Source organism: Cupressus sempervirens, chromosome 4 (assembly GCF_028749045.1).
Source record: "Cupressus sempervirens isolate cs-2001-9-10 chromosome 4, ASM2874904v1, whole genome shotgun sequence".
NCBI classification, from domain to species: Eukaryota; Viridiplantae; Streptophyta; class Pinopsida; order Cupressales; family Cupressaceae; genus Cupressus; species Cupressus sempervirens.
The window spans coordinates 290,384,010-290,456,098 of record NC_143121.1 but is presented as its reverse complement, the minus strand read 5'-3'; positions in this window follow the sequence as shown (position 1 = coordinate 290,456,098).

Here is a 72,089-nt window from a genome sequence, read left to right as displayed (position 1 = left end):
ACTATAGTATCTGTTGGTCTCAGATTGGTTTTGACAATTGAGTGTCAACACACTTAACCAATTTTCATATAGAAGCCAAGTACACTATATATGTCAAACTACAATATGTATCGAGCCAGAATTTCTACAGGTGTTGAGTGACTTTAGGTGTCAAGCAATCTTCAGGTGTTGAGTGAAGATCAAGTGCCGAGTGACTTCAGGTGCTAAGTGAACCATATGAGCCGAGTGATATGTAGGTGCCGAGTCATAGTTGATGCCAAGCAAGCCAGAATGCAATATGTGCCAAGCACCAGTAATCCAGTATGTATTGAGTAACATAGAATTAGCATATGAGTTTGTCCCTTCACAAACTCAGAGGTAAACCATTTTCTAAGTTGACATAGAAGAATCTCAAAGGGATTAAAAGATAAGATCAAATCTTTTCATTTTCCTATGCAGTTAGCATGCAGCCAATAAGAAAAATAGAGAAGGCATGCAACCAATAAGAAAAGTACAAGGAATGAGCAGGAATTAAAGATTCAATATGGATTGTAGATCCATACCTAACCCTAAGTCTTCAAAATCTTTAAAAGGAGGATGAAAACCCATTGTATACATGGATGAGAGCAATGTATGGGTAAACTATAGTGAAATTCAGTGGGAAGAGTGAAGATACTTAGAGGAACATAGCAACATTGCAGTATCTAGTTGATTAGAACAAAGCAAGAGCATCAAATAGATATCAGATCTCAGAGGATCAAGATTAGAATGAGCAAATCAAGTGCCTGAATTCAGCAATCAAGGATTGTAAGCTATCAAGTTTATAAGTCTAATACTCTCTAGCAATTGTATTAGAAGGAAAATCCTATGTTGATAGGTTAGCTTAACAACTAGGTTGTAGATCCTTTGAAGAGGTGATAAAATCCTTTAATAGGGTGACACTTCATGTAAAGTGTTTGTAAATCCTTTAAACATATCACTATTGATATAGTGTAAAGCCTTTAATAGGGCAGGCCTTTCAGAGGGCAGACCAACAGAAGTGGTCAAACATTATTACTACAGTGATTTTGTGGGTATCATCCCCACCCTAGTTTTACCTTCTCATTTTGGAGGGTTTCTAGGTTACAAAATTTTGGTGTTATGTTTTGTTGTTTGATATGTTTACATGCATGAAGTTTATTTTCAGATTAAAAGTTTTTAAGTGTGATACTTTTGATTCACCCCCCCCACTCTCTCAGAAGTATTCTTCCCATTTTAGTATTCCATGGGCCAGGTCCATCCATACCTGAGTCATAAATGCAACCAAGTAATGTAATTTTTACCCATGTACATTGTTTCTAATCCTCAAATTTTCCTACTTATACCTCTCTTTCATCATGATCTTTTAAAAGGGAGCACTTCCCCTCAAACAAAGAGGGTTTCTAGATAGATTATTTCTCTTTTTGTGTTATGCATGTAGTTAGTGATGAAGGTGGCTCTTAATTGTTGGTTTCTTTGTATAATCATGTGTAAATCTTTGAATAATTATCTGTAGATATTTGAAAAGTATATCAAGCACAACCCCTTTTAAGAACCCCAAAATTTTTTAGCCCTAGGAGGACGAAACCGAAATGGGTTCCAAGAAAACTATGCTAAGCTATCTTTTGTTTTGGTTTTCTTTAGGAGGGTCTGGGAATTTATCTCATATAATGTTGCTTATTTTGAAGAACAAATAGTACAATTTCAGAATTTAAAGGGCATAGGGCATAGGGTAGTCTCATAAATATGTTGTTAGTACTTGTTGGTAGGCAAGTACTATTGTAATTAAAGTTGTTTAACTTGTTATTGTTTAATTTTTTTGACTATTCATAAACAACTAAATTAAATAATATTTATAAATTATTTGTTATTCTACTAATGTCTACATATAATTTTTTCTTAATTTTTTCAAATTTTAAAATAACTTTACTTTCTTTCATTGGATAAAAGTTGTGGGGTCTTATATAGTTTTTTTTGGAGTGCTTAGGATTATAATGGAAAGCTTGACTACCCCATTCTTTCTATAGTTTTGTTGTGTTTCATTCAGTGGTTAGCTTGCTAATTTTACTTTCATAATCCCTTATTAGTACTTGTTGGTAGGCTAAGTACTATTGTAATACTTTTTGAATTTTATACTTTAACCAATGATTAAATTTTTTGTTTTCTACATGTTTGAAATAATCATTCTTTAAATTTCCTTATCAAACTATTACATTGCATATTATAGATGCAAGTTTTTTAACTTTACAATTTTTACAAAATAGTTTTCTACAATTTGATTGACTGAACTCATTTACCTCTTATATTGCGCTAGATATGATGGATTTTAAAACTAATACTTTTTAGACCTAGTTTTTTATTAAATTGATGTGATTCATTAATGTAAGAATAAATTTTTGAATGCAAGTGATTTGATTTAGATTTTTATATTTTAATATTGTATTTTCTTATAATATAATTTTGTCTTCAAAAATACTAAAAAATTTATATTATTTATATTAGATAATTGTTTAATAAATATTATTTGATATTATTATTATGAAAATATTGCTATTTTCATATTATAATTTATTTATAATATATCAATAATTATATTTATAAATACTTTTTTTTAATATATTATAATAAATTTATTAAATTAAAATTAGATTTATATAAAAACTAAAGACAAGTACTAAGCCACTATGTGGCACTTGTTGTATTTGTCGTAAGAAAAATACTATTGATTCAGTTTTACAAAAAGCATAATTAATTTCTACCATTTCCACCAATCACAAGTTATAATTTTAGAGCAAATGAAACTTGTCTAATGCTTTATTATTTACTTTTGAATTTTTTATATAAAATAAAATATATGATTGGCTCAATTGTTTTTGCCTTATAGAAGCCCTTTTTTCGAAAGGTTCTCATATTGCACTTTTTCCACCAATTTTCATTTATATTATTTATTTTACAATAAATCAATTCAATAGTCTAAGTTTTGAAGAGATTCATATAATTTCTCACTAAACTTAAACAATTTACAAGTTTTATTTCTATTAATTTTCACTAAATGGCCAAATCAAATAGTTAAAAGGGATGGATAAGAGAAAATATTAATTTAACTTTTAGAAGATTACTTTTTATAATTTTTCAATAGTTACGATTTATTTTCTAATTTCATTTTTAATCAAAATCTATACTTTATATTTGTAAAGAAAGTTACTTCTATATTTTTAATGACTTATGTTGTGACCAACAAATGAAAGTAATAATAATTAGAATAATTAAGAAAAGTACCATTTTAGTTAACTTTAATATTCTATTAAATTTTTAATTTAATTTTAAAAAATTCCCCCATTTGCATTAAAATTATATAAATATTATGAAAAAAACAATCCTATTTATTTCACATGATTATACAATTAAAAGATTTGTTAATGTATAAATATAACATTAAAGAATTATCTTGCTAATGTTTTATCACAAACAAATGAAGTAATAATAATTAGAATAATTAAAAAGATAACATTTTAGTTAACATCAAAATTTTACTAAAATTTTGATTTACTTTTAAAAAAAGTTTCCATTTGTATTAACACTATATAAAATATTATAAACAAACCAACCCTATTTATTTCACATGATTATATGATTAATAGATTTCTTAATGTATAAATATAACATTAAGCTAGAAAGACTTTGATAAAAATGGAATGATCCCCAAGTCTAACTAACTCTTAAAAAATGAACCCAATCATTCAAATCAAATAATGTCTCAATCAATTGTAGATATCTATACTAATTGACCATGCAATTATTTTTTATTATAGATGTTTTATGATAGATTATTCCATGTCAAGGCTCATTGTTGTTCTTTTCTAGTTATTAATTTGATGGACTAGATTTGATATGATGGTTATTTGGTATTCATATTCATGCATTTCTATTCCATTGCAATTCACTAAAATGACAAGTACACGCCACTACGTGGCACTTGTTTTCCTTTAGTGCTCATTGTCGGTATGTAATTCTATTTTTATTTTCTTTAAACATGATTTTATCTTGATTTCCATGATCATTTGGATTGATTGTTTCATTCTTAAACTTTGTACCACAATTTTTGTTTGTTGTTTTTCATAAAAATGATTTATATGTTACACATTTTATGGCCATATTGGTTTAAAAAGTGGTCTTTTATATATATATTTTTAAGCTTGGTCATTTTTCATAATAATTATTTTGTTTTTCAATGCAATCTTTATATTGATGTAATTTTTTGCAAATCTGTAGCCTTATTAATGGCTATTTATACTTTCGAATAGATCTATGATGGAAGTTCTATTTTCTTTCATTGTTCACTCTCTCTAGGTTTTTTTGTAACAATGCGAAAAATTTCAAGTGAAGATGAAAGATCTTGTATTTATCTTCCACACTTGTACTTATCTTACAATGCATGTTCATTTGGGTCTACTTAGTAAATGGGTTCTTCTTGGGTTTTCAAGATTAACTAATGTTCCAAACCAACAAGAATTATATTTAGAAGGGAAATGGCTATTGTGTCCCTAAGCATTAATATGTTTATATGGATGGTTATTTTCCATTATGAATTTGGTCAAAATATTGCATGGTCTCATCACTCTTTGGTTAAAGAAGTGAAACATTTGCTTTAATGTTTAATTTTATTCAGACTTATTATTACAATTCCATTGATTATTTCTAGTTCAAACATTATCCAAGACATCAATATCCTAAATGGTCATAGAGAAACTGATTAATTAATGTAATTTATCATTTTTGTGTGTCTATTATAAAGCACAATCTTGTATACAACATTCAAGCAAGTGTTGCATAGTAGTGTGTAATTTATATTGTAATTATAAAAATAAAATATTATAAGAATTATAGAAATAGAATATTATAAGAATTATAGAAATAGAATATTATAAGAATTATAGAAATAGAATATTATAACAGTTATAGAAGTAGAATATTATAATAATTAACTAATGTATTAAAAAAAATTAGATATACAAAAAGATAGATGCATTGATAAAAAATATTATTTATCAATAGTTTTGCACTATATAATTTTTTACTAATATAAAATTCTACCATAAAATAATAAAATAATATAACTTAGTTTTATATATTGGTTTTATTTTTAAAATGGGAGTTTATGTTTGTAGTTCTAACTATGTATAATTTAGTGTTTGTAAAGCTAACTATTTAAAAAATAATAATAATCATAGTATGGAAATCAAGTTTTAAAAAATTTAAATGGTAATGTATCATGATTTTGAAGAAAATAATAGAAAGTAAGTAATACACAATTTTAATAATTTATTTTTAATATAAATGCATCTCCTAAATTCTTGCCGAAGAAAAAGAATTATGGATCTAGCATCCAAAAAAATGGGTCCTATAACACAAAATTGAGTTAGCCAATCAAAATATAGAAAAATAATTCTAAAAATATATGAAATTAACTAAAATTTAGAAATATTTTAATTGTCAAAAAAAATACTTCTTTATGATTGGTGTGAATGAATTCATAATTGGAGAAAGTGAATACAATATATTCCCTACGACAATTACAATATTGCCTGTAGTAATTACGATCATGTGTATTAATGAAGTAGTTATTTGTAATTAGTATAAATCATATTTAGAATATATAGACTAGCACTTGCACCATGCAATGTGTATGCTAATAGTAGCATATGATGCACAACTTCTTCAATGTGACTAAAGGAAGAAATGTTTTGTCCACACCAAAATCAACAATTTATAACAAATACACATCATAAATCTGTAAAATTACAAGACATTTGTGTGGGGCTTGTTGTATTGGTATTTGTTGTATATTTTTAGGTTAAATATTTAGGTTTAAGGTTTTCATGTTTAAAATATTAAAATTTGTATAGTTGCTATTACATTTCAAGTTGTAATATTATTTTTTAAATGTCGATTTCAAAACAAATTAGCTATAGTTTGACTTGTTTTCTATTCCTTTTACCTTTTTAATTATTTTAAGACTTGTATTATTGACAAATGATGGCTGAGTTCCACACAATGTTGCAAGCCTGTAAGTGCATATGAGCTACACAAAATAAATTTTGTATAGTTTCTATTAGGTTTTAAGTTGTAATATTATTTGTTAAATGTCAAATTCAAAACAAATTAGCTACAGTTTGACTTTTTTTCTATTCCTTTTTCCTTTTTAATCATTTTAAGACTTGTATTATGGACAAACGATGGTCACATTCCACACAATGTTGCAAGCCTGTAAGTGCATATGAGCTACACAAAAATAAAATGTGTGTAGTTGCTATTAGGTTTCAAGTTGTAATATTGTTTTTTAAATGTCAAATTCAAAACAAATTAGCTACAATTTGATTTGTTTTCTATTCATTTTTCCTTTTAATCATTTTAAGACTTGTATTATTGACAAATAATGGTCAGATTATACACAATGGTGCAAGCCTATAAGTGCATATGAGCTAGGCAAAAATAAAATTTGTATAGTTGCTATTAGGTTTCAAGTTGTAATATTATTTTTTAAATGTCGAATTCAAAACAAATTAGCTACAATTTTACTTGTTTTATATTGCTTTTTCCTTTTTAATAATTTTAAGGCTTGTATTATTAACAAACGATGGTCAAATTCCACATAATGTTGCAAGCATGTAAGTGCATATGAGCTATGCAAAAATATTATGGTGAAGGTTGTCATAACTGATCAAAAAATGAAACATATTTCAATCTAGTCGAGGAGATGGAAGCCAATGAGGTCTCAGGAAGAAAATCAATGCGGTTATAAGGTTAATAACTTCATAGAGAAAGACATTATACATTGCCCATTATATTGATCATCGTATCTAAATTACGAATACAACCATGGGTATTCTACCTATAGCTTGAAGCATGTTTTGTATCCATTCCATACACATGATTAAAATCCATGAACGTAGTCCTCACTCATGACATGGTGAGATAGTAGAAGAAAATCATTTGAATATTATACACTCCTCATTTGGTAACTCGGGCATTGGCAGGAAACTCCAATCTTTCTAAGATGCAATAATGTTGAAATATAAGCCATTCCTCTTGATCACATTCATAGGGTAAAAGCACAAACTTGTGTGCCCCTTTTGTAAAGGAAAAGGCTAACAAAAGTATAACTGTTCACCTTCAATGACATAACATTGGTATTATTATTTAGAATTTGAAAATGAAGTAAACTAATGAAATGTGTAAAAATGGATGAAGTTGAGGATTATAATTTTTAATAATTATTTGGAATAATAAATGATATATTTTCCTAATTGTTATAGACAATTTTTTTGTTGCTGAAAAACACTGAAAATTAGGGGTTTAGTTCCCACCATAAAACTATATGGAAATAAACATATTTCCATTTAAACTCTGACTATGTTATAGATAATATATATAGCTAGAACAATCCAAAATAAAAATTGACTTTAGACCTATATTTTCTCTTTTATAATGATTCAAATTTCAACTCACCCGAAATCAATAGTTTTCATCTCCCACCACATTTTTCAAAACAAATATATTCTGACTAGAAGATAAATTATACATTCTAGAAAAGGACTCTCTCTTCTAGAACATCATATAATTTTAAATTTTTTTTATATGATTTAATATTTTTCTTTTCTCAAAATCAACATCTTTTTAAGTGTTAAAATGCATGCTTGTAGAATTTTTGAATTAAAACATACTATATATAATTTAAACACTATAAACTCTATATGACAATATTCTTGACTTGGTGCTCTTTAAAATGGTGTTTATATGTTACTAAAATAATATCATAAAAAAGGTAAGAGCTATTGAAACATTAGTTTTCTGAAATAATTTTATTTCTTTAGTAATTGGATACAAACTAATATAAAACATGTATTTAATAGATATTTTCAATTGGAAAAGTGTGAGACCGTATATAACTTAGCTAGAATGAATTTACCTAGGTCATATGTTTGAACAAAAATGATTTTTGGATAAAAATACTCAAATCTAGTCATTTTGATAAGTCAGCCTAAAAGGTGACACAACTTTGTACTTTTACTCCATAATGAAAGACAATAGTTAAGTGAACCACAATCACTAAGGCAAGAAACATATACAATTAATATTTTCCTCATCTATTTCCCATGCAAGAGTCTGTTCATATGTTAGTAGCTTCAATGAATGAAGGGTGGATTCCAACGGGTATGACTATCACCTGTAACATTGTGCTCTTGTTTAAACTGGAAATATGTTCTCAAACAACATCATACATCTATAGGGAACAACCGTGCCTGAGGTCTCATATTGATTAAAACTCAAAATATATTTCCCATACTTTTAACTACTTCCTTCCGTGTGTAATTGGCCCCCCTAAAACTTATTCATCGGTATGCTTTTATGAGTATCCCTAACTATTTTATAAGCTCCTCCCCAATAATGAGCTTCATATAACTAACAAGGTAGTGATTTTCATTTCATTAAATTTTTTGTTTTAAATTATTGGTGGCATCCAAACTTTTCTAGAAATTGTCAATTTGACAACATCCAACATTAGACACTATTCTAACGTATGACAATTTTCTGGCCATTGTGTGCCACAATAAATAAGCCTATCAACTTAATTATAATTATTTTTCTACGTGATTTATTGAACATTTTTCTCCATTTGATTTCTAATATTATCCTTGGTAAATATCTTTAACTAGAATTGTGAAATTGTTGGGTGAATTTAGTTGATAAATGTAATGAAATAAACATGAATTTGGGCAATAAATTTGTTGAATGTTTGGTTCACATAGACTACCAAAGAAAATGTACAAATGAATGTAAAGATATAAATAAAATTAGCCTCAAGTCTTCAAATAATCAATTAAAATATCTCTATAATTCAAATAAATATTTTCAATCATTAAAGTTATAATTACAATTAAAAATTTAATTTCAATTCTAATTAAGATATATTCAATACTAAATACAAAGTAACTAAATAATAATTACTATTATAAAATAAATTACTATGCTACTGCAAGGCAAGTACTAGCCACTATGTGGCACTTGTTTATTTAGAAGTATAAAATTAAAAATTTGGAGAAACAAATTATAGGAATAGAATCTAAAGAAAAGGAGGGATAAATATTTGTGAAGTTATATTGTGTTTTTATCTCATTTTTTCTCACAATCTAGGTAATGATTATGGGAGTTTAGACTCTATTTTTGTAGAATTGTAGGTTCCATGATAATAATAAAATTGGAGACAATTTATTTGGAATCTTTTTGGATACATGTTATTATCTTCCCACCCAAACTAAAAATAATTGTGCTTAATGGGATATGAGAGCAATAATTGTTAAGTCCTATGATCTATTTAATCCACCCAAATTCAACTCTAGTTCATTTTGATATGACTTATTTTCATTTGTTTATATGTACATTTATTTTGTTCCTAATTTTATTTTATGAATGGATTCCTTCATGGATGTAAAAGGAAAATAATTTCTTTGGAAGGAAGAGTGAGGAGAGCGGACATAGGGAGAGGGATTTGCAACCAAAGTTTCATAGAGCCCTCATTACTTCCTGCATACTGGCATTAATGGCCTCAACCTTGCCAAGGGGTGAGAGGACTAGCCAACTTAAGGCATTTACTCTGGGGGCATTTAATCCCCATAACAATGATAATTCTTTAGTGCCTTTGAAGAACAACTTGCCCAACGTTCATAGCCACTCGAGTTTCCATAACCATTTTACTGCTCTCCATGGAGAACAAAGGGAAGTCACAAAAAAGCCAGTTGATAGAGGAGGCAAAATCTTGTTTAAACGGGTGCTTCAAGGAATTCCCCTAGTCCCAACCAATGCCAAGTTCATCAAAGGATTTTCGTCCCTAACCGCTCAACTCAACGAACACAAAGATGGAGGTAAGGACATTTCTTCATCCTGTCTTGTTATTGAACCTAATGACCAAATGATAGTAGAATTAAATAAAGAGAAGAGTAGGTTAGGTTAAGGAACATTGCAAATTTTTTTGTTGCAATAGACCCTCTCAAGTTGTCATCAAGGAATTATCTAAATGATTGGTTTCAAAGGATTTGGGTTCATAAATTAGGGCACCACTTTTCTTTTTGTCATATGTTAAAGAGAGGTTTATTCATAGTAATATTTTATAACCTTGATACCCAAAAAGCCATTGTGAAAAAATAATTTTGGAAAGTAGGTAATGTAGAGTGTAGGGTACTACCATGGTCTTTTGATTAAATAAATGAAGAAGTCTTATCCCTAGCCAACCCAAGGTGGATAAAGTTAGCAATTTCCTACCTTATGTTTGGAATTTCTTTCCATGTCTGCTAGAATTGTTTGCTAAGGTTCTCAAGGTAGACAGTTATAATACCCTAATCCCTAATGATGATATTAGAATTCTTATTTCCATCTTCCTTGGTGTCGATGCCCCAAAACATATCTATCTGGATATGGGTACCCCAATCATGTGGTACCCCATTGAATATATGGGAAGGCTTAATGCTTGTTATCTTTGTAGGTGGGGAAGCCACAAAAGGAAGGCTTACCTCCTTATTGTAAGAAAAAAACCCCATAAGATTGAGCCACTACCTCTCTCCAATCAACCACCTAAAATTAAGTGTGTTATCACCAGTGGCATGAAAGATTCACTAGTAAAATTTGACTTATTTTTCAATGAAAACTGATCAAATTTTCAAAGCATGTTGGTATAATTTTTGGCCAATTGGTTTGTTGCTATTTTTGTTGTCAAATTTTTGACCAAAGCTTGTAGGTATCAGAATTGCAATGATTTATTTGGTCAAAATTGAACTCTTTTGTCATTGCATCCTGGTGGACACATTGGTTGAAATTGCCACCAAGATTGGTCAAAATTCCACTAGTGTTGGTCAAAATGTCAAAAAATATTTGGTCAAAATTACCACCACGATTGATCAAAAGTTTCACCAATGTTGATCGATGCATCAGTCAAAATGTCGACAAATCTTTGGTCGAAATAGCCACCAAGATTGGTCGAAAGTTCCACCAATGTTGGTTGATGTATTGGTCAAAATTTTGACCAACTTGTTTTGTTTAAATTTTTTTTGACTAACTATAGTGACTTTGTGAATGCTATAAAATGTACCACCTCACACCCTCACAATGGTTAGGGCCTAACTATTATTTAACTTTGTGAGGTTGTGAGACAGTTATCTTTGCCTTATCTCTGCTTCACAACTACTAGACATGAAATCCCTTATTGTCATGTGATGTCATGATCATTGTTTTGATGATTTTCATCCTTAATTTTGTAGCATCATGACTAAAAACTATAACTATAGGTAAATCCATGCAAAGCTGTGAAGACCATTAATTGTTTCATATTTCTTTGTTCGCAACTTTGCAAGCTAAAAATTGTCAACTGCCCAAAGCCAACTATTTCATTTTTCTTTGTTCCCAACTTTGTGACCTAAAAATTTCCAACTACATGAAGCCAACTTTTTTATGCCATTGCAGTTTTGTGACTTCATTTCTTCATTGACCATGTAGACCTACGACCATTGATTGCTCCATCGCGACTGCTTGTTGTTTCTTTTCACTGACTACTATAAAGTGGTGATAACCACTAGATTAACTGTCATCACACCATCATGACTTAGGTTCTTAACTTAGTAAATAACCTTGCAATGGTGCAAAAAATGACTATGCAACTATGCAACCTTGACTATTGTTTGTACTTAACTCTTTGTGATAGTGTGAATAATGCATTCCGCATCATCACCATCTTGACCCTAGGTTAACCTTGATCGCTTGAGATGGTGTGAAATATACTACTCTAGTTAGCTTTCATGTTGTCAAAACTTAAACTCTGAAGATCATTTCAATGGAATGTATCAATGAAAACCAGTCTACATCTATCGAAGGGATGCTCCTTCAAAAACTGAATATGAACCAATTTGCATCTATCAAAGGGATACTCCTTCGAAAAACATAATATGAAAACTTTGTCTAGAATAACCAAGTAAATGTAGCTATCTCAAATTAAGCTACTATCAATGATTGCTAACTTAAGGTGGCTCTTCAACAGTGCTACAACCATACATCAAAAACAAGTTATGCAAAAAACAATATTTTTCAAATGAATGTTTTTACAAAGAATGAAAAAAGAGAACCCATTGCACCACATACCTTTTCTCAATAACTTCTAGTCACTCCTCCCTTTAGCTCCCACCTATTAGCTCCCCAACCTATGAAGTAGTGCAAAAAAGATTAACTTTTGACCAAGAGATGTTGATTGCAACCATAAGCTTAAACATATGTAGTCTAAAAGACAAAAGAAATAAAAATCCCTAATTAATTGAAATGGTTAACGAGCGTTGGAGTAGAGGCTTTTTCTCTCCTACCATTCAACTTCATGTAGCCTACTGACATAATGACCTTATTCATGAGGTCTTGAATTATAAATGTGCACCCTAGATGTTCATGATATCTAAATTAAGGATACACAACCTATATGTTTGTGAAACCTAAATATAGGGATAGATTCTAATTTAACAAGCATTATGTCTATGAGAACTACAAATATAATTAGCAACACAAAATCTTGGAAGAATATTTCTTGCACTACACCACTATTGTCCTTCCATGATGAGAATATTTTTCTTGATTTTTTTAATGAATATTTTTTTTATTAATTTGTAATTGACGATTAAGCTAATTTCTAAAATGTTTTGTGTATGAACGCCATAATTTAATCAAAATTTATTTTTTATTTTTTATTTTTTAACTTTAAAATAATTGTGTGAGGATTGATGACATGTAAATTAATTTTAAAAATATGAAAAATTAAAAAAGTTATTAAAGTTTTAGTGAATGTCACTTTTTAACATTTAAGAGATACTTTTGATTAATAAATAATGGAAAAATAGTAAATGAACTAATAACACTATAAAATTCACATTTTTGAAATCAAAATATAAAGATCTATAATGGGTTTTTTTTTTATCAAAAAATTCAATGGGGACGACCATATAAAAATTACGACAATCCTTGAAATTGTCAATTAAATGCCTTAGAAAAAATGGTTCATAAAGGCATGGCTTGGTGGGACCAAGCCTATGTCATGTCTTTCCCCAAGGCAAAACCCCATGCAAAATTTGTGACCATTCCAAATTCTTGCCTATGTCACTAGAATCGAGCACCCTATTTGTAATTCGAAAATCGGGTGCTCGATTACATTTTAACTGTTGACAAAATTGGGTACCCAATTTTTAAGCAATCTGGTACCTGATTCTAATGTACCTGTTGGGCCCCAAAAGATGCCCCATAGGCCAATTTTCAATGATTGAAATGATTGAATAACAATTTCGATCTACAACAACAAATTTTATCATATAGTTATTCTATTTCCTTATCTTTTTCTACAATTTGCAAGCTGTTGATTCAAATTCAAAACTAGTCCAAACATGGGATCAAAACAACGAAGAAAGAAGAAAATAAAAGTTCTGAAAAATGAGGAGATTGCAACAAATAAAGAGAATGAAGCACAATGTCAACGAGAGAGAAGACAAAGAATTAGATAATTGAACAATATTTCAAAGGAGAAAGACATTGAGGATACCACGATGGATAAAGAGACTGAAGAAGAGAACCAACTACAAGGAGATTTAGGTGCACATTCTAATCAAAAATTCATTACAGGTGTGTCTCCAAACCCTCATATTTTTTCTCATGATGAAATTGGTGATTTTTTAGAAGCAGGTTATGATTTAAATGATTTAGATTTTTTTCATGAGAATAGATTGTTAAACGATCATGTACTAGAAACTCTAATGGAAATGCATGCCCTGAAAGAAATACCCAAAAAAAATTGAAAATGAGATTTAAATCTCAAATAACAGTGAAAATAAAATGTCAATTGAAAATAAAAATTGTATGAATGTAGATATAGAAACACCAACTACTGAACAAATATGTCAGAATGATAGTAAAGTGCCTGAACATAATTTTTATTTTCCTAATGATGTGCTAGATAATCTTAAGGGATTGGTTTTGTTGGAGACAAATTAGGACACATGCTAATAGATTATATAAACATTTTTTTTATAATAAAAAAATTGGGTTTTAATGTCAGTTGATGTTGCAACTAATTAAAATGTCTAAAATGCGAAAAGTAATGAAAAAGTGAGGAATGTATGCAAAATTCAAGAATAAAAATGAGTCTTTAAAACAAGTTGTATTCACTGTTGCTAGTGTCTTTGATGTTATCGAAAAGAGAAGTCACTCAAAAGATAAGAATGCAGCAAGACAAGCAATAACAATAGCTTTAGTTAACAAATCAACAACTGACAAAAGATTGATTAGCAACATAAGTGAATATCTTAATGTGAATCATAAGACTTTAGAAAGATCTATAAAGAGAAGGGTTAACTTTGAATGTGATCCAACAAATATTTTGTAGACTTCTAGTGGTAGACTCCTAAGATGTGATATGAAACTTACTAGTGAAGTCAAAAGTTTGGTTGATATTTTTTTGCATGATAATACAAGAGTATCCCCTAATTCAAGAGATGTTCTTAAATTAAGAGTTGGGTCAAAAATACATGATCCACATCCTAAACACCTTTTGGACATGACTCAAACTGAAGTGTTTAGAAAATTTGTAGATGGTAAGGTATTGACTATTACCATTGGTCAAAGATCTTTTGAAAAGTGTAAACCATGGTATGTAAGGATTAACAAGGAAAGAATCACATGTTGTTGTAAAATTCATGTTCAATTTTGTTAACAATATGATGTATTTCAATCTATACGTGGTACTGTTGGTGTAAATAAGTATTTACTTATTACACTTTACTTAAGTTTACTTAAGTTAATGTATTATTTTATTATTTCTTTGGTGAGACACTTAGGAGTTTGCATACTCTTATGAGTTTTCATGTTGACAACACTAGAGTAAGCAACTCTAATTTAGCACATGGTGTCTACAACACTAGATTTTGCATAATTAACTGAGTTTTCATGTAGACAACACAATTATTCACACTCCTATTTAGCACATGGTGTCTACAACATAAATTTGAATGCTACACCTTTGTAGGCTTATCCTCTCATCATCGTATTTACTCATGTGCTTAATTAATGGAGGATAACCCATATTTGGTGGACATGTGCCTGGTTGTATGACTTATCATGTTGTTTATTCCTATGCATTCTAAAGGCCTTTATATATAGGGACTCCTAGTGTACTTCTTTCATATTGAATGAATATTATATTGTCATTCTGATTATACTCTCTTTGGTCTACTATTGTGCTTGTGTTTGAGTTTCTTGGTCTTGGGTGAATTTTTTTCTAAGAAAAATTCTTACATGGTATTAGAGCTGAGGGAGATTCTCTTCACATAGCCATTCGAGATCATTGTTGCTTCAACACCTTGACCCATATCTAGAGAATTTATAGAAATTAGAACTGTCTAGAGCCAAAATGGACCTCGTGATTGCATCCAAAATGTTGATTCGATGAAAATTGAATATAAATTTGCCTATGTTGGGCTAAAGTTGGTTTTGAGGCAAATATTTTTTGCAAACCAGCACCCGAACGCTGGATTTGAAAATTGGGTATGGTCATTTATTAGATCTGTTGATTTTATTAGAGGATAATTGAAAAACAATCTCACTCTGATACCACTTGTTAGGATTAAACCATGGATATAAATAATAAGTATATGCAAATATAAACAATATCGAAAAATAATAGATCAACAAAAAAGAACACAAGATGCCAAGATTTAACATGGTTCACCCAATTCTTAAGTTATGTCCACCAAATAACAAGTCCACTATTATTACAATCCAATAATTACAACTTGATTACAATCCGTAATCTCTTATAGCTCAATACTGCCGCAAGAACCAATTTTTCGTATCACAACTATGAAACAATCCCTAACCCTAAGCACTTTTATACAAGTATTTTTATCGCTTTAGGATTATAATTAATAATTATATGTCAGCCCAAAATCTTGATAAAATAGGGCCCAATTTTTTTTCCAGGGCAATGCCCTAAGCCCCAAAGAATTTATAAAGTATGTATAGTACTTTCTTGATCAATCACCACAATCTAACAATCTCCCACTTGGGGACTGATCAAGCTCCACGCTAAACAATAGGCATAACATTGAGATCTCCATTATGATGAGCTTCTTTAACCAATAATGCAACATGATTCTATGTTAATGAGTGACCATTTTCTTGAGGCAATTAAATCCATACCCTCATCTAATCAAAATTGTTTGCAATATACAAATGTAGTGTATCCCACTCACACCCAACTATAAAGAAAACAATTAGACCAGTTAGAAACAATTTATATTGATGATGGATAAGAATTAATTAACTACAATAACATCTTATAATTACCTCTCACTCTCCTCAATCTATCTTTTCCCGTCAGGTACTTCTCTTCGAATTTGTTAATAGAGTTGGGATCCCTAATGTGAGCTACATAGATATTTGCTGCAAATATTAGAAGATATTCACTAGTGTAAACCATGGTATGGTATACCATATATCCCTCTACCATAGAACCCTCAAGACGTGCTCTTTGTCAAACTAAGCCCTTCATAAATTTCAAGTGCCTCTCAACCATCCATAGTGACCTAGTTTGTACATGTCCACACAATTCAATCTCCTCAACTTGATGTATGAGGTAGTGTTCTTGAGTATTGAAAAAAGTTGAAGGTAGACACTTTTTTATTTCATACATAAGCTGTGGAATTTTTATCTTCCAATATTTTATATATTTTTTTTATCAATATCTTTCTATAATAACCACCTAAAAGAGATTGAACACGCAAGAACATATAAATGAGATTTCAAATAAAAATAATACAATAGATTGTATAAAAAGTAAAGTAAGTCATAAATATAATATATGTACAACAAATCTAAGAAATAACACTTCTAACCTCATGTATTTTTCAAGATCATATATAAATTTTTTTTAATACTACTGTCAAACTGGTGTGGGAGGGATAGAGCTATGACGTACTGCAATCATCAACAAAGGTCATTTCAATATCTAATGAAATAATACAATAGATAGTACATAAAATTTTACAAATATATTGTAAATAAAGAACATAGCTTACCTCGATGAAGGTATGTCAATTATGTATTTTTAACCCTAGCCCAAAATCACTTTTCTTTGATACAAGACTACTTATATTTGCAACAAATCTTATGAGAAATTTTGTTTTTTAATGACTTCTTTGAATGCATCACTTTTTTTCCATTATTAACCAAGGAAGGGCACTTGTTTTTATGTGGTCTCCATTTTTATTTGATTTGATGAAATCTTTCAGTGCATGATTGGATTCATGAATGTCATAACAATTTTTTGCATTTTTTTCTCTATCACGCCTTCCATCCAATATTTTTCAGTGTCCCTATTACATTCTTTCCAATATGCATAGTATCAAACAAATGCATAATTGGGAGATCATTGTAGCACGATAACCTACTAAATTGAGTAATATAACTTTTCATTCCTCTAAGAAGTTGGTCATTAATGCCTTAATGACCTTCATGAGCATCAATTACATCATTACTAAATACAAGACAATACCAAAATATAAATTTCAAACTTTGGACCACAAACTGGACATTACCTTAGTGATTTCATCGATCATATTCCAACTTCTATAGATGAGGTGTCATTATTTATGGCCTTGATGTTGTCTCTTCATTCCCATTAAAAAAATATTTTTCAATAATTCAATACTTATGGTTATTGTGGAGAAAGTGCCTAAACTCATCGAACACCTGCTTTCCTAAACTTCTCAAATGACAAGATTTCATCTTCAGACCACAAGCTAGACATGAAAATTTTATCTTTGTCTGAAGACCTAAAAGATCATGTGCAACTTAAGCATAAAACAATAATATTTAAGCACTATAACAAACCAAAAATATGTGACCTTAACAATATAGCATACCGCTAAAATAAGTTAGCCCAGGGGCATCATGTAATTGTCCATACAAGCATTGTATAGAATTAAAATTTTCTTTGTCCTATTGGTCTAAAGATGTCATACATAGTGACCCCAATTCATAAATTCAAAAACTTGTGAATCAGGGGCTCAATATACATGTTCATATCTTTAACTTGGTACTTACCTAGTAATTAAATGAACATAAACATTACAAAATTATTATGACCATTTTGATGCACTGTTTATAAATTAATATAGATAAATATTAAAATGAGAAAAATACCTGGTACAATTATTGACAACATTATGTGCTCCCTCTTTATGGAAATCTAAGGAGGAATGTTATTGTTAATAAAAAAAATAGGCCACACTAAGTAAACATATGTCATGTCCCCTTTTCAAATAATTAAAAAAAAACAACTTTGCTAAGGCAGGCAGGCTCCAAAAAGGTGAAGTTTCGGAAAAAGGGGCTAATCTTTGGAAACCAATGGACTAATAAATTAAAATTATTATTAAATTATATTTTATTAACCCCTCTTGAACGTGAGTTAGGGTTATACCCTCTTTTAAGGGGTTTGGAGGCATTTTGGGCTCATTCTAGAACTTGATTTTTGCTCATTTTCTTTGTTGTTCTTCAGAGGCTACCAAACCTGTGGAGAAGGAGACCCAAGAACAGGATTTTGTAGGTTTTTAGGAAGTCTAAGGATGGGAGTTTGAAGCCATTCCATGTGCATGCTCATACAGAGTTTGCCTTTGTGCTGAATAGTGCAGATTTGTGAGTTTTCGGGTGTGTTTTTTGGTATGAGTTTGGTGTTTCCAGTTGAGTATTTCATATCAGTTTGGGTTGCTGCTGTATTTCAGACTTTAAGATGTTAAAATAGAGGTAAATATATGTATTGGGATGTGATTAAACTTCTGAGATAGATTATTAGTGTTTTTGTGGTGTTTCTGGGCATTTTTGTGTTAATTTCAGGAGCCCGATGAGAATAGTTTTTGTCCTACATTTGTGAGTTGTTGTGTAAAGGCTATAAAAATTTGGAAATGTCATTTTGTAGGCCGTTATGCTGCTGAAATTTTTGTTAAAATGTCCATTTTCAGATTTATTAATAATTAGTGAAGTTGTGAAATTGTTTTGGCACTATTTCGGACATACCCGATTTGGGTTTATTTGAGAAATTGGTGTGTAATACCCCGCTAAGGGATCCAAGAAATTAACCTAAGTTTGCCAAATAATATATATATATATATTTTTTAAACATGAAAGTAAAATCATTCATAACACTTGCGAAAGCAATAGAAACAATTCGAATAAAAGTATACATAACATATCAGATTACATTCTTTAAAGATCCCTTAACGTTGAATCACATCTAAATCATAACTTATTCATCTAACATCACATCCTTATGAAATAACCATGATAAAACCAATGTTCATAAATTACATTTTAGATTGCTCAATCATCCACTGTACATGTTACAAGGTATGAAAAACTTAAAAGAATATACATCCGTGAAAATAAACTACATCATCATCCAATATTAATCCATGATGCAATAACATAAATTAAACCACATATCATACATGATACAATATCACAAAAGATATAAACATCCATCATAAAAGATAACCATATATCACAAACTAGATGGATAAGTGCACGGTTTCTCCCAACCGTTAATAGCATCATTAGACCATTGTGTGCCCTAGCCATCCCTCCGTGCGTAACATCCCAAATCACCAAAGAGATCATCGGTATTAACATAGTAGGAATGTCACTCCTAACATATACAACATCATATGTAGAAAGTAATCTAACATGCAAATATAAGCATAAGATAACGTCATCTAACATATACTAATCATCAATGAAAGGATACATATCCACCATCACGAAGGACGCATCATCCACGATGTCTCAATGAATCTTAAATAATAAGAGTGAAAAATACACTACCACCCAACTGCGTGGTACCTAAGTGGTCCACTCCCACCGTGCTAAGGAGATAATCTCAAGTCCCAAATAGGCTATCAAAACCACAAAGCACAAATCTCTATAGTCCAGGAATCCTAAAAGTATACTAACTCAAAGGTTCCAATCACACACAAAATTGACATCTAATTTTCAGAAGCACATAAAGACATGTAGGAAACCTACTCTGCAAGTGAGAAAGTGTCATCGCAATTATCACGTACAAGTTACCCTGGCAGTTACCTAAACTCCATGGGTCCATACTGATCTCATGCGGCTACTAGTATCCTCTCATACTGATGAGGCATACTACGGAATGCACGGTCGCAACCATGCATTCTCACTACTCCCATCCTAGCCTGTAAAAGCACTCAAGGCATGGGCGAGAACATCAAAACAATTATCTTTTTAGGTTCATTTAATCCCCATTTAGTGTGTAAATGTTATCACTTATTAACCAAACTTACAATGAGTTACTCTGGCAGCCACTTAGGGCCCCAGCCCCCATTGCAAGCCACTTCTCAAAACTACAAGTAGATAACCTACCCTAAGCTCATGGAATCATAAATCTCAAAATCACAAAAGATAATCCATAATAAAATCATCAAATATGCATAAAAGCATCAAATATCCATAATAAAAATCATCAAACCTCTAAGATAAGAATCATCAAATCTCCATGAGCATTCGAAAAGCATCCATAAAAAATCATGACCACAACAGTTCTCTATTGTCAACTGAAGGCATCACTGATAATCATAAGTATCCATTGGTTCTTAATAACTAAAATATATCTCAAAATAAATCACAATATCCATTGGTTCTCAATAAGAAACCAAGAATATCTCAAAATCATACTGATCGAAGACTCCAAAATGGTTGATTCAAACATGTCACAACATGACATCATCAAGAAATAAATCCACATTTCAGTCCCATCATGGCGACTAGAAAATAACCAAGGATAATTGATCGATGACTCAAAAATCATTAGCTCAAGTGTCTCATACACATACCTCTCAGCTTCACACATGAAGACTGATGAACAATAACAATCAGTAAATACAAATATTTCATAGTGCATACGATCACATTACCATGGTTGGGCTTATAAAGATCGAGACCAAATAAGATCAACATGCCATCACATCTCATAACTCCCGAGCCTCTGGTAACAACCTAGGACTAGTCAACACTAGTTAACCCAAATCCCAAAACAAGAAGCATATAGAATACACGATGCAGACACATGTTTTGGTTTTGCTATCTTACTTAGTTGAATCAAGTGTAGAGGTTTTCAATTTTCTGTTTGCAAGTATACTTCAAGTGTATAGGATTCATCATTTGACCTACACGTCAACCCATTTGTTCCCCGATAGCATTATCCTTCCATTATTAAGAATTACATTCTAAGAATAGCTTAAGGGTAAATATTCACTAAACTGATCATCATTGACCTTTAATTAAATTATCCTCTATATTTAACTATGATCCATATTCTAATTGATTAACCTTTCAACTTTTCTAAGATCATTATTCGTTATATTATAAGAGGACCAATTATCATTCTTCGAATAAGAGATTATAACTTCATTAGAATGATCAATTAATATCGGTTCACAATCCTTGACCTTTTATCATTCTAATAATTCTCAATTATATATTACTAAGTCTTCACCATTAAATATCTAAGGTCATTATTCAAGTCATAAGAATAAGACCTATCAACTTGATATGAATATTTCTACAATCTCATTAAAAAAATTATATCAATTGAATCTTCATTACTTAACTTAATTGTTAATTAAATCTAATTAACTCTCATTGATTGATTTAATTAATAATTGTATAACCATAGCAACGTTCTAATTAACATCAGTTGACTAATAACTAACTAGAATTCTATAAGTTAAAAGTCAACTATAATTCAATACTCAAATGATCATATTAATAATTCAATAATAATAACTTGTTAATATTTAATGACAAACTATATTGGGAATCTTATTATTAAATCTTTAATGATCACATACATCACTCTGCAACAATGTTCTCATTTATATTTTAATAATAACAAGTTATAATAAATCCTCAATACCAAGTATTATTATCTCAAATAAGTTTTTCCTATGTACGTTGATTCAGTTAACTGATATTCCTCCAAATTATTAACCAATTCAATTTGATTAATATCTTTTATAGTATTTCAATCATTAACTAATCTCTTTTAGAGTAACTCTGTTCGTATTAGTTGATAACTATTTAAACTATTTATACTATTATTTATTAATAGTTTGTTAGACCCAACAAACTTTAATAAATAATAAACTTATCACAACTATAAATAGTCAATCTAGAGAACTTTTACATAGAACTTCATTAGCTAACTCTTAATACCATTAAGATATTCAAACATATTAACCAATAACATAATAATTCAATCTTAATCCAATATCATTTAGAGTTTCTAAATTTAAATCAACATAATATAAATTATCATCTTACAATTATTTAATTGATATTAAAATCAACCATTAGACTCCATTTTCTAATTGTTCTAATAATATTTTGTCTATATAAAAGTTGTTTGAAAAAAATCCCTATCACAAACCAATAAGACTCATTGTAGATTTTAACATGAATAATCTTCAAATTCTTAACATTATCATCTTCATTAAACAACTCTAAAATTGTTTAATATATATTAAATAGTATTTAATATACATTATAAAAAGTCCACTATATAAACTACATTAAAATCTCTTTTTTAAAAATTTTCTCTCATGTAAAAATCCATTTACTTAAATTGACTAATAATTAATTACACTTTTTCTACTATTAACTAATCTTAATTAAATTTGATTTAATTAGATTAGATAATAGATCATATAAAACTAATGCATATTAATAAGATTCTAATAAGGGAAGATTGCAATAATATCTTTAATTCATTTCATGCTTTGATATATATATTATTTTTGTGAAGTTTAAGCATAAAGATCTGTTAGTTATGAGAAATGGAGAAATATCTATTTTTGAATAAAACAGTCCCAGTACGACAGCCATATCTCCCTAATGAACTGTTGGATCGAGCTGAAATTAAAATATGTTGGAGAGGGCCAAGTTGCGCCACTTCTGACTAGAGCAATTGAATAAATTTGATCACAATAAAAAGTTATGAATGACTGAGTTCGGGTCTATCCAAGGGGCAGCGACATGACAATTTGTGATGAATTAAGAATTTTCTGTTAAAATAATTGTTCTCTAAATTTAACCATAAAAAGGGTTTGTTCATATGCATCTAAAAATATAATTGATAGAAAGATTACATCTAATCATTCAAATTTTCACCATAAAATTTCTATTTTAATTCCAAATCTTGTCTTTCTAATTTAATATAAATTCGAACCCAAACCCGATTAAAATCTAATTTCTTTCTCATTTGGAACTAGAGTTTTTCTATTGTTTTCTTCTCATCCAAATAAAATATCTAGATTCCAATTTCAAATAGTAGATTCAATCACAGAGAGTATTCAGACACATAAAAAAGATATGATGAAGACAGGAAGAGAAAGAGTGCAAAGGGAATATGAGAATATCATGAGTGCACCTGAACACGGATGCTACTTTGCCATGCCTCAGAAGTCCATAGAAAATCCTTTCCTTCTCCATCATTCGCAATTCTTTCGAGAATCCAAGCCGATCGAATCCTTCAAGTGATTAGAAGTGCTAGAAGGAGCATAGAAGCAAGTAGAAAATATATGAGCATATGAATCTTCTCTCATGCATGTAAGCTTTGAAGCTTCTATTTTTTCTTGTAGCTCGTGGCTTCCATTAAGCTTGTAGCTTCCATTAAGCTTTTCATTTAAGCTTCTATGAATGCCTGAATATCAAGAGCTCTCAAGAAACCTTTGGAATGCTTCTTGAAATTGCTGAAAGGTGTCACCAACTAAGCATGGGTCTTTTCCAATTCTTTTTGATGAGTCATAGAATTGTAGACACGTTGTGCTTAATTGATGCACTAACCCTCCTGTTGTTGACACATGTTAATTCCCATGCAAGCTTATAACTCCAATTTACTTTACTCTTTCCAATTTAATTTATTTATGCACTAACTTTAATATCTCCACTTTTCAATCTTAATATATTTATATTTTAATCATATGAGATTTAGAATATTTTAATAATTTAAAATATATTTTCTACTTTTAAATTTTATTTTCCAAAACTTTATTGCTAAAATATTTATTAGCTTTAATAATATTATTATTTAGTCATTTATTTAAAAATGAGCTCCAAATATATTATTATTAAAATAAATGTTGTCACATTCCAAATTTAAACTTTTAACTTTTATTCTCAATTTTAATTAATTTTCCAATTAATTAAATAAAATAAATATTAAAATACCATATTAATTTTTTATTTAATTAAACCATTAATTAAAATCTTTTTAATTAGGCTTAATTAATAGAAAATACTCCAAAGACTCACAAAGGTAAAAATATGAAAACTCATCATAGCCAAAATACATACAAATCAAACCAAGGGGTTTATATCACGAATTACATCATCTGATGCATTCAGAGGGTACTCAACTTAGATACTTGTCCTAATGTTTCAATTAGAACAAATGGCTTAAAGGGTTGGGATTTGGACTTGAGAATTTATCTCCCCTCTCTTATCATTGAGATAATGTGATAGGGTATGCTCATCCTGGCAATTCAGGGAAGTCGATACCCGGTACCTGCAACCTGCATAAAAATTATGCATGTACAAGCACAATATATATTAAACTAAATAAGTAATAGCAGGAAGTGGTGTATCGTGTAGATCCCGACTAGCAGGTGACTACAACTCCCTTCCTTAACCACATCAGACACACCATACACAAGCAAACACACAAAGCAAACACGCACACCATACACATGCAAGTATGGGGTAAGTATCCATAAGAAAACACATATGATAATAAATCATCTTACTAATCATCATTAATAAATGAAAGCAATGTAATGATCATCATGCATACATGAAATGTAGAGTCTAAGTAATCTCATCACATAATAAACTGAATCCATAGCACAATATTTGATAATCTTAAAAGAATGTTGCTAACCAACAACATAAAACTAGCTCTAAAAGAGTCCAGCAATAATAACAAAATGCGAACTAGGGGCAGGCACTACATGGTGGATCTTTGTAATATTGGTTGTTTGGTTTTAAAAATCTAATTTGAGGCTTGAAATATCATGTAAAATTAGAAAAGGGACATTTCAGTAGTATCAAAGCCATGATCTTGCTAGCCTGAGGGTTTGTAGAAGCTTGCATGTCAGTTTTGACAACTACCCAGATCTTGCATGTCAGTTTTGACAACTACCTAGATCTTGCATGTCAGTTGTGACAACTACCCCGATCTTGCATGTCATAATTTATGGTTGCATGTTGCTTCTAATTAGTTGCATGTCAAAATTTATGGTCGCATGTAACTAAGTGAAAGAGAAAAAAGATATTTGCAGGGAGAAAAGAATAAAGAAATTTTGATCAAACCTCTAGTTGAAAGTAAAAGTACAAAATCCAAGGAAGGGAAAAGTATTGCTAATCCAGATGAGATGGCAAAGAAATTCTTTCAAGACATCCAAAATATTCATAAGCAAATAGTGGATAGTTTGGCAGAAACTAGAGAGGCTTTGCGAATATTGACAGAAAAACTACAAGGAGTTGCATCTATTAATGAGAAAGGGAGCACTTCAGAGGAGCCAAGAAATCTAAAATCTACACCATCTAAATCAACCAAAACTATTTTCTTGCCTGTAGATGAGCCACCAGTACCAAATCCAGCCATTAATCCTGTGGAAGAGGTTATAGGTAACTTAATTACATTAAGAGCTACTTACAATGGCTTAGATGATGACTTTCGTAGTTTGGTTCCTTTTAGAGAATATGTGGATATGATGAACACTTTGATGCCCAAGAAAGAGAACAAGAGGAAGCATGACATAAGTGGAAGAGAGCTCAAAAATAAAATAAGCAAGTTTACAACACCTACTTTTGATGGAACAAATAAAATTTCAGTTAGAGCATGGCTACAAAAATTACAGACTTTCTTCACACTTAACCCCATAAAGGAGAGTGATGTTGTTCAATTTTCAAGTCTACACTTGGAAGATGCAGCCTATGATTGGTGGTATCATGGAATGACTACTCAAGGTCACGATTAGGTAACTACATTTGATGATTTCATTCAAAGAGTGATAGATAGATTTGACCTCAAGGATGATGAAGAGTACTTTAAAGAATTGTCAAAGTTGAAGCAAACCAAATTAGTTAATGAGTATATAGAAGAATTTCAAAAAGTGGCTGTTATGGTACCTGATATGAGTGAAAAGAGGATTGTTTATCTTTTTCTTGATCGTTTAGAAGATTCTGTTAAGGGTTTGGTTAAGGCTTTCTCACCCTCAACCTTACAGGAAGCTATCAAAAGAAGCTTGCAACTTGAAACTTGTGTGCCTATAAAATCAGTCACTAATCAAAAACCCCCAAATCTTTGGCAACATAAGGAAAATTTTCAAAAAAAGACATTCCCAACACTACCACCAAAAGATGTGATAAATGTGGCAAAAAAGAAGGTAGATGAAGAGACTAGGAGTGAATTACGAAGGAAAAAGCTTTGTTTTACTTGTAGAGAACCATGGGTTCCTGGACATAGATGTTTGGGGAAAGGTCAAGTGCACTATATTGAAGTTGCTTAAGAATCTGATTCAGATGAGCATGAGGAATTTCATGATGCTAAGGAGGAGGTAGAAGAAGAGAAAGAAAAAGAAATCAGCAAGGATATCACTTTAGCAGCGTTATCAGGAGTCCCAAGATACCATCCCTTTCAAATTCGAGAGGTACTAGCAGGGCAAAGGTTGACAATTCTTCTTGATAGTGGGGCAACTCACAATTTTATTGATGAGGGATTTATCATGAAAAGAGGGCTTAAAGAAGAATATTTTGAGGGATTCAATGTTACTGTAGCTGATGGATTCACTATGCCTTGCACACGGGTGGTGAAATAACTCAAGATGACCTTAGGAGATTATGAGTTATGTGATGACTTCTATGTGGTTGGTATTGGGGAGACAGATCTTGTATTGGATGTTCAATGGTTGCATTCTATTGGAGGCTATTACATGAACCATCAAACTATGGAGTTTGAATTTCATTCCAATGAGAAAGAAGTCATATTGAGAGGTTTATCGAATGGAGCACCTAAGGTGGTCTCTGCAAAGAGGTTGGAGAGGACTTTTCGAAGAGGACAAGTAGCATGGGCAGCAGGAGTCATAATCCATCCAACAAGCTCTCCAAAGAATCAAGGTAATTTTCATTTTGAAATTCAAAATATTCTTGATAAGCATAGTATAGTTTTCAATGACTTGCCTCCAGGATTACCACCAGATAGAGGTTTTGAGCATGTTATAGAGTTAGAACAGGGTGCCAAACCAGTTATAACAACCCCATACCACCATCCAAGAGGTTATAAGGAAGAAATTGGAAAAACTATGGAAGAACTCCTGGACATGGGATTCATAAGGCCTAGCTCTAGTCCATTTGCATCATCTGTGGTACTTGTCAAGAAAAAGGATGGTACAATGAAAATGTGTATAGACTATAGGGCTCTAAACAAGAAGACCATAAAAAATAGGTATCCCATACCACGCATAGATGAACTCATTGATGAGTTACATGGTGTTGTATACTTCTCAAAAATTGACTTAAGATCAGGGTACCATCAAATCCGAATGAGGAGTGAAGATGTGGAAAAGACTGCTTTCAGATGTCACTTTGGGCACTTTGAATTTCTTGTTATGCCATTTGGCCTTACTAATGCACCTGCAACATTCCAATCTTATATGAATAAGGTATTCAGCTAGCATCTTTGAAAATTTGTTTTGGTATTTTTTGATGATATCTTGATTTACAGTTTAACATGGGAAGAGCATCTAAAGCACATAGACACTGTTTTGGAAATCTTGGAGCAGCAATCCTTCTATGATAAGCTATCTAAATGTGAGTTTGGTTTGACAAAGATCCTATATTTGGGACATATTATAAGTTCTAAAGGAGTACAAGTTGATCAACAAAAAATCCAGGCAATTTTGGATTGGCCTCCACCCACTAATCTTACACAGTTGAGAGGTTTCTTCGGGTTGTGTAGCTACTATAGGAGATTTACCAAGGGATTTTCTCAGCTTGCTGCCCCCTTGACTGATTTGACAAAGAAAGGAGCTTTTGTTTGGATAGAAGAGGCGCAAAAAACATTTGATAAGCTTAAGGAGGTAATGAGTTCATGCCCTCTGCTTGCAATTCCAAATTTCTCTTTACCTTTTATTGTTGAATGTGATGCTTATGGAGAAGGTATAGGGGCTATCCTAACTCAAAGGGACATCCAATAGCATTTGAGAGTAGAAAATTAAATCAATCAGAGAAAGGTTACTCCATCTATGATAAGGAAATGTTGGCAATCATGCATGCACTTCATAAGTTTAGACAATATTTGGTATGTGGGAGATTCATTGTAAAGACAGACCATAATAGCCTCAGGTTCTTCTTGAACCAAAGGGATTTGAATGATCATCAACAAAAATGGGTAAGAAAATTGCAAGCTTATGATTTTGATATTGAATACATGAAAGGAAAGAATAATGTGGTTGCTGATGCTCTCTCAAGAAAGCCCACTTTGTGTTCCTTATCATCTGTCTCTACTGATTGGAAAGTCTCCATAATTTTAGAGTATGCTAAAGATTCCTTTGCCACTAAGATTTTGGATAAGTTAGTGGATGACAAGAGGTACAAGATTGTTGATGAATTGATTTATTACAAAAATAGGATCTTCTTAGTGCCAGGATCAAAAACTAAGGAGAGGATATTGAGGGCCTTTCATGACACACCTTTGGTTGGTCATCAGGGATACTTCAAGACCTACAAGGAAATTTGAGAGCAGTTTTCACAGAAGGGTATGAAGGAAGATGTCCTTAAACACATTAAGGAATGTATGGTATGCCAATAAAGCAAGAGTGAGCAAAATTTTCTTGCAGGGTTGTTGCAACCACTTCCTATTCCTGAACAAAAATGGGAAAGTATTTCCATGAACTTCATCACTGGGTTGCCCAAGGTTCAAGGTAAGGATTGCATATATGTGGTTGTAGATAGACTAACTAAGTATGCACATTTTTTTCCTATCACATCTGATTTCAAGGCATCACAAGTGGTCGAATTGTTCTTCAAGGAAATTTTTAGATTACATGGCTTGCCTAGAAACATTGTTAGTGATCAGGACAGTAGATTCCTCAGCTCTTTTTGGAAGGAGCTCTTTCATTTGGCAAGAACTGAACTCACTCCCAATACTAGCTATCACCCTCAAAAAGATGGACAAACAGAGATAGTTAATAAATGGATAGAGGGATATTTGAGGAACTATGTTTCAAATCAACAACATGCTTGGGTGAAATGGTTACACCTAGGGGAGTATTGTTACAATACATCTCATCACATGTCTATTGGTATGCCTCCTTTTCGTGCTCTTTATGGTTATGATGCCCTTTCCTTTGTTGATCTAATACTTTCTGATAGCAGAGTACCTGCAACAATTGATTTTGTCAAGCAAAGCCAAGACATAATAAGGTCCCTCAAGGATAATCTACAACATGCACAAAACCAAAAAAAGTTATATGCTAATAAGAAAAGGATTCAAAGATCTTTTGAGGTGGGAGATTTGGTATTTGTTAGGTTGCATCCATATAAGGAAAGCACTTTGAAGAGGAATGGGGTAGAGAAACTCAAGCCAAGGTTCTATGGGCCTTATAAGATCATCAAGAAGGTAGGAGAGGTAGCTTATGAATTGGAGCTTCCACCAAATAGAAAAATACATAATATTTTTCATGTATCTTACCTAAAGAAGGTTCTAAGCCAGAAAACCATAGTATCTACAGAATTACCACCTCTTGATGATGAAGGGAAATTAGTTTTGATACCAGAAGAGATTTTGGATACAAGAGAGAAAAGATTGAGAAACAGGAGCGTCATAGAGCATTTGGTCAAATGGAAAGGATTACCACTAGAGGATGCAACTTGGGAAGGAGCACATATTCTTGAGAATTCCAACCTTAATTTCTTGAGGACAAGCAATATTTTGGAGGGGAGGACTTGTCATGTCCCCTTTTCAAATAATTAAAAATAATAAACTTTGCTAAGGCACACAGGCTCCAAAAAGGTGAAGTTTCGGCAAAAGGGGCTAATCTTTGGAAACCAATGGACTAATAAATTAAAATTATTATTAAATCATATTTTATTAACCCCTATTGGATGTGATTTAGGGTTATTCCCTCTTTTAAAGGGTTTGGAGGCATTTTGGGCTCATTCCATAACTTGATTTTTGCTCATTTTCTTTGTTGTTCTTTAGAGGCTGCCAAACCTGTGGAGAAGGAGACCCAATTATGAGAGTTTTTAGGTTTCCAAGAAGGCTAAGGAAGGGATTTTGAAGCCATTCCATGTGCATGCTCATACAAAATTTTCCTTTGTGCTGAACAGTGTAGATTTGTGAGTTTTCGGGTGTGTTTTTTGGTATGAGTTTGGTGTTTTCAGTTGAGTATTTCATATTAGTTTGAGTTTCTACTGTATTTCAGACTTTAAGATGTTAAAATAGAGCTGAATATATGTATTGGGACATGATTAAACTTTTGAGATAGATTATTAGTGTTTTTGTGGTGTTTTCGGGCATTTTTGTGTTAATTTCAGGAGCTCGATGAGCATAGTTTTTGTCCTACATTTGTGAGCTGTTGTGTAAAGGCTATACAAATCTAGAAATTTCATTTCGTAGGCCGTTATGCTGCTGAAATTTTTGAAAAAATTTTCATTTTCAGATTTATTAATAATTAGTGAAGTTGTGAAGTTTTTTTGGCACTATTTCGGACATACCCGATTTGGGTTTATTTGAGAAATTGGTGGATCTTTGTAATATTGGTTGTTTGGTTTTAAAAATCTGATTTGAGACTTGAAATATCATGTAAAATCAGAAAAGGGAAATTTTAACATATCTCATATCTTCAAATGGATTGACACCATTCACTACTAATGCAAGCTTGAGATTATGAGGTACTTTAAAGTGTGGTCATGTTTCTTCTATTTCTTTAAATGTGGAGCCATCTGCAAGCATTCACATAATGTCATCTTGACTTCTATTGCATGCATGGTAATCCATTAATTATACCAAGCTAGTGTACTTGAATAATCATTCAAGACATGAAATAATGGGAATATACTAAAGAACCTTGTAAGGCACCTTTTTTGTTATTTGATCTAATTGATTTCTACTAATATGAAAATTAGGGCATTCTATTGCAAATTCATATTGTTTATGATATAGAATGTGATCATTGGGACATGCATGTATTTTTTGATACTTTATTCTAATTTGATTCATAATGTTAGATAATTCTCAGTATGAATGAGGTAGAATGTTTGATGGTTGTAAAAAAAACTCACCTATCAACCTACAACAACAAATATGAATTGTTAATATAATTAATAGTAATGGTATGCTAATATTGAAGATGACAAAAATGACATCCCTGAGCATACATGACATTGTTACATTAGATAAACCATTCATAATCTTCAATTTAACCAGCAACACTATAGTAGAGAGAAGAGTTGTTTGGGAGGCTTGGTGTAGGGTCTCGTGTGCCTTCTCAAGTATAGTTATATCAAGACCATCTTCATCATCATTATCAAATGCGCTAGTACCATCATTGTGAGCATCTTCATCAACTACACCAATACCATCTTCTTTAATCATCTCCTCTGGCACATTATCATCTCCTTCCATGGGAGTGTTATCCTCATCTTAGATATTCACACCTCCATGTTCTTCTAGTTGGAAATCCATAATCACCAATCGACAAAAATCATGGACCCCTTCAACATGCCCATGTTGCCTATAATGACTCTAGGTTGTTGTGATTAGAATTCTTTGATTTTTTAAGCCCTTACACTTTTTGCAAGGAAAATTACATTTATCAAATTTTCTTTGGAATTGAGACCACAATCTAGCAATTATCTCATTATTTTTTTCTGGGTTGATATTGTTAGGCGTGTTCTTTCTTCATAGGAAAATATGTCTACAAAAATTATTGGACATGTTGTACTTCATGTTTATATTTTCACATATGGTTTTGAAAGAAAAATTTGGTCACCTCGTTCAAATTCACCCATATTATAATCAATAAAATTTTTTTCGCTTACATAAAATTTCATTATTTGTGGTTAAAGATTTATTGTTAAGGCAATTGGCAAGGAAATAATGACAAAAGTTAGAAGAAGCCAAAGATTTCATTACAAGTATCGCCTCCCAAAATCCAATCATAGAAACAAAAAAGAAAGATTTTGTAGAAATACAAGATGGAGATGCAGAAGAGTTGGACAAGGTTCCAATAAACTCAAAATTGTCAAATCTTCGAAAAAATTGGAATTCTTAAATGTTTGATGTACAAAAAGCCAAAGTAGGGCAGTGGTGCAGGGGCCCAAGGTCCTAAACAAGATGGTAAAACATCAAAATTTGGATAGATTAGGTGATTAATGACTATCCAAGTTGACATATGGTAATAAGTCAATATCAACCATCCTAGAATGCATTTTAGGCAAATTCTTGCATGTTGTAATAAGGCCTATGGGCAAGTTGTAGGTCAATCAATGTTGTTCAATATTATGATTTGACCAAAAATATTCAATTTTATATTTTTTAGAGTTCTTGCATGATTTATCAAGTTTTGGTAGGCATTTGAAATCATTTGTTTGGAAATATTGAAAAGTTGCAAAAATTGTCAAAAAGTTGTCATACAAGTTTTCTTGCAAATTTGGAAGGTCAATAGTCACAGTTGTGTTTTGATCAAACAAGTAGAGGTGAATATGTAAGGTCAAGTGGCTTGGCCTATAAATTGAATGTTTATTACAAGGTAGATAAATGAAATATTTTTACTTGTTATCTTCACAAATATTTCATTAGGCATGTGTGCAAAATAGAATAGCATTAAAATTTCCTATAAATGTTAATAGATTTTTTATGTGCTCGTGAAATTAAATGATTTCAAATGAACCCACTAAAAATCAAATATTTTTACTTTTTATCTTCACAAATATTTCATTAGGCATGTGTGAAAAATATAATAGCATTAAAATTTTCTATAAATGTTAATATATTTTTTATGTGCTCGTGAAATTGAATGGTTTCAAATGAACCCACTAAAAAATAAATTTTGTTGAATGTAAAAACTTTGAACTACATAAATATTTTGCATGATCCCTTCACATTCAAAGTGGGAGCTTTAAGAAAAATGAGTAGGTTTGATGATTTTTTAGATAGTAATTTGACAAAAGGTGGAGAAATTAGAAGAAGCCTAAATGTAGTTGGATTGTAGTTGGATTGGAAGCCATAAAATGGTGCATGCTTTTATTTTAGGCAATGGATCACCTCGACACCCATAGACACAAGATATCTATTGAAAATTGGAGAATTGGCTTGGGAGATGAAGGTAGTTAGGTATTTCTAGATTCAATTGATACATTGCATCTAAATTCATCTCCAATTATGTGTCTAGAGAAATTGTTCTTAGAGATGTGACCTAGGTATCAAAGGTTATTAATGATGCTAAATGGACAACACTAAAAGATAATCTTGCAACTTCATAATTACATAATTGGTGGGAGAATTAGTATTGCATGTTCCTCAATATTGGGTGATTATGTTGTTGTTATGGGAAATCTACAATTGATCTCTACAATTGGTTATACTATAACAAGACTCAATGGAAGTAAAAATATTAGAAAAGGGGAAACACGTGGATCAATGCTTCCATATTAGTTGCTTAAATAAATACACAATTGCTTCTATAAATACCAACTTGAAGAGCTCCCTAGTTGGGCCTATTGTTCAATATGAGCTCCCTTCAAAACCTCACCTCCAATAGCTCCCACAACACGCGACAAAATAACAAATAAACGCCCTCTTTCCAAATCTCAATTTGGAGCTTTGTGTGGGAAGCAAGAAAATAAAATTTCCATGAAATATCTCCTAAGAAAATCAAACAGCCATCAAATACCTCTCGCATGCATGTAGAGTACTATAAAAAAAAATGTTGTGAAATACAAGATAATGAATCACAATTTTCTTTTTTTGATTATGAACTTGAGTTGTTCAAAATTTTGACCAACTTGGGCATAAAAACCAAAAAAAGGTATTAAAAAACTCTCTACCTAATTTGGTAAAAAAATAAGGTCAAAATTTGATCTATAATGTGTCTAAGGGATGATTTAATGTGTTTTTATGGTTATTTTCAGCATTGGGAGCCTAGAAAAAGATGGGGAAGAAGCAACAGTACAAAAAATTGATATTCATAACATTCTATTTACTAGAATAAAAAATGAAGTAAGAATCAAGACTTGGTAGGTTGCTTAAATTTAAAACATCAAATATTATGTTTATTTCATCTGTCAGGATTCAAATAGCTTAAACTTCACACAAAAAAGCTTAATTCCTAAACTAAAATTGTTAAATAGTCAAAATTGACTTATTCTTTTAAAGCTTAATTTTTCACCATCATAATCCTTAGCAATATTGCATTTATCTATATTTGTTGAGCACATCTCTTAGTTATACAATAGTAAGAAGATCTTAGTGTATTTAAACTATTACATTCATTCAACTTCTCTCTTGCCAGTTGGTGAGTGTAGTCATTCATTGAGTGGTAGAAAATTTTAGAATTTAGAATTTGTTTATGTGCAACCTTTCATTCCTCATCATTCTCCTAATGGAATCTATATATTCAATGGTAACACCATGCTTCAAATCAACATTATGTCTAGACTCCAAAGACTAGACCTTCATGATGCTCAAGTTGCCAATATTTAGCATGGGAAAGGACTACGTTAAGTTTCAGTGAGAGGACTTTATCATGTCATACCTAGGTTCGCCATGCTCCAAAGAATGAAGAGGCTAGAAATATTCTTATTCTCTTAAGAAATTATGAAATTTATGTTAAATATCATACTAACAAGTAGATACCTTATAAACTATAAAACATGATAATATTATACATTATATGCATTCAAAATCTACCAAAATCATATATACAATACAATGATACAGTGACGAAGAGCCATGCACACCTAAAAAGCGTAGTTTATGATGCATAAGCCTAGATCTATGGAAAGGATTTAATCATGCAATACCTAAGTTCACCATGTTCCAAAGAATGAAGAGGAGGGAATTTTTCTTATTCTCTTTAGTAATTCTAAAATATATGTTAGATATCATAGTTACAAGTAGATACCTACTAAACTCAAAAACATGATAATATCATAAATTGTAGGCATTTTGAATCTACCAAAAGCATATACTCAATACACTAACAAATGAGCCCTAAACACCTAAAGAACATAAGTTACAATGCATAAGCATGCAAAAAAGTTTAGCAAGTCCATATACATGATTGGTTACAAGGAAACAATGTAGTCGATATGGAGCCTCTTGTTGTTGTAGTAGTTGTACCAAATATCCCAATCCACAACAATCTATAATTTAAGTCTCATGCTCACCATGTGGAAAAATAATTTCTTTAACCCTAAATATTTTTGCATAGATTTTTTCTATGCAAAATTTATGTGTTTCTACAAAATGAAAATGCTACATATCATTCCAACCTATAAAAATTCATAAGCTTTGAGCAATAGGAATTTACCTCAGGGTCTTGTTATGTTGAGAGGTGTTCCTGTACAGTCTAAGCAAAAATCAAACAAAAAACTCTTGCTGCCAAAAAAATTCACCAAATAACAAAATGATGAATACCATTTTCTTTTTTTTCATTATGAACCTGATTTGGTCAAAATTTTGACCAACTCAGACATAAAAATGTAAAGAAAAAATCATAGGCTAATATGGCCTTTGGTCAAAAAACAAGGGCAAATGTACTAGTGATTCTAGTCAAATTTCTATTGACCCTCAGGCATCTCAATGGTTGAAGGAATTTGATAAGCTTATAGCTTCCTTAGATGCCTTAAAAGACCAATTCATTGATTCCTCAAAAGTTTCCCAAAATTCTGATAGCTCAAGGCTTTATGAAAGAACTTGAATCCCTTCCAAAACTGAAAACTCTAGACTTTGGGCTAGAACCAAAGCTTATTGATGGTAGTAATCAGCCTTTGAATGCCCAAAAATTGGCTTTAAGGTCCTTAAAAGAGAAGGCAAAAAAAATTTCATTTACATGTCTTCCTTAGCTATTAAGCTATTCCCCACCTTAACTAGAAGTAGAGAAGAGGTTATCCCTCCCCTGGTGATTACTCCTTGTAGGGAAGATGACTTAGAAAACCCAGGTAATATGGTTGGAGAAGTCCCAAAAGGAAGGCTTGCCCCTTATTGTGGGCAAAGAACCCCATAATACTGAGCCCCTACCTCTCTCCAATAAACCCTCTAAAATTAAGCCTATTATCACCACTAACAGGAAAGATTCTGGCCAAATTTCTATCGATCCTCAGGCATCTCAATTGTTGAAGGAATCTAGTAATCTTATAGCTTCCTTAGATTCCTTGAAAGACCAATTTGTTGATTCCTCAACATTTTCCAAGATAATGATAGCTTAAGGCTCTATTAAAGAACTTGAATCCCTACCAGAAGTGTAAACTCTAGACTTTGGGCTAGAACCAAAGCTTGTTGGTGGTAGTAATTAGCCTTTGAATGCCCAACAATTGACCTTGAGGTCCTTAAAAGAGAAGGAAAAAAAAATTCCATTTACACATCTTCCTTAGCTATTAAGTTATTACCCACCTTAACTAGGAGTAGAGAAGAGGCTATCCCTCCTCTAGTAATTACCTCTTGTAGGGAAGATGACTCAGAAAACCTAGGTAATATGGTTGGAGAAGTCCCAATCACCCATGATTTGGAGTTCTTGAATGAAGATGAAAGGCTTCATGATTACTCCCTCATTGTTATTCCAAAAAACTTTGAAAATCCAATTCTCGATAGTAAAGGGGATATTCTAGCCAATCTAGAGTATGTAGAGATAGACTCCTTACTTATCCCACAAGAGGGAAATTTCTTGACAAAGGAGGTGCAAGCTATTGTCACTCTAGAGGTTGGGGTGGAGGAATTATCTAAGATGGCCAATAAGGAAGAGGATGATGTTTATGTATTTTGTGTACAAAAAGGTAAAAGTAGGCGAAAGCATAACCATATTATTGAGGAAAGTGGTGAAGTGATAAGGAGAAAAAGGGGAAGGCCAACTCACACAAGTGGAAATACTAAGGCCTTTAAGGTGGCCAAAACCAAAATGCCAAATTTCTTTAAGGGGTTCCAGACCCTAATGGAAACTAATAAATAAGTTATCCTATGGATAAGTTGAAAATTGCTTCTTGGAGTGTAAGAAGTTTGGAAACTTTAGATCAAAAATACAATGTGTTGGAAATATAGGAGTAACTAAGAGGGGGAGGGGGTGAATTAGTTACTACTAAAATAAATCCTAGATCCCTTAGATGTCAACAATAAAATCTAGATTAAGAAAATTGATTGTTGCTGATGCTTGGTAAACAAAAAAAATTTGCTATAACTCAGTAAATGCAGAGTGAATTGCTTTTAGTAGATCTTAAAACATTATCAGTAATTAACTTGCAAGCATAAGAGAAATAACATGAACACATGAGACACTAGGATTTAACATGGAAACCCAATTTGGGAAAAAACACCGTTGTAACTAGTTACTATTTTTCACTCTTCTGAAGTGAGCCTTGTTAGGAGCCAACCCTGTTAAAGGTTACAAAACACACTATTAGATGTGACCCTATTAGAGGATTTTAATCACCCTACTAGGAGTGGCCTTGAAAGAGGTCTTAAAACAATTCAATGGAATTGCCACCTTGTTAGAGGATTTAAAATTGGCTGTTAAACCAACTCTATTAAGAGATTCTAGATCATTGCTACAATGGTTAGAGAGTAACAATGAAATGACTTAATTGTGATGCAACTGAATTGCTGAATCCAAATCTCTTTTCTACTTAAACTTCGTCCTTCCTAATCAAATAATACCTTTTTTTCTCCACAAGAATACCTGCTTATCCTTCAAGTTCGCTCCCTCTCTTTTCTTTTCAATTCAATCAACATGCTTGCACACACTAGAAATCTCAACTTGACCTTTTACTTATACCTTCCAGATTGTCAAGTTAGCCCAAATTCAAATTATAATAACTAATATTCATTATCATAGTCGGCTAGAATCAATACATAAAGAAATTAAGCTTCATATGCAAAAATAATAAAAATACTTCATAAGCTAACCCTGCTCGATAGAAACTAACTTTGGAATGATTTCTTGTGTTAATCAATAGAAGCTCAGCTAACCCTATGAACTTGCAAAAATCCTTTCTCAACCAAGTGAACTCGATGAATACTAACTCTATCCAACTTTCCCTTTGTTAACTGAGTGAGCTTACTTAGCACTCTTTTTTGCCTAAATTCCTTCGATACCAAAGTGAGCTTGATAGACACTATCATCTATTCAGAGTAAACCTGTGAATACTTGGTAGACAAGGAAAGTTATCTTCACTGACCAAGTAAGCTCAGTAAGCACTGTCTATCAATGGATATGAAATTTGTGTAACATCAAAGAGAACACACAATTAATCAATTGTATCCAACAATCTCCCTCTTTGGCATTGATGGCAACATAATATGTCATAGCATAATGAAATTTGAGAATAAGACTCCCTTTTACAGAAAATTTCTCCCTCTTTAATTTTACACAAGAACTTATTCTTTATATTGTATTCTCCCTCTGCATAACTTCTTTTCAAACTTCTCCCTCTACAAAATTTTAGAAAGATAAAGATATGATAGTTAACTTCTCCCTCTTTAACAACACATGCCAAATTTGTATCAATTGACCTTGAGTACTGATTCATATGCAATATTCTCTTGATTATGTTGCATCAATTGATTGATCTTTAACTTGTTTCTTGTTGATGCATCACTAAACTTTATTTAGTGAGCTTCAGATAGGAGAATGACCCCTAGCTTACTTCTTAGATACAAGAATGCATCCTTAGGTAATGGCTTGATGAATATGTCTACGATTCGTTCTTTTGTATGGATATATTCCAATCTGATTTTTTTGTCCTACACCAATTCTTTGACAAAGTGATATTTAATAGCAATGTGCTTTGTTTTGGAATGCATCACTAGGTTCTTTAATATGTTAATTGCATTGTTGTTATCACAATACATGACTACTGGCTCTTTAATTTCAACCTTCATTCCTTCCAGCAATTGTTTGAACCAAACAATGTTAGAACAATTTACTGCTATTGCCACATACTCTGCTTTTGTTGTGGATTGAGATGTGTAGTTTTGCTTCTTGCTTGTCCAAGATACCAACCTTTTACCAAGAAAGAAAGCTCCACCACCAGTGCTTTTTTCTATAATCAAGTTTTCCTACCCAATCAGCATTAGTAAATACTTTTAGGTCTAGGTCTCCCCCAAGTTTGTACCATAAACCATAGTCTTTAGTATCTTTTAGATATCTCAAGATTCTTTTGATTTCCATCATGTGATTTTCTCCAAGTTTAGCTAAGAATCTTGTCACTATCCCAATTGCCAAGGCAATATTAGGCCTTGTGTGAACTACATACTATAATTTTCCAATCTTTGATCTATATAAGGTCTGATCTACTTCTTTGGATTCATCATCTTAGGTAAGCTTGAGTCTAGTACACATGGGGGTACCAACTGGTTTTGAATCCTCCATTCCAAACTTCTTGAGTATCTCTTTTATATACTTGGATTGAGTGATATAGATACAATTTTTGTTCTACTATATCTGCAATCCAATAAAGAATTTTATTTCACCAAACATGGACATCTCAAACTCTTTCTTCATTTGTTCTAAAAAATGCTTTGCATAGATCATCATTTCCTACAAATAGAGTATCATCCACAAATGTCTCTACCAACACAATTTTGTTATATAGTCCTTCCTTGATGTACAGACTATTATTATCATTTGTTCTCTAAAAATCAATCAATATCAAGTAGTTATGTAGTCTTTCATACCAGGCTCTAGGAGCTTGTTTGAGACCATATAGTGCTTTGTGTAATTTATAGACCATGTCCCTTTTGTTAAGATCAACAAAACCTTATGGTTGTTCAATGTAGACCTCTTCATCAAGAATTCCATTTAGGAATGTAGATTTAACATCCATTTGATATACTTTGAATCCTCTATGAGCTGCATATGCAAGTAAGGTCCTAACACCTTCTAATCTTGTAACAAGAGCAAAAGTCTCACCATAATAAATTCTTTCTTCTTGAGAATAGCCTTTACACACTAATCTAGCTTTGTTTCTTGATACATGTCCATCTTCATTCAACTTATATTTAAATACCCATTTTGTTCCAATCACATTTTTATCTTTAGGCCTAGGAACAAGAGTCCAAGTTTTATTCTTTTCTATCTGTTCTATTTCTTTGTTTATTGCCTCAATCCAACTTTCATTTTCTAGAGCATCCTTAATACTTCTAGGTTCAAAATTAGCAAGTAAACATGCACCTTTTAATTTTCTTCTTATCATAGTACCTTCTAATTTATCTCCAATAATCTAATCAGGTGCATGATGCCTTCTGACATACTTGGCCAATATGGGTTCTTTTCCTTTTGAATGAATTGCACTATGTTCATTTTGAATTTCAACTTCAGGCTCGGGTTGTTCAGACTTGGTAGGCATTGACTTGGTAGCTTTGGAATGTGACTCGAGTCCCTATGACTCAGTAACTGTGGAAGACTCAGGAGGTGAAGTCTCCTTATTATTAGATATGCCTAGAAATGTATCAGGTTTGAAGTAAACAAATCTTTTGTAATCTTTTGCTTCTTTTTTGCTTTCTTCTTCAGTCTTTTCTACAAACTCATCAATTCTCACATATGCACTTTCTATGATTTTATGAGTAGACAAATTCAAACATTTATATGACTTATTTTTAGAGGAATATCCTAAGAATATACCTTCATCACCTTTCACATCAAATTTTTCTTTTCTAGACTCTTTCAAGATATAACATTTACTGCCAAATACTTTTAGGTAACTTACATTGGGTTTGTATCCATACCATAATTCATAGGGAGTTTTATCTGAGTCCTTCTTCAACTGTACTTGGTTCAAAGTATGAACTATAGTGCTGATGACTTCCTTCCAGTATTTGATAGAAACATTATTTTCAATCATTAGAGTCCTTGCACAGTCCATGATAGATCTATTTCTTCTTTCAGCTATTCCATTCTTCTCAGGAGTACTAGGGGCTAATACTTGCCTTTCGATTCCTCTTTCAATATTGAATTCATTGTAGATAAATTCATCACCTTTGTTTGATCTTAAGAATTTCAATCTTTTTCTTGTTTCTTTTTCTACTCTTGCTAGATACCATTTGAATTTCTCAAATGCTTCTAACTTTTCTCTAAGATACATATTAGTCATCATTCTATAGTAGTCATCAACCAAAAGAATACAAATTTTCTCTACTATAAGTTTCTACTCCAATAGGTCCACATAAGTTAGTATGCACAATTTCCAAGACATCTTCAGTTTGATAGTTTTTGCTATGAAAACTAGTCTTTCTCATTTTTCCAATCTGACAATTTTTGCATAAACCAACATCTAGTTTCTTCAAACTAGGGATACCTCTTACTTATCTAAATTTTCTTATCTTGACCATATTATCAAAGTTTACATGACATAGTCTTCTCTGCCATAACCAACTTTCTTTCATTTGAGCAATAAAACATGAGCAATCACCAAGATCAAGATAAAATAGGTTACCTCTTGTTTGTTTGCCTGATCCAATTAGATTCCCTTTTTCATCCAACAGTCTTGCCTTGCCATGCATGAATTCTACCTTGAATCCAATGTTGATTAGTTGTGCCACACTTAGTAGGTTATGTTTCAGTCCTTCAACCCAATAGGCATTGTTACATACAATTTATTTGGTTAATGAGATGCAACCTTTCCCTTTTATGCAACAAGGTTCATTGTTTCCAAACCTTACACTACCTCCATCATAGTGTTCAAAGTGTTCAAATTTTGTTTTGTCTCAAATCATATGATGTGAACATCCACTATCTATGATCCATGTATCATTTTTACTAACATGAGAGATAAGTGCCATCTTATCTTCTTCTTCATCAAATTCCTCTTTTACAACAATGTACACTATTTCATCTTCAATGTTATCAGAATTTTTAGCCATAAAACAAGTCTTCTTACCTTTGTCTTTGAAGGATTTGTGACTTTTGGATTCCTTCTTGCCTTTGTACTTGTGGCTCTTCTTCTCATCCTTTATTTCTCTGTTTGGACGCCTGGTAGCAATATGACTAATTTGTTCACATAAAATGTAGATTAAAGGAACTTTACCTTTGTACTTTCCTCTACCTCTAGAATATTTCTTTGCAAGTATAGCTTCAACAACTTTGAGATTACTATCAGAAATTTCCTTTGTTTCCTCTTCACTTTTTGACTAATTGTCCTTTTTTTCTTTCCTTTTTCTTTGAGTGAAAGTTTAGCTTCAAATGCAAACTCAACATTTTTGAAAGCTGGAACATAATTGTCAAAGTTGTGTAGCTCAAAAGCTATCAATCTTCCTACTAGGGCATCCAAGCTTAGCTTGCTATTTGAATCACATATCTTTTCTTGAATAGCAGACACTTTGATTGCATAGATGGGAAGCAAATTTCTAAGAACTTTAGTTACAATAGTTTCTTCCTTGATTTCTTTTCTAGAAGCTCTGATTGCACTGCCACTAGGTTTGATTCTTTTCACATATTCGGCAATATTTTCATCTTCTCTCATTCTCATCTGATCAAACTTTCCTCTAAGGCTTTATGCTTTGGCTCTCCTTATAATGTCATCACCACCATAGATATACTTTAGCTTGTTCCACATATCAAAAGAATTTTTATAGTCTCTCATCAAATTCATCATAGTTGAGAGTAGATGCAATATCAATCATCATGATGGTATTGTTCTTTTTCTTAGCAAGATCTCCAACAGATAATGTACCAGTAGAAGTTTTGTATTCTTAATCAAGGTATTTGCAGCCTAAATCACTAATGGTGGCAAATGAAGTCTCACGAGTCCCATCCATGCTGAAAAGTTGTCTCTATTTAGCTTTGGAATATCTCTCTTGTAAGATATCTTGATCTTTAGCTTAGGTCCTTGAAACCTTTCCTACAAGCACCAAAAGATCTGATACAAATTGTTGGAAGCATAGAAGGAGTAACTAGGGGGTGGGGGGGTGAATCAGTTACTACTAAAATAAATCTTAGATCTCTTAGATGTCAACAATAAAATTTAGACTAAGTAAACTAATTGTTGCTGATGCTCAGTAAACAAACATAAATTGTTGTAACTTGGTAAATGCAGAGTGAATTACTTTTAGTAGATCTTAAAACATTATTAGTAGTTAACTTGCAAGCATAAGAGAAATAACATGAACACATGAGACACCATGATTTAATGTGGAAACCCAATTTTTCACTTTTTTGAAGTGAGCCCTATTAGGAGCCAACCTTGTTAAAGGTTAAAAAACACATTGTTAGGTGTAACCCTATTAGAGGATTTTAATCACCCTACTAGGAGTGGCCTTGCGAGAGGTCTTAAAAAAATTCAATGGAATTTCCATCTTGTTAGAGGATTTACAACTGGTTGTTAAACCAACTCTGTTAAGAGATTTTAGATCACTGCTACAATGGTTAGAGAGTAACAATCAAATGAGCTAATTATGATGCAACTGAATTGCTGAATCTAGATATCTTTTATACTTAAACTTGATCCTTCCTGATCAAATGTTACATTTTCCACAAGGATACTTTCTTATCATTCAAGTTCGCTCTCTCTCTTTTCTTTTCAATTCAATCAACACACTTGCACACACTAGAAATCTCAACTCGACCTTTTATTTATACCTTCCAAATTGTCAAGTCAGCCCAAATTCAAATTACAATAACCAATATTCATCATCATAGTTAGCTAGAATCAATACATAAAGTAATTAAGCTTCATATGCCAAAATAAGAAAAATCCTTTTTAAGCCGACCCTGCTTGGTAGAAACTAACTTTGGAATGATTTCCTATGTTAACAAATAGAAGCTTACTTAACACTGTGAACTTGTAGAAATCCTTTGGCAACTAAGTGAAATTGGTGAATACTAACTCTGTCCAACTTTCCCTTTGTTAACCGAGTGGCTCGGTTAACACTCTTTTCTGCCTAAATTCCTTCGACCCCTAAGTGAGCTTGGTAGACACTGTCATCTATTCAAAGTAAACCTATGAATGCTCGGTAGACAAGGAAAACTATCATCACTAACCAAGTGAGCTCGGTAAGCACTGCCTGTTAATTGATATAAAATTTGTGTAACATCAAAGACAACACACAATTAATCAATTGTATCCAACACAATGTTAAGATATTCTATAAGTGGATTAAAAATGTTGATATATTTTTGATTCAAGAGATTAAGGTAGTAATTTTTTCCCTTGAAATTTGCCTAAAATACATTTTGAAGGATGTTGCTACCTTCTCAATCAAACACCATAAGGGGAAGTGGGGAAATACCCTTCTAATCGATGCTAATTGGAGAAAGAAAATCACCAAATGGAGTAACTTGTCCTATAATAGAGTAGCATGAGTCTCCTTTAAATCAAAGAATTTTGAGTTTGGCATTTGTTCTATGTATGCTCCTAACCATCATTCAGATAGAATAAAATTGTGGTAGTGGTTGGTTGAATTACCTTATATCCCTTAGATAGTGGTCATAGATTTTAATATGGTTGAGAGCCCTTAAGATAAATTGGGTGGAATGAAGTTTGAATGGAAAGGAAATGAAAATTTCTATTGGTCTAAAATGTTGAGTAAACTCAATCTCATTGATCACCTTGCTGATTTGAGGCATCAATCCTTGGGTATCTGGTTTATTTACTCAAAGATAATTTATTGTTGCTAAAAGTATCAGGTCCTCTCCCTACTAAATGGGAAAGAAATCTCTAATATTCAATTTGTAGATGACACAAAAATACTATTTAAACTCAACGAGACTAACATGGATCACCTCATGATTATGTTGGATCTCTTTTGTGCAACCTTAAGAAGAAAAATGTCTATTTCTAAATCTATCCTTTTGGGATGGAACTTAAATCCTCCCTCTTGGCACAACAAATATGGAATTAGCTAGGGTGGTCCAAACTAAGTTGTTAAATAACTAGGTATTCCCTTTTCTTTCAACCCTAACATTAATGATATGTTGAATTGGATTAGAGATAAAATTAGTGATAAGCTCAACAAATAAAATACTATGTTCTTATCCATGGTAGGAAGAATACAAGTTTGTTAGAATATTTTGTCCTCTTATTCTATACACTTTTCTTCAACTTGGCTTTTTAATGTCAGGCAATTTGAATTTTAACAAAAATCATCAGAGATTTTCTCTAGTCTAATGAGAAGGGTACTTTTAAAACTCATGTTGTCAGGTGGGATTGGTGTAAAAAATGTAAGGAATTGGGAGGTCTTTGTTTGAAATACCTTAGGGTGCAAGGCATAGCCTTAGCAGTGAAATGGATTGCCAAAGAAACACAAAGGGATGAGCCTTGGAAAATACTTATAAGAAATAACTTAAGTAGAGGTCATTTGTGTAGAGAAAAGTTCTAGAATAACTTGAATATTTATGATTTCATAGCTTTGGATAGTAAATCAACAGTTGGGGGATCTAATGTGTTTAAAGCTATATGGAAGAGTTGGGATAAAGTAAGGCCACTACTGGGTAGTATACAAAAAAGAAGAGGATGGTGACATATGGTGTGGAAACATTCTAGAATAACTTGAATATTTATGATTTCATAGCTTTGGATAGTAAATCAACAGTTGGGGGATCTAATGTGTTTAAAGCTATATGGAAGAGTTGGGATAAAGTAAGGCCACTACTGGGTAGTATACAAAAAAGAAGAGGATGGTGACATATGGTGTGGAAACAGTTTCGATATGGTGGAACCTAAAAGGTAATCTCAAGCCCCTATCACTATTGCAAGGTTGTTCAACAAAAAAAATGGGCTAAAGTTGGTATAAAGAACTTCAACAACATTCTATGTAATATTAGTTTAATATATTGGATAGAGCTTAAGTCTAAATACTCCTTACAAAAATCCCAAAGGAGAACTTACTTTATGATTAAGAGTGCTCTTGATGGTACAGGAGTCAGATTGGAATGTTGTTCTAGTGATTCCTGCTCCTTTTAGTTGAGATAGCCTGACTTCTCTCCCTTGCACATTGTTAAGACCAAATATGTGTACTCCATTCTCACATCCAATAACATTATCCTTGACCATCTTAACTCTTGGTAGAATCTTTCTGCCAAGCATAATGTCTGGAAAAAAATTCTTATCCATCTTTGGGCTAGGCCTTTTGAACCTAAAATTGTGGGCTTTCTTTGGAGATTGTTTCTGCATAAGTTGTCATTTAGTAAACCATGTGGTGTCTATAATAGTTGTATAGTTTGTACTTTTCTTGAAGCAGTTGTCCATGTGTTCTTTCAATGCCCCTTTGCCCAAGATATTTGGCATATGTTTTGTTTTGAGTTTGATACTAATTTCTTTGTTGAGAATATTATTTATGGTAAAATCTATTGTAGCAACAATAACCTTAATGTGTTCTAGACTATTCTCTCTTCATTTATTCTTTGGTGTCTATGGAAGTTAAGGAATAATAACATTTTTTAGGGTAAAGAAATAGTACTTATTGAGTCTCTAAGGAGACTCATATGTGTTGATATTACTATGCATGTTATAGCCATATTTAAACTAAAGGAGGAGTAGTTTCGATAGTTCGTGCAAGAAGGTAAAGGAACATTGACCAAGAAAGGTCTCAAGTATGGATTTACCACCATCAAGGAAAAAGAAAGGAACAACCCAGTGGATGAATTTAACATTCACCTTACTCATCTTATACATAAGATCTGTACTGAAGGTACCTATAAGAAGCAGTCAATAGAAAGGGATGATTTTCCTAGGCCATTCATGCCTTCCCCTATGAGATTCACTACTTCATAATAAAGTGAAAAAGAGGAGGAATAATATTTTTACTTTAATATGTTATCAAATATTTTGAATATTAAAACTTTTGTGACAACCTAATGGCTGATTTTTGTTGTTTTTTTGTATGGTTGGATAGTACTGGTGAACTTTGACACTAAGTGTAAAACTCTTTTGTTCTCTTGATATGCAATAGTAAAAAAAGGTTTTTTGATTATGTTTTTTTTTTCTTCATCATATTAAGATAAATTACTTAAGTACAAAATTAGTTATTTCATAACACTTAGTCTAATACCCCTCCTTTGCTATCATTATAGACTTACTTGTCAAAGTTATATATGACTCTTCTATAGATATGCTAGCTCTTATTTGATATTTAAAATATAATAACAATTTCCTATTTGTAGTAATGATGCTTTAATTACTCTTAATTAGTTTTTAAAATTACTTTTATGATGATGTCATATGGTGTGTCTTAGAAAGATGTTATTATATCCTAATTATGATGAGATGTTCATGTTAGAATATGATATCATTTATATTTAGGATTTACTATTATACTTACCCCATACTTGCATGTGAATGGTGTCTATGTTTTTTTTACACTTATGTTTGATGTGTTTGATGTGGTTGAGGGAAAGAGTGATAGTCACCTGCTAGTTGGGATCTACATGATGTACCACTCCCTATCATTTTCTGTTTAGCTTGTGTGTGTGTGTGTGTGTGTGTGTGCATGTACATGCTCATCTTTTATATAGATTTGTAGGTATTGGGTATTGACTTCCCTAAATTGCCAGGATGAGCGTGCACTATCGCAATAACTCAATGGTAAGAATGGGGAGATAATGTTCAGGTCCAATCCCAGTCATAGCCTAATTACTTGTCTTGAGAAGGAGGACATGTATCTAGCTTTCCACTCTTTTAAACCCATGACTTTATCTTTTCCTATGTTGTTGGATTTTGAGTTTTGGTCAGTTTTGGTAATGTTATTTTTATGTGGATTTAGCTATGTGATTTACTTGGTAAATGATTTAATTATAATATTTGGGCTAATCATATAATAATGAGAATTATAGAATATTATTTGATTAAAAAATATATATATTAAAATATGAGAATATTTAATTAATTAAAAATTAACTAATATGTGCTTTAGTTTAAAAGATTTAATTTAAAAGTCTAATTCAAGAAGTTTCATTTAAAAGAATTATAATATTAAAATATTAAAGATTTAATATTGCTTTACTATAATTATATAATTCATAATAATTAAATTAGAGATGCATTTAAATAATGAATTTTATTTATTTAGTATTAATTCAAATAACAAACTCCACTTTAATTAGCACTTGCACTAACTAATAAAGTGGAGGAAAAGAAAATAGAAGAATATTTTAATTAAAAATATTCTTTAAGTGTGCATGAAAGGATTAAATAATTAATGTAAAAAAAATTTATAGGTAACATTATTGGTATTATATTGATATTAAAGAGAGAGATTATATATATTTGAGGTATGGCCATATACCTTACTATTGTATTTCTACCCATCTCAAGGCCATACATTTTACATTACAAAAAATTGCAGAGTATTAACACCTTGCCAAAAGCATGGACCACCCAAACTAGATAGAAAAAACCAAAGACAAAACAAAAAGATGCTTACATGCTAACGTCATTGTCTCCATCATCATCCTATGACTACTGCTGAAACCAGAGCACTACCTCCTTGTGTGTGAATGTTGGTGTAGAATGATCATCTGTCACAAAAATCCCCTGCCTAACTTGATGATACATACTATAGCTATCCCACAGCTCTTCAAGCAGTGATGCATCCACCTAGACAAACTTTTCTAAGGAAGCTCCTCCCTCCTATTGATTCTTCTCCATGAGTTGATGGTGTAGTGTTTTCCCAGGAGTGAACATGCTCTTTCTCGATGTAGCCTTCATGAAACCTCACTTTCTCTCAACCGACACCCAAATTCACCCAAGTAGAAAATCCACAATCTTTCTCCAACCCTGCTATGCCTTTAGGAGATGCACTCTTGTGGATTTGCAAAGGACCACACTATCAGTGGCTAGACAAATGATTCTCCACCACCAATCAATCTCCAAGGATCCTCTCCCATCTCTACACCTACGCCTAAGACAACTTCTTCAATTATATCTTCCAACCCCAAAATCCACTGCATATCAACACAAGATGCAACTATATGGTGAACCTCCTCCTTCATTTTTCCCACCATTAGTGCCAACACCAAAAATAGAGATGACTAATATGCATCCAGGTACTTTGACCCAAACATCTCCTAGACTCCCTCCAAGAAATCTAGATCATCAAACACAAATTTGTTCTTAAGGTGCCAAGCAATGGTCTTGCCCTCGTAAGTCTATGTCTGATTCTCAAAGCCCAGAGTAATATTTTCCTCCATTTCTACCACCTCTAAAAAAGCTTTGTAATTTGGCATGTCCTCTACTTGAATTTAACTTGTGTGGAACTCTCTAGAAATAAGCATATGTCAAGGTGTCGAGAAATGATCACACAAGCTAACATGCACAGAGGATTGGGATCTCTACATGTCGTAAAATGATAAATATCATCAAGGGTAGGAGTCATGATGCCTTCCCTAAGAAATCAACCAAGATATAAAGATTATTATTTATAAATTTTTCCAAGGCATAAAAATTTCTCTCTTTAATCTAATACAAGGAGTCTAAGGTCCTCAAATATTTCATTTTGAGTTCCCATTATTACATTTGCGCCCATGTTAGCCAACATGTCTGCCACCCTATTTACTTCTCAGAAGATATGGGAAACCTTGAAGTCTTCAAATTCCAATAGCAATCCCTTGATTTGGTGAATATATTTATTGAGGAACCAAGCATCCGGCTTCCCTTTATTTATGCCATTTATGATTATCTCTGAGTTCCCTTCCAAATGGAATGTTCTAATGCCCAGTTTAGCTCCTAAAATAAGAGCCTCTTTTATTGTACAACATTTAGCCACATTATTTATGCCATCATGCATATGTTTTTTTATGAAGGCAAGAGTATTTCCCTTGTAATCTCTTGCTACACAACCACACCCTAAAACCCTTGAGTTTCTCCTAGCTGCCTTGTCAAAGTTAATTTTAACCCATCCTTCCTCTGGTGGAGTCCAACAAACCTTTACCCTTTTTTTAATAGAATTAACCATACCAAGCCCATAAGTAGGCCAATAATTAATGTATTTATTATTTAATAAAGTTATTGGCTTTTAAAATATTGGAGAACAAAAACCCTAGTTAGGGTTAGGGTTCTTTATTAGGGGGTTGGTAGTTCATTTGAGAGACACATAACTTCTGGTGAGCAAATTTCAGAATTAGATCAAAAGAATTGTTGAAAGTTTTAGAAGGTTTTGATTTTGCATGCATTCATAAATTATCTCAAAATTTAGCTTATGGTTTTGAGGTAGGGTTTGAAAACCCATTGTAGAATTTTATTGAAAGATTTGTCTACTTTGTGTCTTCTTGGGTGCTTGCATAATGCTTATTAATTTACTGTATTAGTTTTTGGATACAAAATTATGTTGTAGATTTTGAAAAGGAAAAATTATTAATCAAGAAAATTTGACAGTAGAAAAATTGTAGAAAATTATTATGACAATATTCTTTTAAACTTCTTTCTAATATAGGGAAAATTCAATTATAGAAAATTGTAAGAAAACAACAAATTGAATTTAAATTTGCCATTAGAACTATGTGCTTATCATTAATTTTCTAAATAAAGATAAATATTCTTCTTATATCTAAAATAATCTGGTCGCAAAATTATTGGAAAAATAAAAGATTAATTGAGAGGAAAGCACGTTGTAACTAAACTTATACATGCATGTGAAAACAAATATACTAAAAATAGAAAACTAAGTATATTATGGTTGCATAATTTGAGAGATCAACAAAATGAAAAAAATATGAATCACAAGTTTATTTTAATTTTATAAAAATATAATTTAATTTTTAGATTTATTTATTTATTTTTATTTTTAAATTTTTTTTTATGATTAATTATTAATTTAAAAAAATTCAAAAAAATTGATTTTTGTATTATTATTGTAAGAATATGCCTTAGGGCAGAATTCACCCAAGACCAAAGAACTCAAAACACAAGCACAAATTAGACCAAAGTATGATCAAAATAATTGTATAGTATTCAATATAATGTACAAGTACACTAGGAGTGCTTGAATATAAAAGCCTCTGAGATGCATCTAGAATGCCTCGAAATCAGCATCATGATAAGTCATACAACCAAACACATGTCCACCAGATATGGATTATCCTCCATTAAGAATAGAAGTAAGTGCGATGATGAGAGGATAAGCCTACAATGATGTGACATGAAAATCAGTGTTGTAGACAACATGTGTTAAATTAGGAGTGCGAATAACTGTGTTATCTACATGACAACTCAGTAAATGATGCAAACTCCAGTGTTGTAGACACCATTTGCATAATTAGAGTTGCATACTTCTATGTTGTCAACATGACAACTCAAAAAGGTGCGCAAACTCCTAAGTGTCTCATAAAAATAAATAATAAAATAATGCACTAACCTAAGTAAACTTAAGTAAAGTGTAGATAGTAAATATCTATTTACACCAACAATTATTTATTAATTTCAAAAATTAAATTAAATTATTCATTTAGTTATAAACTGAATGTTAGTATTAGCGATTCTATAAGTCTAGTTACACTCTTAGTTGCATATAAATGATTTTATATTTATTAATGCAAGAGAGAGTTAATAAATAAATTTTTATTATTTTATTATTTTTTAAGAGAAGTTGTGGTGGAGTTCACTTTGTAATCACCTAGTTAATAACTATTTGACTTTATGATAGAAATTATAAATAATTCAATTAAATATATCATTTTATCTCTGGTTGCATGATGAATTAAAGGAAAAGTAAATATTAATGTTGGACTTAAGTAGAAGTCAAAATAATATTTAGAAATGAAACTAATATTAATATTTAATCTACTAAATATATTTATGTTATTAATTAAATCATTTATGATTTAAGAATATTTAAATTAATAACATGATAATATTGCATGATATTTAATATGCACAAAGAGATTGGTATTTAAATACTTATTGATTTAAATAATTATATTAGCATAATACTTTATATTAACATGTATTTTCTTACTTTATATTTAAACACATCCTTATGACCCAAACTAAACAAGAGAAAAATAATAGAATTAAATCATACGGCTAAAAACTATGTGTTCTCTTATTTTCTATTTATAGTCATGTGATGTTTATTTTCGTGATGGTTTTCTTTTTGGGTTGTTTAGTTGGCCAAGTTAGGATGTGCACCAAAGACATTTTTGAGATTTCTTTTATAATTATTTGACTAGATGTCATGATGTATTTTATGATTCACATTGAGATTTATTTTATGAGATATTTTTTGATGAGCATTTATGAAAACTTGTGTTTTGAGAACCAATGTTATTTTTAGGTTGCATGTTAAGGAGTTGAATTTGATCAGAATTATTTTTGTGGTATGAGATGCAATTGTCATTTGTGACTTTTGGGAAGGTAGTCTATGTGCATGTCTATAGGAGTGGCTTGCAATGGCAGTTGGAGCCCAAAGTGGCTGCTAGGGTAACTCATTGTAAGTTGTGTAATAAGTGATAACATATAAATTAAAATATTTAGACACACATTAAAAAGATAAGTTAAATATTTTTCCCCTCCCATGCCTTGAGCACTTGTATAGGCTAAGGGTTAGAATGGGCTAATACCTAGTGAGAGGTATGACTATTTTTTCTCATCTTCATGAGAGGGTATTTTGGTTATCTATGCATCATGTTGGGGGTCTGAGGTCCAAGATAACTCAACACTTGAGGATTTGAGGTCTAGTGACAGACCAATCTAGGGTAACTCAAGTAGTTTGACCATGTGATGACATTCATGGTATGCAGTTTGAGTCTCCTTGATGGATTTTTTAATATTTTCCTCTAGTGGTGTATTTAGTGTTAGTTGTTACTCATTGATTAGATGCCATTTATTGTTGATAGTTGACTTTTATTAATGAGTTTTAGCTATTTATTGGTGATGTACTTCTTGTTGGATGTTCTTATTGTTGGTGATTTACTTTTATTGGTGACAGTTGTTATCTGTTGATTATTGCTCTTGGACATGTGGCCTTTGACGTAAGATGGATACCTTTCATTGACTTTATCTTGATTTGATATTGTATTATAGTTTGTATTTGGATCTTGACTTGATGTGTAATGTTGGTATTAGATTTGAGCGTCCTTTCAATTTTAATTATCTCTTATTCTTGAGTAGTTTGTGTTACCCTTGAGGTAGTTTTGACTATCAATATTCCTCGCCTAGGATTGTTTTATGATTTGTATCTCTTCTACAAGTTGGGAGTGCAATCCTGACTAGGTGACCATGCGGTCAGGAGGTAGTGTCTTCTTACCATTTGGGCCCCCTTTAGTTTGATAGATGTTGGATGTGCATGGATGCAAATGTATTATCATTCTTATTCATATCTTGCATACTTCTATCTAGTTGATGTATATATGTTAACATGTGTATTTTGGTGAACTTGTATCTATTCTTGCATACCCTACAATATGTGCATTGGATGTTATTCATTAGATGTATATCATTGTTTTAGTTATTTTTTCACATTTGCTTATGAGATGATGTATCTTTTATTTATTCATGATCATGAGACATTGTACTTGAGACTCAAAATTAATACAAACTTTTTAAAGTGACTCAACATGAAGGAACCCTTGAGGAATAAAAACTATATTTGTAATTGTCTTATGTGTACTTGATGTGTATGGGCATATTGCTTCCACATTATTGTTAATTTGATGTTGCTTAAACTTATTATAATAAATAAAAATAGTTCAATAAATATTGAAACATGTTAGGTTTATTTCTCTTGGGTTCCCAAGTGGAGTCTTACACTTAAGGTTTAATATCTTATCAAATTGACATTGATGACTAGGAGTTTTCTAATAAATTCTAATGGAATGAGGAAATTCCTTGAATTTTATAATTAGTATTCATCTCCTTGAATTTGATAGTTAGTATCCATCTCCTCTATTAGATGCACCCATACGTGTGCAAAATGTGCTAGGTCTCTAAAAAAATGCCTAGAGTTCCAATGGAGGGGGCTTCCTTAAAAATGGAATAGTGGTTTTTGATGTTTTCTAGGAATGTTTAAAGGTGAGTGGTCCCATGAATTTGAGGGATTTTAAATTCAAAATATTTTTAAAAATGAAAATTTTATGTTTCTTTTGAATTCTATTATTTTAGGGAAAAAATGAGCACCCTACCCCATTTTTCACGTTTTTAGAGGATCTATTTTTCTTAAAACTAGAGCACAAGCCCCACTAATGTGACCCTACATGATTCATCCTTACAAGTCAATCTTAGGCATGTAATTGGATCATGAGTCACCTCATGTGTCTTATTTTGAGGAGATTGTGTAGGGATTTGTGGACTTTCATTGACTATCTTGACCTGGTCAAAGACTTCAATTGGTGTATATATATTTGATTATAGTACTTTTTGATTGGTGTGTTATTTTTTTATTCCACTTGTTTTATGATGATAAATAAATTATCATGTTATGTATAATATTTTGATAAGTGATGCCTACATTAAGTTTAGTGGAAGGTTTTGATTATGATTATGATTATGTGGCCAAATAGATATGTTAGCTCTAAGGCAATGATAAGTTGGAAAGTTCATTTAAATAGTTTATAAATTCTATACAATGTAATTTGAAACATGGGTGAAATGATTGTTTTATTTTAATTTATTATGTAGTTATTAAAACCAAAGTGAATACTTTTTTTAATAAGTTTTCTAATTTGATAAATAAAGTACTATATTATTATAATGAGATAAATAAAGAGATTAATGATATCATTTATTATGTTTAAAAAATTTGATATTTGAAATAAATGTGACATGTCCTCTTTTTAGTAAAACAAATATGTTAAATAAATAGATAGATAATTTACATATACTTAAATTTGGTAATCATTTTTTTGATATTTAAATCTAAATAATTTAATATGATTTTTTAGTTTTAAATAAAATAAAATTACATTTAATATTGAATGAGTTATTTATTGTATGTTTTTATTTTAAATTGTATTTCATTATAATGGTGATTTTTTTTTTTATTATCACTATGATTATTTAAATCTAGTACATAAACATTAAAATTGGAGAAAAGAAAAGAAAAATAGATGAGTGTTAGAGGAAACTTTATAAATTCACTTTTTTCATTTTGCATATTTTTTCCCATCATGAGATAGCTAAAACTTAAAAAACTACATCATGGAAAACACATCAAAGTGGGAGATGGTGAAGTTAGTAGAATTTTAGTTTTTTTTCTTGAGTTGCCTTGAAAACACATCAAAATGGGAGATGGTGAAGTTAGTAGAATTTTAGTTTTTTTTCTTAAGTTGCCTTGAAAACAAGGTGTTAGAAATTTGGTGGGGAAAAATAAAAGAGGAAAAGAAATAAATTAAAACAATTAAAGGAAGCTATAATCCTTAAGTCCTCATTAACAAATTGAAAAAAATATTTACTAAGAATCTTATAATTTTCTTTCATGAGAGAGAGAGAAAGAATCAAGTTTTGGTTAACATCATATATACTTTCTAATATTTACCTCAATTTCTAGAAAAAATTAGATTGAATAGAACACATGATTTTTATTATTAGTACAAAGTGAAAGTTTCATAGTGACTTTGTATTAGAAAAATAGAACAATATATTCAAAAATGCTAATTACACATGATAAAAAACTAATACAATTAGCAACAAACTAGATATGCATGTCAACTATTTGGAACTTATTGATAACTAACTCAAACACATTTACAGTCTTATTTGATTTTTTCTCTAACTCTCTAACTATTGATCATTTAATTTTGATACCCCCTCTTAATGCTATGACATTAAATTGATATACAATAGGAAATATGCTATGTATATTATTTTCATTGAAAAAAAGTTCTCTGACCAATAAGGCTTCTTCAAGTCACTCCCAACTATTGGTATAGTCATGTAGCTATCATTGAAGCTTCCAACATAATTGGACACCATTTGCAAATGAATTCCTCATAACCCTCTTAAAGGTATGATGCCAAGCTTCTAGATTTTTATATCTCCCTGAACTATTAGACACCAATCCCCACATGTGTATCTCATAACCTCGATGATGTATAGTTTTTTTAATATGTCAGAACCTCAAACTATTGAGCATCCATCTAACCTCTACTACATCCTTATTTATTTTCAAAATATTGGCTTCTTCAAAACATGACAAGACCTTTATCTTTAATGAAATCATCATTACCATAAAGATCTGGTGATTCTTCACCAGCCCTCATCTCCTGACAAACTATGCTCTAACTTATTCTAGCAGCGCAAAAGGTCTTCTTAAAAATACACAATTTAATCAGAAGATGGATCTCATAACATATTTTAAAAATAGAATGATAGATTAAAAAATGAAGAGACTAAACTTAGATCTTGTTATTCATTATTCAAAATTATAAATGTAAAGAGTCATATCACTTCACCAAGATCCTATAATTATGCTAATACACATGACACCAAACTAGATGTGTCTACCTACTAACTCAAACTTATTGAAATCTAAGTCAAATACATCTACAATCTTATTTGATTCCTTCTCTAACTATTGATGCATTGAATTCCAACACTTTCAATTGTAAGTATTGTAATAGATTGGATTTAAAACCATTGCCTTAAATGTATCACCCCATAATTTAGAATTTTACATTGTATTCTTTGAATTACCAGTAAACATTTTATTTTTTGAGTTGTAGAGAATGAACCTTGATTAGAAAGAAATATATATTTTACCAAGAACATACACAACTATGACTCTAGTTTCTCAATTTGTGTTATTGGTTAAATGGATTATTTGTAGACTCCTACAGATGAAAATAGTATATATATCTCTCAATTTTTTATATAAATTTAATATTTTTTGAAAATTAAGAAGAAGATCATAAAATTATCTAAAAGATTGAAAAAAAAAATATTGGCAAATTGTATGAAATCATGTAAAATTGTTTGAAAGACTATAAAACAATGCAGTACACCATAGATAGAATTATAACTAGTAGAAATTTTCTAGATTAGTAAATATAATATAGATTTCATTTTGGAAATTAAATCTTTTTTTTGAGTTTCTTGATGTCCTTGATGGTTGGTTGGGTAGATATGAGGCCATTTGTGACTATATTTTATGAGATTTCTAGTAGATCAGTATAGTTTATGTTTTTTTATTTTTTTCCAAATTCAATTGAGTTGTTACTAGTATAATTTTATTTTAAATATAAGGATTGGAATGATGTAGAATCTACATTTAAAATTCACTATGAGTAAGCTAAATGTTTCAAGTTGAAATTTGTATGATATTTTATCAACATTGTGTTTTGAGTTCAATTAAGGAAGGGATTTATTTCTATAAATTAGAGAACCAAGTGCTACAAATATTAGATGTCTTAAAATTAGAGTAAATAAAATTTAGGAGTTGATGAAATTGTTGGTCCAATCAGAGGATGAGGGGGAATCAATATACCCTAGTAGTTTCGACTTTTCTACTTTTATCACACATTTCACTAGTCTATAGGTTTGTGTTAGCTACAACTATACAGTCAATATTAAGTAAAAATAAAGAACATGAATATGAAAATAGCAACATATAACATAATATTTATTTTGTGGAAACCTAGCTATCGTAAAACCATGGTGTGTGAGTCAATCATTGCAAATATTACACTCTCCTAAAGTGTTCTCGATCAAGAGCTTATTTTCATTAAAAGAATACAATGACACTATTAAGTGCCACCTTGTTAATAAATTTTTATGAGATAGGTTAAAGTATTTCCCTATTAGGGTCAACCTAGTTAAAATACTTCAAAACACAATTTAATGTGTAACCTTGTTAGGAGATTTGATACAAAGAACTTGTTAGGGTCCATTCGATGAGATTTACTAATGTAGAGATTAGTAAACAACAAGGGAATGATCTAATGAAATAGCTACTACATAACTTATAAATAGATCCCTTAACCAATCCTTTTGACTCATATGAAACTATCATTGCCCTCTCTCAGCTCCACAACTTCAAACATGATCACTTGTGTGCTTGGCATTTCTCGCTCTTGCACACAATCATACTTGTGTTGTTATGGATCATTGGCTTCTCTTCAAAACACACACACCAACTCCTTAGTTGCAACTTTTCTCTATCACTCTTTCTTACTTTGAGATTACACTTAGCTTAGCTACCTTGGTTCTCTAGCTAATCAATCAACAATCTAACATTTTATCTTTCAAATCTAACTTGTTTTATAGTCTCCTCTCATTTGGATTTGAAACCCCTAATATGTGAATTCAAAATTTGAATTCTCAATCCTAATTCTACCTTGACATCCCAATATTTTAGCGTGTCACTCTTGTCTATTAGAATAATTTAGAATAACTGGGAGGGGAGGTGAATGATCCTTGGAACTAGATGTACGGATTCAAATTTTCATCACTTCAAATACTTTAGATATAATAATTAAGTAGCTCAGTCTCTATACCAAATAATTAGTAACATGAAAAATGAAGTCAACTATCCTAATGGTAACAAACTTACACAATGTAAAACATTAATAGTAAAATATCTCAAATAACATCTACACAAGTAGAACACTAGGATTTAATGTGGAAACCTAATTTGCAAAAAACCACCAGTGACATGCTACCAAATTTTCACTCTTCTGAAGTGAGCTCTATGAGGAGCCAACCCTCTTAAAGGTTACAATACACACTATTAGGTGTGACTCTATTAGGAGTGGCCTAGTTAGAGGGCTTTAGAACATTCCATTAGAATGTCACCTTGAATAAAGGATTTACAAATGACTATTAGGTCAACCTTGATTAAAGGATTTCAAATTGATACAATGATTAGAAAGTAACAACAAGTTGATCTGATAAATACAACTCACTTTCCAAGTATAGATCATAATGTAGCTCATATATTGATCCATTGACCAACCTCCATTATCATTTATGTCTCTGATCTACGTGGCAATCCTTCAAGCAATCACACTTCACATCTTCACAAATCTTCTTAGCCTCATTCTTAACTTCACCAATCAATAGCATCAACAAAATGTATCCTCCTCTCTACATTTTTAGGTTACCTAAATGCCTCCTTAAATAGGTAGTTTTGATATTTTCTCATTTAAACATCATCATAGAGCTTAGGGTTTGGTCAGATTCATCAAATTCTTCCACCATTTTGTTCTCATTCTCCCCCTCTAGATACTTCTTGAAACTTCTCTTTAAATCCATGCATATAAACACAAAAAAATAGTTTATCATACATCAAATTCTCTAGGTCATCCATCATTATCTTCAACACATTTTACATTTTCCACGAATTCATTGTGTGGGATGGAAATCAATATTTCCTCACAAACTATCAACTACTAACACTCAATCATCAGTAATTACTTAGTCAATACTAACTATTCTATTTGGCACACTTTCTGATACTCAATTAATACTGATGCTCAATCGACACTATATTTTTCTTAGCATATATAGTCACTCAGTCAACACTAGCATCACTCGGTATATACTTCTAGTTCCTTAATCTTTTTCTCTTTTTCCTTCTCAAGCCTATGAATTTGGTCTTCCTTTGATCATTCCTTCTTGGTTTCATTATAACTATCTTCTTCACTTAGGTTATGATTAAACAATCGCATTATCTTGTCAAGGTCTAACTCACCAAGTGCCCATTGTATTTTCACATAACTCAACCATTCCTCTATGTCCTTTTGTTATCTCTTCTTCTCAAATCATCTTGATATGGAACTCTACTCAGGTAGCAATTGTCTCACCAATAAGGTTTGACATCAATGACAAAATATTTTTTTTTATAATTGTAGGGTCAACGGTCAGATGCAATGTGTTCGTACAAGAGTAACAGGTGTCTTGTTTCCATGATGACTTGATTTACTAGAAAGAATTCAAATTTGAATCCTTTTGTTGATCCTTTGTATGGAAACTCCATCACCATTAAATGCAAGGTTAAGTGCACTTCTATGCACTTCAAGGCATGGAAGTCATGAGTATCCTACTTCATGCTTCCCTTGGTGACTCTGCCAATCCATCATGTATGATCACTGGTTGTTCTAACTTCCTTACCTACTTGACATCCTTCTTCACATTATTTATTTACTTTGCATACTTCCATCTAAGTGGATATCCTCTATCATCTCTTGATCTATTAGGATTTTATTTCACCTTTCTCTAATCAACCTTGTGAAGTAGAGTCACACACACAAGATCAATCTGACATGTCAGACATTGCTCCCTACCTATCTTCATTTCTTCATATGCCTTGACATCAATGACAACATCATCATAACTAAATACATTGGTCATACTACTAGTCAATGCTCAATGTTTGATATAGTTAGGACAACAATCTCCTCCTATGGCATTGATGAAAACACTTCAACATTTTCAATAGTCTGGTGCCTTATCTTAATCTTATTATTTAATCATCCCCCCTAAGAAGATGAATTCACAAGCTTTGACCATTCTTAGAACTTTGTGGGTTTACTTTGACTCTAGTCCTTTTTGTGTTCTTCTTCTCTTCTTCTCTTTACTCTTTTTTGGATCCCCCTTTGTTTCTCTTCTTTTTCTCTTCTCAACTTCTCCCCCTTTGACAATAATGCCAAAGGCACTCATTTTTAACTTGATGACTACTCTGGCCCCTATGGAGTAGTCCCTTTTTCTTATCAATTCACCATTTGATTTCTCTAGTTTCAGATCATGGATTGATACCTTCTTATCTTTTTTATTTCAAGCCTGATAGGGGTAAAAATCCTAACTTCTATCTCATATACTTACAAAAATCCTTTTGAAGAGGCTTTGTGAAGGTATCAACTAGTTTCTCCCTGGTTGGTACATATTCCAACCTTGCCTTATTGGCCTAAACTTTCTATCTTAGAAAATGGTACTTGATTGATATGCACTTTGTCTTTGAGTGCATTACCATGTTTTTGGATATGTTGATTGCACTTGTGTTATCACTATTGATAGCCACTAGTTCCTCCATTTTATATTGAATTCCTTCCAGTAGTTGTTTGATCCAAACAAATTGGGTATAATTTATTGTTGTAGTTCAACATACTCTACTTTAGTTGTTGACTGTGATATGAAAAATTGCTTCTTGTTAGCCCATGCAACCAGTCTTCCTCCAATAAAGAATGTGTTGGAGTTTAACACTACTAAACAACAAAATGTTCAATACTAGAGTGATCATACTCACATAACCTAAGGATTAGCCACTTCATATTAACAATTACATGTGCAAACCACTTGGATCCAACTTCAACAAAACCAAAGGTGGTTTTCTACTCTTTAGTCTCTGCGGGACCAAGGTGGGTATACCTAAGGGATGATTCAAATTATATTAGTTTCATTTTGATTCTCATCTTCTATCCTTAACCACATACACAATTTATCTATTATTTGACATCCCTAGATTTAGATACATCCCTCATAAGAAAATTTGGCCATAATTCTCCTTGGGTTTACAAATATTTTGGAAATAGCAACTATCTAAGACTCAGAAATTAGATATAAATGGGTGCTGACCAACATTTATAACCTTGAACAAAATGGAATAAAAATGATTTCAAATTTATAATTGATCTGATATGTAGTGACATAATTCACCCTTACTCACTTCTGACTTATGTGACCAGTTCCTTATCCATTGGGTAAAAGATTAACTATTGGTAGGAGATCTGGATCAAATAACTTGTAAATGAATCTATAAATTGTAATCACCCATTTCCATTCTTATGAACTATCCATTTCATAAACTCATAAAATCTACTGATCTATTGAAGCATTTACATAATCCCTTGAACTAAAAGCAACAATAGAACCAGTGTACAACCCATCCACACTACATCCAATCAATTAAACCTTATTTAAAAGGCATCAAAGTTAACAAACTCATAAAATGGAGACAGAAATTGGTGACACAAATCTAATGTAAGTACCCCTTTGTATTATCCTTTTAGATGACTAATACAATGAACAATAGAAACTCATTGAAAAGCCCATAATATCTTGTTGATTCTATCATTTTTATATATCATCAAAGAGTACACAATTGAAAGCAAGCTCAAAACAACTACATACAACTGGACCAACTGTGCTTTTCCTTGAAAGAAAGAAAAATTATACAAGACATTTGGACCTATCACAATGCCTTGAAAACTCATTTATATAAGCATGAGTTGCAACAAGCAAAGGGAAATTGTGATTGACAAGTGTCCTCTTACAACAGGGGAAACAACAAAAATTCTCAAAATATTTTGGATCCTGAACATAAATAAAAAAAGCTTGAAATAGTTGCATACGATAGCTAGAGCATCAAATCTTTAATTTTGTCTTCTTCTTCAACTATCCCATATTAGTAAAGCCTTTATTTCTATGAATGCTTCCCATACAATAACTTCTCTCTTTGTTGGCCACTCACGCGCTTTGGTTTTTGTCAAATCACCAATAGATTTTTGCCACGTGGCATATGTACCTGCTTTCCCTTCTATTATGAATTTATTCATTTCATTTTCAATTTTGAACAAAGAATCAATGAGTTCATTAAAAACAAACTCATTAGTGTCACCTTCAAAAATGGATATAACCTATGGCAAATTTACAATATGGTCAAAAGAACTAGACCATTCATTCCAATCTTTCACTTGGCCATTAGAATTAAGGATTGAAAGAATTAAAGAATAAAACTCATTGATCAACACTTTCATCTAATTTTAAATGACTGTTAATTTTCCAGTAAAGAATTGTAGAAAATCTTTTACTTTGCCCATACCCTCATTGACAACAATGACCTTATCAGGAAGGTCTGGCTTTTTAGCTAGCAATGGTATCAATCTATCAAAAAATTGCATGTAAGGTCCCCATTGTTGGAAAATAGGGTCAAGCCAACCTAAAGCTTCCTTACACATTTACTCAGTAGCTTGTAGATTGGTGAATGCATTATATGCATCTTGAGAAATTCTCTTCAAGATTCTTATCTTATGATTTAGCATATTCATCATTACACCCTTCTTTATTGCACTACCAGATTGAGAAATCTCACCTTCCACACTTTCCACTAGCACTGGCACTATTATTGTTACCCCCATGGGTATATCCTTTGTTTGGGCCTCTACTTCAACAGTGTGCCTATTCTCTTCCACACTCCCTTGTGCATGTTTTATCTCTACTACAATTTTGAGTTGGTCTTTCAGGGATGCCACTTCTGCTTCTAGGCTCTGGATTTTTCCTCAAACTCTTCTATTTTTTTGTTTTTGCACATAGCTTGTTTTCAGCTCCTCCTCACACAAATTTCTAACATCTAGACACTCATTATATGCAATTGCAAGCCTGTCCTCAATTTGATCCACCTTTGCCTCATTCATGAGTGAAAAGTGTTTAACTAGGCTAGAAATCTCCTTGCCAATAGTGTTGTCTAGTGTCCAAACAATCATGTTTCCCTACGCAGTCTCTTCTATATCCATCATTTTAGGTTTCTTGGTGTCAAGGGCAATACTCCATACTGTTAAGGTCTTTGTATCTATACTTAATCCTAGCCCTCTCTTCAGGCCTTCACTATTGCTAGCTTCATAGTTGATTGCCTTGTCTTGCCTTCTAATTTGGTCAAGAACAAAGGCTCTTTCTATATCCCATCCTAGCACCAAAATCATGCCACTTCTATGAACCAACTCCCTAGCTTCTGCAGGGGTCATTGTCTCATTGTCTAGATCATATGCCAATAGTTTATCCACCAATTCCTTATTCTTCTCAAGATCCTCTCCTAGCATGAGGCTCAATGTGAGCTCATTTTGTTTACTTTTATTTTAAAAACTTTTAAATTCAGATGATTTAATAAAATCATCATCCTCCATGAATTTCTCAGATTGGATGAGTCTATCATCCAATCTGGAGGTTGCAATTTGTAAATCATTTGAGGCTCTTCCTACCTCTATTTCCCTTTCTTGCAAGTAGTTTTTCCTGATATCAACAAAATACTGATCATTTTTTGGTATGACTTGCAGGGCTCTGCTCACCACCCTCTCTAGGATGTGCATGGTTTTTTGTCTTTTGTTTCTTTTTGCCACCCATGTGGAAGATGATGGTTGTTCTTCCTCTTCAACATTAATTTCTAGTTGAACATCAGGCTCAAGAGATTCTCTATTTACTATTGCCTCCTCTCCCTCTGGCTCATTTAGCATTTGGGCCATGATATGATCAAAGTTTTCCACCATTTTCCTCAAATTGCCAGGATAAGGGATATCAGTATAAAAACCCTTGAAATCTAGGTTAGCCCTCTTTAAGGCATCTTCCACTTTCCTTATTTCACAATACTTTCCTAGCAACTCATTAGCCTCCCCTGTTGCTACTATATTAACAATTAAGTCTTCTACAGGGATTGGTTTTCTGGGAGGTAGAATGCAACCCCTAATCGCTTTAACCTCATTGGTTATATAATTCTTTGTGTCATACATTCTATAAGGTCTAATAGCAAACTTATACTGACCTAGATACTCACTTAATTCCTTAAAGGTATCCTTCCCAATTACAAAATATCCTACCTTAAAACTTCTATAGAAAAATGTGGGTTTGTGTAGGAACGAGGAATCATCTCTTTGTTCATCAATAAAAATTGCCAAAAGAATTCAACAATAGCTAATCTAGGAGGAAGATATTTAGGCAACATATGGGGTGGTTGTGGGCATGCATATACTCTCATCAATGTACACTCTTTATACAAAAATATATCAACCCAATTGTGGTCTAATTTCATTTTCTCATCCAAAAAGGAAGGTCTAAGTAATGTTTTCAAAATATTTGTGGCCCTAAAGAAAGTATGGTCTACCATCCTCATGATAACAGAACTAAACAAATTAAAAAATACATTTGCATTTGAATAATGAAAATTCTTATCCCAAATGTGAGTCCATAATTCCATAGGCAACTCACCAAATTCATAAAAGGTTTGATCAATGAAATCTTGACTGATGTAGCCAACATTCTTGTATAGGATTAGGTGCATGAGAAATGAATAATGGTGGAATTTGAAGTCCTTCATCTCTCCCTTCTTAGCATTCACAATTTGATGGTGCATGCTATCCATGATGAATCCCACATAATCATATTCTTTGTTATGGAAAGGGTCTTGTATATCACATGCTATCAAAAACAATGAGTCATACACACAATCTTCTGCCCCATCACTTCCCAGAACCTTGTATAATCCATACACTATATTCTTGAAGTAGTTTTTGAATTTTCTCAAAGGCAAGTGATCCTCTAATTTCTTTGGTATCTGCCTTACTTTTTGATATTGTAGGGGATGTGGGGCAGCATCACATTATTTAAACAATGACTCTTATTCCTCCCAAATTTTCCTTGCAAATCATCAATATTAATGGGCACATCCATCTGCCCCTATAGACCAAAAGCTTCTATGAAAGAAGTCCTATCAAGTGTGCACAAAATACTCCCATTATGCTTTTGGAATGACCTTGTGACTAGGTTGTAAGAATTTATCAGTGCCTTCAACAAGTCCACATCAAAAAATAGCTCAGGGAATATCAATTTCACCATATTCTTGTTCCACAAGTTACAAACTGGCACATTTTCTGTTCTATTCTGATAGAAATACCTAAAAAAATTAAAACCATCAATCTTAGAGTTTTTTTCATCCCTATATAGGAAGTAAGGGTCTTGGAAAACATAGTCATTCATAGAAATTGCATTGGATGACCCTGGAAGTATTTTTAACTAGTCCTCTGCATGTTTGTTTGGCTTTCAGACTGTTGCTTTCTTTTATATTTTTACTACACCCTTCTTTTTCTTTCCTTTGGATATGAGCTCTACAACATCATCATCTTCATCTTCAACTTCTACTTCTTCAGCAGGAACTTCTTCAACATCCATGTCAGCCATTTTTTCTGCAAATCTATATCTCAAATTCCTGCAACAATAACACAAAAATTCACAAAGCTATGGATGCTTGGAGAATTTTTTGAATAGAAAACACAAACTCTTTGAAATGGAAAATAATTTGAATGTTCCATCAAATCTTTATAGTATAATCATACAATCCACCAACTTTAATAATTTTTGCATGCACGAGTTTTAATACCACCTCTATAGGATGTCAGCGAAGAATATCAACCATGTAATTCGATCCTGTAATACTTTTTTGTGTTTTATTTTACTTTGCAATGGTGAATTTGTCCTTTATTCTTAACTAGCATGAGACCTCAGCCAACTTTTTTCAAATTTGGTCTTCTGCTTATATGATGAGTCCAAACCCTTTGATCCTCATAACATTGGAGATACAGATATCAAACCCTTATGTTTGTCTAGTGATGCTTCATAAAATTTCAAACGTAGAAGAATTAGGGTTATTTAAGCATGCTTTTGCAATTCTATTTTATGCTCTTACACTCTTTGAAATCTACTTTATGCCCTTACACATGCTAGTGCACCACCAGACCCCTTTGAAAAATTACTCCCAACCATACACTACAAGCATCTCCCCTAGCATTGGGAAGCTTTTACAATCTACCTCTAGCTCTTACATTCAATTCCCTTCATAGAAACATAAAGCACTCATTTCATTCCCAATTTTACCTTTTATGTTCATATGCCTAAACTAATCTCGTATCCATGGAGAAGGAGATGAAGCACCTCTTCATTCACATGATATACTTAAAAAAGTAAGAGCATAAGGAAAATTTTCTTTTCAAAAAATCAATGACCCAAATTAAACCTTAGAAAAAACATCACCATTGATTTAAGCATATGAAAAATGAAAGACTTAAGTCATTTTCCACATAGGTTGGGCCCATCTGATATATATGACGTGTCACAATTTGATTGATTTTCCTCAGGGCCCAAGTGGCAATTTAATAGGTCCCACATGGCATGTTCTTCCTTATGAAATCACTTTACAATTTCCCATAAGCTAGAGCAGTGAAGACTCATAGAAGAAATTAAATCTTTCTTCACTCTTATGAGCTTCACTTGCACATAAAACAGTAACACCCATTCTATATCTCTGTGATACACCTTTTACACCATGGTGAGCCTTTACACTCTTACGAAATTCAAAAAAATGTGAGAGCGTAAATCAAACCACTACACCTTTTTGCTCATCTGCTTAACATATTACTCATATCCTTGTAAATGAAAAAACATGATCACTTTAAACTTTATTACATTCATACACTTAAAGTCCAAACATATAGCCTAGAGTACCCAAATGAATTGCTTTTGCTCATTCGATAAGCTTAGCACCATAGAACTGTAAGTCATAACTCACAATACATGAAAACCTTTTACGCACCTTTGTTGTAGGATCCATTGTATGATCAGAGAGCTCTAAAGTGCATTACTTTATTGTTACGAGATACACAACTGTATATCTGTAAACCAAAATGCCATTACGCCTTTACGCTAAAGATGAAGCATGACCATGAAAATAGAAGAAAGATAGTTCAATGCTTCTATGGGAAAACCTAACACTATAACACCATAAAGGAGAGAAACTTAGGAATTTTGCAAACCCTTTCAAAAATTTGGATATAACCTAGGGTTTTAACATACGTAGGTCATTTTAATGATTATGTTGATGATAAACCTTGAGAATTTAATAAAATTAAAACAACATAGAGATCAAGGCATGACTAGGGTAATGCAAAATTTTGAAAATTTATAAAAAAGAGAAACCCTAATCTGCAAGACACAGGGATTACATGATTTTTCACACATGTTTTTGAAACTTCTTTGCACTATGAAAAATTAGACCATCAGAATGCATTATCAGTCATGCTCTTTCTATCATCTATGTCCCTTGCCTAATTAGCATCAATAAAGATATTGAGCTAAAATTTTCCTTTGTGAGGATACCATAGGACATACTCTTTAGTGCCCTTTAGATATTTGAAGATTCTTTTCAATACTACCATGTGTGACTCCTTTAGGTTGGCAAGAAATCCAGGTACAATTCTAACAACCTATGCTATGTTTGGTATATTGTGCACAACATACTATAGTTTACTAATCATTGATTGTAAAGTATCTCATTTACTTCAGGGCTTTCATCTTCCTTTGATAGCTTACATATGGTCACCATTGGGGTGCCCACTAGTTTTTCTTCCTCTATATGAAACATTTTCATGATCTTGTTCGCATATTTTGTTTTCCCTATGAAGATCCTTTTTTTTAGTTGGGATACTTGAATTCTAATAAAGAGTTTGATCTCACCAATCATGGAATTTTCAAACTCCCTCTTTATGGCTTTAGGGAATTCAACACTCAACTTATCATCTCATCTAAAGATGATTTCATCTACAAATACCTCAACAATAAAATAATTGGCTTTTTTTCTTGCTTCATATATAGATTGTAGTGGTCATTTGTTCTTGCAAACCCAATGTTAATTAAGTATGAGTGTAGTCTCTCCTACCATGCTCTAAATGCATGTTTTAATCTATACAAGGATTTTCTCAATCTACACACTTGATTATTGCCTTTTCATTCTCAAACTCTTCTAGTTATTCAACATACACTTCATCATCTAGAACTTTATTCAAAAATGTAGATTTTTGTACATCTATCTGCTATTACTCTAAAGTTCTTGTATGCTACAAATACTAGGAGTATTATAAAACCTTCTATTCTGGGCACTAGTGAAAAGTTTTCTCCATGGGGCATACCTTCCTCTTACACATATCCTTTGTAAACAATCCTAATCTTGTTTTTTACCACTTCTCCATCCTTGTTCATCTTGTTTCTAAACATCAATTTTGTACCAATGACATTCTTGTCTTCTAGACAAGTCACCAAGGTTCATGTATCATGCTTTATTATTTAATCAATCTCTTCCTCTGGGGCCTATTTCTAGTCTTCATATTTGAGAGTTTCCCTTGTCCCTTTAAGCTCTATGTGTGAGAGAAGACACACTATCTCTCTCACCTTTCTCCTAGTCATCACTCCATCATCTTTATCTCCAGTAAATTGATCAATTGGTAGGTGTCTTCTTACACACTTTTCTACAAATATATCCCCTTAAGGTGCTTTTTCTCTTTGTTCTTTAGGTTGAGAATCTTCTCCATAAGATGGTACAAATTCATGTATAGCTCCTACTTCTATTGATACCTTCTCCATTGTATCATTTAGTAGGACATATTCAAACTATTTGTAGACTTTTAGTTCTTTTTTGCTTTGTCTTTGTTCCTTTTAAGAACCCATCTATTTTCACATTGGCAAATTCCATGATCTTATTTGTCCAAAGGTTCACACATTGGTGTGCTTTTATTTTGGTAGATTATCCTAGAAAGATACCCTCATCATTTTTAGGGTAAAAATTTCCTTGGTATTCATCTCTCTTGATGCAACATTTACTTTTGAATACTTTAAAGTAACTCACAGATGATGAGTGACCAAACCATTGTTCATAGGGAGTCTTCTTTGTTCCCTTCTTCACTTGTACCCTATTCAAGGTGTACATAGTTGTTCTTACAAATTCTCTCCAATAGATCTATGCAACATTGTTCTAAATTGTCAATGTTCTAGCATAATATATGATTATTATGTTCCGTCTTTTAGAAATTTTGTTCTGTTGAGGTGTCTTAGGAGATGACATCTTTTATTTTTGTTCTCCTCATGATATATTTAATTAAAACTCTTGTGAGGTGAGTTCACCCCCTGGTTTGACTTCAAGCATTTTAATTCTCCATCAATCTCCATTTCTACCTTTTCTTTGTAAACTTTGAGCATAATGAAGGCTTGTGACTTTTCTTTTAAGTAGATAGTCAACATCATTCTAGAAAAATGTTCAATAAATAGCATAAATTATCTATCACTAGATACACTCTTCATCCTCATGGGACCACATAGGTTAGTATGAACTAGATCTAGAACTTGTTTAGAAGTAAGTGAATTGCTAGAGAAACTAGAGCTTACCAACTTTCCTAGTTTAAAATCTTTACACATAACATTGTTGGGTTTGGTAATAGGAGGTAGACCCCTTACACAATTTTTCCTTCCTACCTTAGCAATAATTTCAAAGCTCACACGACATTACCTTCTATACCACAAAAAACTATTATCATTCTTAGCTACCAAACGTTTATTATCAAAAATATTGTGGTAGAAAAGTTTATCTCTACTTTGTTCTCCTTTAGTTAAAAGTTTTCCTATCTTTCCAAATATTCAGCAAGACCCTTTGTTAAATTCAAAAGTATGTCCTTTATCCATCTATTGGGTCACACTTAACAAGTTATATTATAATCATTCCACTAAATATACATCTTTACAATTAGTTTATTCATTTGGGGTTATAGTACCCTTATGTATCACTATACATGGTGCGTTGTTGCCAAACTTCACCATTCATCTATCATAGGATTTGGCCTCGTATAACTTGCTCTTAACACCAAATATATGGTGTGAGCAATGGCTATCCATTATCCAATTCTTATAGATACTAATTTTTGCTATCAAGGCTCTTTCCACCCTATATTTTGTGATATAAAAAAATGATTCTTCATCATCATCATTGGTTAACTCTTCATCAGTCACACCTTCTTCAGCAATATAACATTGCTTCTTCTCCTTCTCTTTGGATTTTGGTTTTTTTTCAGTCTCCTTTATATTCTTTGGACATCTAGTAGCATGGTGTTCTACCTTCCTATAGTAAAAACATTTGAAGGGAAATTGAACTTTGTACTTCCCTTGCCCTCTTACCATCCTCTTTATGAACAAAGCCTCCAGCTCTTCTTGTTACACTTCTTCAATATATAGATTGTTGGCATAACAGATTCACAAGTTGTTGATAACTAAAAGGAAGCTATGAATTTCATTATTCATCACTTATATTATTTTTCATTGATGTCAAACAATTGATTTGTCATTTCATGTTGTTATTACATCCTTAAGGGATTTCTACTAAGAAGTAATAAGGAAGCAAATTATGGGGTAATGACTAGAGTAGTAAGTGGAAACAATCTTATGTGGTAAGTTATCTTATCAGAAAAGTGAAAGTTATCAAAGACTCATATCTTACCAGTGAAGTTATCATTTATCAATGGAGTTGTAAAGGAAAGAGAAGTTTCTAGGTTAAAGTAATAAGAGATTTTTGGAGAAGTTTCTACATGCACGATGGAGATGTCCTTGAGATCGTATGTTTCAAGTTAGGGTTTTAAGAGGATAAAATGGGAGAATGAAATGAGTGTGTGTGTGTGTGTTGTGTGTGTGTGTGTGTGTGTGTGTGCGCGCGCGCGCGCGTGTGTGTGTGTGTGTGTGTGTGTGTGTGTGTGAGAGAGAGAGAGAGAGAGAGAGAGAGAGAGAGAGAGAGAGAGGTGAATAGTGTCTAGAAGAAGAAGTAGAGCTATTAGGACAAAAGAATAGCAAATGGTATGTTTTTATGTTGATCAACTCCATTGGATCTAGTATAGGAAGGGAGTAAAAAATACAAATCATTACTTGTGTTAGTCTCTTATCATTATATCAGTTTGAAATCCCTAGGAAGGGAAACCTTAATTGGTCTATTATAAAGCCTCTAGTAAGGCTACATTCTTAGATTAGAGTGTTGAAATCCTTTACCAAGGTTGCTCCTAGTAGAGTAAAGATCCTAACAAATCTAGAGGGAAATCATGTAATCAAGTAAACTTAATAGTATTTTGTAACCCTTGACCAAGCATGCTCCTAAAAGAGCTTATTCCAGAAGAGTAATTTATTTTATGATCATTGTTCTCACACCATGGCTTTCTCCCTAATTGGGTTTCCACAAGATAAATCCTAGTGTTACA